Consider the following 72,089-nt stretch of genomic DNA (forward strand, 5'->3'; position numbering starts at 1 on the left):
ATAACTGGCAGAGTCCACCAAGGCTTCAGCAGCTTCTCCTCTACAATCAGTTTTATAATAACCAAATTCCATCTATGCAGCTATTTCATATTCTGTAAGCTGCAATGAATTATGTAATTGACATCCTTTCACAGAAATCCCCTTTTCACACATACATACCATTCCCATGCACTCACTATACTTTGCTACACACCATCCATCTCTCTTGTATAGAATATGCATGTGTTTAAAATCAGCTAAAAACAATTCATGCAACTGACAAAGTGGCCTTAATCTACAAAATAAAAGCTACATTTCTCTTTGAGTGCCTAACACAGGGGTGTCAAACTCTATTTCATTGAGAGCCACATCAGGGTTGTGTTTGACCTTGGATATGTGTGCGTGTGGGGGGCATGGCCAGCTTGATGTCATGCGTGTCGGGGGCGCCTTTGGTGGCCAAAGCACTCTGCCAGCAAAAATGGGCTTCTGAACTCCATTTCCGGCTGTGATGGCCTTCTGCAACCCTCTGCCAGTGAAAACGGAGCTCGGGGGAGCCGCATGTGGCCCTCCCAAGCTCCGTTTTCATTGGCAGAGGCACCGCAGGCTGGTCCTTCGCTGTTTCCACGGTGGCTCTGCGGGCCAATCTAAGCACCACGCGGTCCGGATTTGACCCCTGGGCCTTGAGTTTGACACCCATGGCCTAAAACTAGAATAAAGATTTCAAAGGATTGCGAGGAAGATTTTAGATTTTATCAGTCTATTCAACCTGAATAATTTGGCCCTCTTAAGGAGAGTAACAGTGGATATATTCTCATTCCTTGGTCATCTGTACATGCTGTTTGATTTCTCCAATTTAGCTCCTCTTCCTGCCATGTGACATATGAGTAAGTAATTCTGATTTGTTCCCTCCTAAACAGCCAGCAAAACCTTGGTATGTTTTGGATTTTCAATTCCTAGGATTTCTGGTTTATTGCAATGGGTGAACACAATCACTGTTCGTTGATGTTCTTACAATCAGAGGAGGAACCATTTTTCTGCATTTTAAATTTTTTACTTTGAGAGTGGCCAACAGCAGAATTAAATTATCTTCCATTTGTAGAAGCCATATGAACCTTGCACTCCACATGCACTAAAATATTCCTGTCTGAGGAGCCTGTGACATATGCATCTGATTAAAGTAGCTGCTGTTTTCTGAAGTAGTTCTGCTGGCATCTGAAGTCGGAGATGTTGGATGGAGCGTGACTGATTGACCATGAATCAGCCTCATGGTAGAAACCAAGGGTGATCTGGCCAACACCATCAAGCATTAAATTTGGAAAGCATGCCCTTCAGTATGAATATTAAATCTGTGTTCTACTGACCCATTTTCCTGTTGCAATGTTACTGACTTCAAAGGAATAATACAGAAGGAAAATGAAGCCCTAGTAAATGTTGGAATTTGGACGCATTTCTTTGCCTTCTCATCTCACACTGTTCAATCACATTAACAAATCTGGATAACAAGCCCCTTATTGTACTTTTGGCATGTACACAAAATTACACTTGTTTGCTGCAATGCTAATTAATACAGAACAATTGCCACCCTAGAAGCCTCATTAGCATGAACTGGAATTCCCTCTTGGCTCCTACAAGTGCATTAAAAGGGTAGAAAAATCTTACCAGGCAGCTTGGTTATATTAGATTTCCTGAAAACATTGAACAAACATGCAACTGACACTTCCGAGATTTTGTAGCTAAGGGCCTAACCTTAACCTCATCACTTTGTATTTTGTATTTACACTGAAAATATAAAGTGTGTTTTCCGTTTGAATCAAGGATACCTATTAGTTCTGTGATGCAGCCCAAAGCAGAGATCAAACTTGGGGCAAATGGGGCAATTCAGGATAGAATCTGACTTAGCCAATGCAGGAATGAATAACTCCAAACCACTCATCCCGATTCAAAAACATCCATGAAATTTCAACCCTTATTTATAAATTTAGACAGTGCTGTGGAAATTGTATGAGCCAGTTTGACGTGGTAGAATTCATCAGGCTAGAAACTAGGAGACTGAAAGTTCTAAACTTGCCTTAGGCACCAAAGCCAGCTGGATATCTCTGGGCCTGGTGTTCTCTCTCAGCCCTAGGAAGGAGGCAGTAGCAAACCACTTCCGAAATCTTGTCAACTGCAGGGACTTGCCCAGGCGAACAGGAGTCAGCACTAACTAGAACAGAACACACCCAGCCAAGTTTGCCCAAAAAGTTTTAGGAAGATGTATGCACAAAATATTTTGGTGATTTATACCAAATGGAGGTAACTGGATACTGATTTAGGCATCGACAGGTCTGCTCTTAGATCATATATTATTGGTGACCCCTATAATGGATTTTGAATGGGTAACAGGTTTAGGAATTCAATAGAAACATCCAGGTAACTCTGGGCACTGAGGAAGCAGGTTGAGTATCTGTGAAAGTGCATTCACAAAGGCTTACTGAGGGCTTTTGAGAATGGTACAGAAGTGGTTTAAGTGCTAGTTTAGTCAAAACAAAGCAACATGAGGCACCAGGATGTATGGCATGAATCCTTTAATTACTTTCCCAATTAAAGAAAAAAAACATCTCCAAATATCTTTGAAGGAAGGTTTATCTTTTTTTAATAATACAGGAGGAATGCTTCCAACAACAATGGAGGCCACAGAATCAATTGGGGATTGTATGAGTTTTTGGAGCACTGTATCCATCTTAAAAAGAAGACAGTTTTAAGTCTTTGAACAGTGCAAATTCATAGAATCCATAGAATTCTGAATATGTATTTAATTATTCCTGTTTCAGTGAGACATCAGCCTTCCACTTAACACAGATGGCAAGGGCATGTGTGGCAAGCCAAAACAAAGATGGCAAGACACAATAAATGCAGGCATGAAAATTGCCCAGTTGGATTCAGATTTTGCATTTGATTGTGCAAGATGGCATTTGTCAATTCAAAAAACAAACCCTGTACCTGCGGGAATAATGCTAGGAAGATGATGATGATGTATCAGTGAGACATCATAAAGTGTTGAATATTGGTACAAAGCTTCATTTCAAGTATTAGACTGACTCATCTTCAAGATGACTCAACTTTCTGAATGAATCTCCAAATCAGATACCTGCATGAATTTGATGTATCAGACTGAACTAGGTATCAAATGTATATATCAATGTTTATCCAACAGAACCAATATTGAAGTAACATTAATGGAAAAAAATTGGACTGCAAATCCTAATTGGATCTTGGCTAATTTATCCCTAGCAAATATGCATCGCAAATAATCACTGTTGCCCTGACTTAACACAAAACTAATTCAAGTGCACAAAATCTGAGATTTCAGGACCACAAGCAGTCCATGAAAACTTCAGGTATGCACCCTTAAAACCTCCATAAGTAGTGTTTGAATTTTAGTTTTTTATAGAAGGAAAGTCAGGATTTTCTAAATAGTACTAAAATGATTAAGTATACTTAAAGCAATGAACTCAGATCCAATGCAGCCTTTCTTTAGGCCCCACTTTCTGCTTCTTGGAGTAGAGCAGAAGCAAGCAAATGCAAAAATTATTCAGGCTTCTCATATTTTCATATGCATATACATAAAATTGTACACAACTGTTTCAATGTATTTTGCTTGTTGTATTATGTTTCTTTATTCAGTTTCATTAAATAAAGGCAAACAGTAGAACTGAAATCAAGGATGCCAGAAATTCCTGGGCATAGTAATCAGTGACATCAATCTTCCAAGGTATTCTAGTATGATTAAAGAAACAGTACAATAGTTGAAATTGAGCCATGTAGGCAAAAGCAATATATGTATCTGATTTTCAGTGCTTGCTGTTAACAGAAAAGCCACAACCAGGATCGGTTCCACCGTATTTTCATTCAATCCACAGGAAAAAAGTAGGATTTTGCATCTTACAATACTTCAGATGTTTTCTTCATCCTAAAATCCATTGTGCACAAGTATATGAAGAAAATTAATGCATAATCCAAACTTCACAAAAGCCACAGCAGAGTAAAATATGAAATTAAAAATAAATCAAGAGGGTAATGTGTAACAGGTGTTAAGCAACATGGAAATCTAAAAAGTGAAATCCACTTTAAATTAGAGCCCATTAACAGAAACATACACAGATTTTAAAGCTATGAATAACACCAAAAATACATGAATCAAATTGTGGTGAATTCTCTGGTGTGGGCACTTTATAAGCAGGTTTCCTCCTGCTGCATATGACAATACAAGCATGTATCGCTAAAGTATACAACTAATGAACAAAATTTGTTATCCAGATTATTGGCTCCAACTATGCATTTCTATAAAACACTACAAATTAAGGTAACTGTCCTATTATTGTCAGCCCTACAAATGTTTACCAAAATCTTCTGTTTCAACCTTTGCTCTGCTTTAACATTACTTTGTACAATGACTACATCTCTGACATTTCTAACTAGGAGGGAAAAATCAAGTGTTCATTACAGTAATTATCCCTCAAGTAGAGGAGGAAAACGTGATTATGCAATTTATAAAAATGCAAAGAGTGAAACTGCTCTGATTATGACTGATTAATTTTGCTAACAAGCTCTGGCATTAATCAGAATAGGCTGACTTTAGATAATAAGAACGGAGACAGAAACCTAATCTGCAGATCACCTACAAGGAATCAGTTGGGTTTTATCACAAATATGGGTAATATCTCCCTGTGTTGAAACATTTTACATATGTTTATAAATGTAAAAAAGCTTCCCTGCCTTCTTTGAAGAAATGCATTTATGCTTTATTATAGAAAAATGACTATGAAAACAAAATTTTAGTAGAGTAATATTGAAGAGTATTTTTTCTTCAGAGCAGATGTTATATTTGGACATGAAGCTGAACCGCAATCTAAGAAGGCCTCTTGTCACAGGACAAAGTATGGAACTGAAAAAGAAATTCCTTATTTAGTACTGTCTTGATTCTGCTTGGACTGAGGATGTCATAGAGAACTATTGATTACTGCCTTGAATCTGGTATGCAGTGCAATGGGATATCAATATTAACCCTTATGTAGCTGAAGAAATTACATTACATTAATCCTATCTCTCAGCATCAATTTGGCACAAAATCTTGTTCTCCATGTAACCCTTGTTAGCAAAAGCAGGATGCATCTCACTGCTTATTTTTCTGCTTTCTAAAACAAAGTTCAAGTACAGCACCAGAGTAGGCCCATCACACATTTTCAAACCAATCTCAAATCTATTCAGAATCTATTTTAATATACAACTGAACAGACCATAACTCAACAATTAAAGGTTATAATCCAATGTATACATTACCTTAGAATAATTTCACTGAATTTAATAGGGGCTGACTATATAGCATTAGGCTGGGAGAGGAGGAGGTATTAGAATTTTTAAAATTTACTTAATAAAATGATTTGGGATCCTCAATCAGCTCAAGTGTTTAAAACATACAAAATGATGATAGATATTCAGGCTCTCGAAATAGTTCAGATAACAATCTGTATTTAGTCTCTGAGCATATCTTATAATTGAGAGCATAGAATTGTACCTAGACTGCCATCTAATCTGAGATTCGCAAGAATCTACCCAATCTTTAAAAACCTACAGCAAGGTTCTAATTTTTCCCTCTTTTGATCTAAGGATTTTTAGGAACTGGAAGCTGTAAAGGAACTAGACTAGAGAAATCAAGGGGGAAAAAATCAGCATTTTAAGAAGTGCCCAAATTAAGAAGAACTCAACTAAGTGGTGTCACCAGAGTAGAGTTTTGGACAAAATTTTGGGGCAAGATGGGGTTGTACAGTATTTTATCCCTAAAATCTGGGACAGTATTTACTGTTATATATTACAGACCACACAGGTATACCAATAACATTCAGACCATAGTTATTGATTTTTCCTCTTTTATCTCTAGAGTTATTGTAATAGATTATTCAGTCTCTTAACTCTATCTTAGGTTTGAGGCACTTCCCATTGCATTTTCAGAAAATCTCTCCTGAGGCAATATTATTTATTAATATATTCTGACATTGCTGGTGAAATGTGTCTATCAATTCTTCACACTATATCAAGCTAGAACTTCTTAGCCATCATCCCTGATGGGGCTGTTCCAAAATCATTAATTTAGAAAAAGGTTCAGAGGAATAAAATTGAATCTGAGACTTTCTGAGGTAGCTACTGCCATCTACAGGCTTAAATATTAGGCTTCGTTGGAAAATTTGGGATGCAACTAAAAAACTTCCTTTGACATTTGGAAGCTGGGGCAGTATTCTCAGAGGGTACAGCCCTCCAATTAATAGGTAAGCCTACTGATTTTGGCTTCTGATGACTTTTAGAAACTATCTGCATGTAAAATTGTCTCCAGCTCTATCAATATACAATTGGTCTATTTTGTCTCCAATCTTTTATTGCCTATTAGGAAATCTACATAAGGCAGAGTTCCAAATTACTGCTGAATTAACTATTGCTTTATTTTTTCTGTATTCTAGTGTCCTTAGAAGAGCCCTAGATACAACCTAAAACACCTTATCAGCCCGACAAACTTATTATTAATATATTAATGTCTGCAGCCGGTTTCCCATTCTATCTTAAACCTGTAACTAAATAGATTCCCCCCCCCAAATAAGCCAATCTTTTGCTTCTTTCATTTTTTGCCTTATCACCTGTAATAATGAAGACTTCTACAAAATGCTTTGTTTGCTTGTTTGTTATACAACGATGCAATTAGTAATTAGAATGTATGTGCACATAATTAGTTGATAAATCAAAACACTCTGAATCTATGCTGAGATACAGTAAGGGCTGGAGCAGACCTGCTGAAGTTGTAACTCTCCAAGGTAGAGCTATCAGATCTAGCCTTAAAAAATCTAGACAACCATTACAGGTAGCAAAGAGATAGAAGAAACTAATTCTTGCTTGCCTCCTAGTGATCAACTAGTTTTTTGTAGCCAATATCTGATAGACTTACATCAATCTGAAACCCACTAGCTGCTTATTAAAGCCCAAAACAAATTTACTTGCTAATTTACTTTTTCCTTTTCTAGGATTGTTAAATACAGGGGGAAACAGGCAGCAGGTAAGTCACATCTTTTGGCTTTAAGTTTAAAAAGTAAGTTATATAAATTAACCAATTCTGAATTTCCAGTATAGATCATTTTGGGAGTGAGAACTCTACGGAAAATTCATACACATAACAGGGTTTTATAGAACCAAATTCAGAATTTTTGATACATCTATTACTTTCTTTTCTAGATCAAGAGTATGAGTGTGAGAAGCTGACTCCATATTTTTAGAACTGTTGAATTTGCATAGTGCTTATTCATTCAGAGAGCTTTTTTGGCCAACAGTGTTTTTAAGCAGGGTGGATTTGATTTAAATAGGGCGTTGTCTTACCTGAACGCCCGTTCTGGGGACCGATGTGACAGCGGTCAGGAGAGGGTTAACTACCCTGATCTGGCAGAGATCGAGTCAGGAAGTTAAGCTCCTCCTCCTGCTGCTCCCTCCAGCTTTCGGACGAGGAATGTGAAGTGATGTCCTGACGACGCACTAGCCATCTGAAAGACAAACAAACAAACAACAGGAGTGCTCCTAGCCGAGACGGACCGGCGGAAGAAAGAAAAAGGGGGCGGGGCTGACCGCTGTCACATCGGTCCCCAGAACGGGCGTTCAGGTAAGACAACGCCCTTTCTAGGGAAGCGATTGTGACAGCGGTCAGGAGAGGGACGTGCCAAAGCCCGTGACCTAATGGGAGGAACCCGCCCGGGACGTGGAGGCCTGGTCCGCGCAGACCTGTTGAAGAACCCGGCGACCAAAAGCCGCCTCCGCCGATGCAAAACTATCTATTCGGTAATGGCGGATAAAGGGCGTGGGGGACGCCCACGTTGCGGCCCGGCATATCTCAAGGAGAGGGGCCTGGGTGGCCCACGCTGCCGAGGTAGCCGCACTGCGTGTGGAATGAGCAGTGATGCGGCGAGGAGTAGGAAGAGACAGTGCCTCATAGGAAGAGGCAATAGTGGCGCGAAGCCAACGACCCACTGTGTGAGAGGAAACCTTTAGACCCAAGGTGGAAGGCTGAAAGGAGACAAAAAGGGCCTCCGACCTACGGAAAGAGGACGTTCGGTGAATATAAATGCGTAGGGCCCGTCGAACGTCCAGAGAATGCCAAACCCGTTCCCGTGGGTGGGACGGGCGCGGGCAAAAATCCGGGAGAACGAGTTCCTGGGATCGATGGAACAGGGAATTAACCTTAGGGAGAAACGTGGGGTCTAAACGAAGGACCACCCTGTCGGAGTGAAAGGTGCAAAGGTCAGCTCTCGTGGAGAGGGCTGCTAGTTCCGAAATCCGCCTAGCGGAAGTAATGGCAACCAAGAAGGACACCTTATAGGATAGGAACCGCAGACCTACGGTACGAAGAGGTTCAAAGGGTGGCCGTGTGAGGGCATCTAGCACCTTTGGGAGATCCCAGGTGGGGTAACGACGTACGGGCGGAGGACGGGAGTTGGAAGCACCTCTAAGGAACAGCTTTATTAGAGGGCGATGGGCCAGGGAGTGACGGGAACCCAAACAGAGAATAGAGGATAAAGCGGCTACTTGCCTGCGTAAGGTGTTGGGGGAGAGCCCCGCGTCCAACCCTCGTTGAAGAAAAACGAGTACCTGTTCCGTGGAAGCCAGTTTCGGATCCAGCCCTTTTGAGTCACACCACCCCGCGAAGGATCGCCATGTAGCGCCGTAGATGCGTATTGTGGCCGGGCGTCGAGCCCCCAGGATGGTGTCGACCACGTCGGTGGGAAGATGAAATTCCGTCAGGAGCTGGCGCTCAACCGCCAGGCGGTTAGCTGGAGCCAGGCCGCGTCCGGGTGGAGGAGTGCGCCCTGCCGGAGGATGACGTCGGCGAGAGGTAGACGCCAGGGAGGATAGACCGACAGAGCCTGGAGGTCGGCGAACCACGGCCGACGTGGCCAATAGGGAGCGACGAGGATCAGGTCCGCATGCTCCTCCAGGAGTTTCCGGACGACTCTGGACAGGAGAGGAAGGGGGGGAAAGGCATAGAGGAGGCCCTTGGGCCACCTGCTCAGGAGAGCGTCCGTGGATTCCGCCATCGGGTCCGGAAACCTGGAGAAGAAGCGATCCGTCTGCCGGTTGTCCTTCGTCGCAAACAAGTCTACAACGGGAACCCCGAACCGTTGCGTGATCCTCCGGAACAGGGCCGGGTCGAGCTGCCATTCGCCGTGGTCCACCATCGACCGGCTCAGCCAATCTGCCTGGGTGTTGCTCAGGCCTGAAATGTGGGAGGCCCGGAGGGACCTCAGGTTGGCCTCCGCCCAGGCTCCCAGTCGTTCCGCCTCCTCCATCAGGGGGCGAGACCGTGTTCCCCCCAGGCGGTTGACATGGGCCTTGGCGGCCACGTTGTCCGTCCGGACAATGACATGCTTGTCCCTTACCACCTCCCTGAACACCCGGAGGGCCAGGTGGATGGCTCGGAGCTCTAGCCAGTTTATGTTGTGGCCTTTGTCCTCTGGAGACCAAAGCCCTTGGGCTAGGCGGGACTGGATGTGGGCCCCCCAGCCAGAGAGGCTGGCATCTGTAGTTAGAATGACTGGGTCGGGCTCCCTGAATTCCCTCCCCTTGTATAGGGCCCCGGAAGACCACCAGTGGAGGGACTGAATGACAGAAGAGTTAAGGTGAACAATCATGTTGGAGGCCGAATTCCGGGACTTCTGATACGGGAGAAGAAACCACTGCAGGGCCCTGCAGTGGAGACGGGCCCACGGCACGATGCCAATGCATGAAACCATCTTTCCCAGGAGTTTGGAGAGGATTGCCAGGGAAACCGGGGTTCCCTGAGCAACGGAGCTGACCAGAGACCGCAGGCTGGACAGCCGCTCCTCGGAAAGGTAGACCCTACCCTCGACCGTATCAATGATAGCCCCGAGGTGTTGGATGCGCGTCGTAGGTACCAAGTGGCTCTTGGTCCGATTGATGGAGAAACCGTGAGCCTCCAGGACCTGGAGGGTGGTGTCCAGATCCTGACGTGCCCGCGCCTCCGAACTCGAAAGAATGAGAAGGTCGTCTAGGTAACATTGGATCCGAATTGGTCGAGTTCGAAGGTGCGCCGCAAGTGCGGCCATTAATTTGGTAAAGACCCGGGGGGCCGATGAGAGGCCGAATGGGAGGGCACGGTACTGGTAATGACGGCCCGCATGACAAAACCGGAGAAATTTGACATACGCCGGATGAATGGGAACATGTAGGTAGGCCTCCGTCAGGTCAACTGACGTGAGGAAGTCCCTAACCCTAATGCCTTCCAGGATGGAAGAGAGGGACTGCATCTTGAACCGCCGGTAGGGGACCCAGCGGTTCAAGGACTTGAGGTCCAGAATGGCTCTCCAGCCCCCCGAGGATTTCTGAACGACGAACAGGCGGGAGTAAAAACCCTGTCCGTGCTGCTCCTGTGGCACCAGCTCGATGGCCCGGATATCAAGGAGGTGTTTGACGGCCGAGGCCAGAAGGAGCCGTTTCCGCCGATCCCGGGAAAGGGGGCATCGGAGAAACCTGTCGGGGGGAGTGGAGAGAAATTCTAGGGAGAGGCCCCACCTAACCGTCTCCCGGACCCAAGCGTCCGAAGATGAAACCTCCCATTGGCTGGCAAAGAGAGCCAGGCGGCCCCCAATGGGAGGGTTGGACGTGCAGTTAACGGGACCTGCGGAAGGGCCGCCCGCGGCCCCCGCGGGGCTGGCGTCTGGAGAATCCCCTCTGAGATTGGAATCCCTGACGGTCAGGGGGCCGAGATCGTGGAGGGAATGCCCTGGGGGACCGCCCCCCCCGGGAAGGGACTGTCAAAGGGGCGAAAGGAACGCCGGTACTCGGATCTTCTAGAGACACTGGGAAGGATACGTTTCTTGTCCCTTGTTTCTATCAAGAGAGGTTCCAACGGGGCCCCGAAGAGGGAGGGGCCCTCAAAAGGGGACGAGGCAAGGCGCCATTTTGATCTGGCATCTGCTTGCCAATTGCGGAGCCAGAGAAGGCGCCGGGCAGTAACAGAGGCACCAATTGCTTTCGCCGTAAAGCGAGACGCATTGAGCGTCGCGTCCGCAGAGAACTCCAAAGCGGCCAAGATCTTGTTGAGATCTTGATGGGTCCTGGTATCCGACACTGGGAGTCTATCCTGCAGTTGTCGGATCCATAGAATAGATGCCCTACTAAAGAAGGATGAAGCCATGGCAGATTTAGCTGCCCAGGCCGAGGCCAGATGGGATTTCACCAGAGACTGCTCAAGCCGTTTATCCTCCGGACGGAGGTTGTCCTCAGGAGGACCCGTAACATTAGCCTGGGCCGTAAGGGCCGCTACTGGAGGATCAACTGTGGGAATTTGCAGAAGTGATGACAATTCCGGGGCCAGATTATAAAAGCGCCGGTCAAGCTGATTGGGATTAGGCCCCGATGAAGGAGCCGACCATTGCTTCTTTAATACATCTTTAAATAGTCTGGGCCCTGGTATCTCTTCAGTCTCGATTTCTGGAACCTCAAAGAGGGGCAAAGGAGTCCCTGAGTCGCCCCCTGAAGGGGAAGGGGCAGGAGGGTTCCCCAGGCGGGTGATCAGTTTGGCTTTGTGCAATAATGACCTGAAAAGCTGTGGCTTAAACAGTCCAATGAAGGACGGCTGATCAGGTGCTAAGTCCTCATCCTCGGACAGATCCCTGTCCCTACCATCATCCGCAGTAACGGATGGGTGCACCGAAGGAGCCCCAGACTGGGTATAGGCACCCGCTGAAGGATGGGCCTCCTCTAAGAGGGAACCCTCTAAGTCAGCCCGAGAGCAGTCAGAACCCCCCACCCAGGAGGAGGTTCTGCGCTGAAGTTCGGCCTGTACCCCTTTTTGAATGGCAGCTTGAAAGAAATTAAGGAATTCTGGAGTTAAATTTAAGCCAGCAGGAAAAAAACTTTCCACGGGATTAGGAGCAGCCCTGGGGGTGGAAGAGGCCGCTGCCTGTCCCTGGGTTGGAGGCGATTCCGACTGGGGTCCAAAAAGGGCCTCACAAACGTCCTCTTGAAGAGGAGGGGGAGAGTGGTCCCCATCAGGAGATAGGGGCTGCAAGGCCTGAGGTTGCTCCCCAGATGTCTCGGGTGGAAGAGCAGAGGAAAGATGGGAAGCCAGAGGAGGTTGAGGGGGGGCAGACCCAGGGAGAGCCGGAGCGTCTCTAATTGAGGCCTCCCTCATGGCCTTCTGGATAGATCGCTCAATTGCCTGATGAAGGCGTAGTTCCTCTTTGGCCTTGTCAGCTGCCTTTTTATCCTCCTTGGAGGAATGAGTCTTTTTTTGCCCTCTTGGAAGGTGCGGCCGAAGAAGGCCCGGCTTCAGGGTCCTCAGAGGCCTGGCGTTTGGATGATTTGGAAGTACGAGACGCCATTTTGGAAGGGAAGGCCTCAATTGGCCACGAGGCAGCAGCAAAAATGGCGGCAGGAGGGGCGCTTTAAGGGCGGCTAATACAAGCCTCGCCAACTACTGTCCCAGTTAATAGAAGGGGAAAAAACCTCCCGTTAAGCCCCAATCCAGTGTGAGCCAGGTACTATACCGCCTTCTTCACTCCAGGAACAGTCCGATCAGGAGCTGTCAATCACCCTCGCGCCGAGCGCTGACGGGTCTCCCAGGCGGCTTTAAGTTTGAACGTGGGAGTGAGGCTGCAACTGAAGAGGCGGCTGAAACAGCGGCAGAGGGATTACTCAGCCGCGAGGTGCCTTCGGAAGCGGAGAAAGCCCCGCTCGCCGGAATTCAAACCGCCGATAGGTTTTTCAGCCGCCGAGCAGCCAGGGAACTGCAACTCTAGAAGGAGTTCCCCTCGGCGGGTTTGGGCGTGAGCCGTACGCGCCGGTAAAGGGAGAGGCGCGGTAACAGCCTCAATCCCAGAGGACCGCAAGCGGCCCCAGCAGAAAGAGACAAGAAGCCTCTCCTGCTGACTGCACCTCAAATAATTATTCCTCAAGTAATAAAGACACTCGATCAGGAGAATTGGCTAAGTGCGTCCGATCCGCACAGATCGAGTCAGAAAGCTGGAGGGAGCAGCAGGAGGAGGAGCTTAACTTCCTGACTCGATCTCTGCCAGATCAGGGTAGTTAACCCTCTCCTGACCGCTGTCACAATCGCTTCCCTAGAACAAACTGATTTAAATCACGATTTAAATCACGTCAGTAAGGCTTGATTTAAATCATAGTTTTCTACATAAAGACTAATTCTTGCTGGTATAACTTTAATATGCAAGTAGATGAAGATTTTTAGAACAACAACTTTTCATATTAGTTTTTTTATCCCCCGTTTAATAGGTTAATCATTCATATTTGGACAACTTTTCTGTTGTACTTAAGAAGGAGAAAAATAATCATTACCTTAATAATAACAATTTAAATAGATTTATTCAACTGAAACAATAACATTACAGCATATGTTACTTGCTTAAACAAACATCCATGTTTGTTAACTAATTTGGCTAAACAAAATATATATATTTTAAGAAACTTAGGCTGTCAGCCCAGCCTACACATGAAAACCTTAAATACTGTCCTCTGTAGCTCACTCGTCATCTTCATCTTCTTCTTTGTTCATAATCTGGAAAAGAAAAACAAGCTTTCCTGTTTTATCGGGTCCCAAACGATTTCTCAATTTAGAATGAATGAGTCCAAAGGAAGAGAATATTCTTTCAACGCCTGCAGAAGAAGCTACTGCTGTTAAAAGTGAAATCATTACTTGAACAGTCTCTAAATCCAAGTGCTTAAGTGACTTCCACCAGTTCACTGGTGTGACTTTCTTTAAAATATCTTCAGCAAATATATATTTCTTGAATGGTTCCCCCTTAGCTTTGAAGTTTATTATAGTTGGCATTACTGTTGGATGATTGCTGGATACCCATGTCATAACTAACTCCTCTTCCTCAGCAGTTAAATTTTGACCCTGATACTGGATATTGACAATATTTGCCAAAAAATGATCTGGAGACGTACTTGTCCCATTCGTTTTTTTTTTAATGCTTGTAATTTAATTCTGTCCATGTGTAGTTCTGTTTTTAAGTGTTCACTCAGTTCCTTCCAAATTTCAACAGCATCAGCAATAAAACAGCTATTTTTCTGTATTTTGTTTAAAGCTTCAGAGATGGGTTTTAGGATGCTCAGCATATGTTCAACATTTCTCTTAAGCTCAATGTTGAGGATTTTGGCTTTGACAGTGCCATCTATTTTATCTTGATTTTCTTCACAAACTGTCATCAGAATAGGCCAGTTCTTGATATACTGCTCAAAACAGTCCGCCACAGAGTTCCATCTAACATCTTGTGGGAGCGTTAGCTTGGTTCCACCCATCCTTTTCAGAGCTGCTGCAGCAAAATGATTGTTACGGAAGTATTTAGCAATTTCAACATTAGTCTTTATTTCTGGAACACTTAAGTCTTTGGCTAAAAGGTGCAGCAAATGAGCACTGCAACCATATGTTATTAGCTTTGTATTCCCTTCCTGCTCTTCTAAATTTCTTCTCATCTTGGATACATTTGCAGCATTGTCTGTGACCAAACTGCGTACTAGACATTTGAATTTTTGTTCACATGTTATTATAGCTTTTACTGCCACTTCTTGTAGGTATTCTGTTGTGTGTGCATTTCCTGACGTATCAATTGTTTGTGCAAGGAAGACTTTCCCTTCTGTTGTTATACAAGCACATACAATAGGGTCATTGTGGACATTACTCCACCCATCAATACTTAGGTTAACAATTCTACCCTCCAGAGCTGTTGCACATTGCTCCATTTCTCTGTCATATACTTTATCCAGCAGTTTCCCTGCAACATCTGCTCTGCTGGGTGGACTGTATCCTGGTCTCAGTGACTGAACCATAGTAATGAAATGTGGGTTCTCAGTCAGACGGAAAGAAGAGTTCGTTGCATAAACAAACTGGGCAATTTTTTCATCAATTAACTCTTTTTCTAATCTGCTAGTTTTTATCACAAACTTATCTATGGTGGTTCCAGGAGGGAAGGGTTTTTTCTTTCTTTTAGGTGATAGTGATATGTGGCTGTGGGTGTCTGATGATGATGATGCTAATGAAGCACTATCCTGGATGGATAACTCTGAAACTGTAGAACAGGAGGATGGTGATCTTGAAGGTGGATAGTTTCCAGAATCCATGAATTCCCCTAAACAAAAAAGTCAATGCTGTTATTTTATTGTTTATATAATTTCTGCTTATTGTACACAGCACTGCCCCAAAAGGAATATTTGCTTTTCTTCATAACTGTACCAAATGACAGTAACATGCAGTAATAAGAAGAAATATAATTTTGCTCAAACATGACAGTTCAAGGCAGTCTTTAGAAATATGAATCAATAAAAATGTTTACCAACCTGAAGATCCTGCCTGTTCAAATGTGTTTCTTTGGTCATCTTCATCACAGCACTTCTCATGATGTTGCCTCATTTGGGCCACAAGGCCTTGCATTTCTTTGTTGCAGTGTTTGCAGTTTGCACGCATGCCTGTCTTACCGATAGGTAAAGGAACTTCATTAAAATATTGCCAAACTGGGTCTCTTTTACGGCCTGCTGCCATTATAGGTTTTTTCCTCCAAGGAAAGAATGTGATAAACTTCAGGTCATACACACAAAAAGATCCAAAGACTTGTCTGTCTGTGGCTGTGCAGTATTGTGCTCAGAAAGTTTCACTTTCATTTTGTACTGCTTGTCTGCTTGCCCCTTCCTCCTCACACTTAGTTTCACTTTCTTCTTGTGCAGATCTATTCCACTCCAAACAATCAGAAAAATATTGTTTCTATTCTATTCACTGAACTTCTTGAAACTTAGCACTGAAGGGGTTGATTCTGTATTCATAGATTTGTAGAACAATAGGATTAAGGTCTTTTTCTCAACTTTATTCATGTTATAACATTTTTGCTGTGAAGAAGAGGCATGTGATCTCTGCTGAGTCAAATTCAGTTTTGAGAACTGCAAAAGTAAACCAAGCATCTGTGATAATATCTTGTAGGCAGAGAAACTGCCCAATAATCTTACAAAAACCTCTGGAAGAGCATGACATTGTGAATGGATTAATGGAATTTATTTACCAAAAAAATTAAACATATACAGCCTTATTCTACATAATTAAAAAACTAATCTTTATTTCATGATGGAATAACCTTTGGATGGTAATATATTTTCCTCAAAAAGCATTTTATTTTAAAAAAATCCAATTTAAATAAAAAAAATCTGATTTTTTTGATTTTTTAAAAAAAAATCATTGATTTTTATCCACCCTGTTTTTAAGTGACTAATGACTATGCAGTTAAAGGAGAGTAACCCACCCCACCCCCACATGAATTGTCTGTCTAAAATAGGGTGAGACAATAATACAGGAAGGGGCAATAAGTGCTCAAAAAGTACCGTAAGTATCTGAAATATAAATTGTAGATAAGTCTTTATAAGAATAATGGCAGGGACAAACAGAACTTGATGATAGGCCTCACCATAAAAACTTCTACAATGATAGACATTGGCTTTAAAATACTGTAGTGATATAACCAGGTAATGAAACTCCCCTTTTAAAAACATGCATTGCGTACATTTTAAAAAAGACAAGGCTTTGATTGAATGGTCATGCACAACATCTTGAAATCAGTTATTGCTGTTGTAGATACCCCTGCATGAAATAAGAGATTTGTGCATAAATTTGATTGAGTAGAGATGGGCTGTTGACATAAATTATAGTATCAATAAGGGAAGAGGAACCTATTTTGGTCAAAACTGAACTGGATCTGGTTTTGCACCAGGAGCCAGCATATATTGGTAGCAACTATTCTCTAATGGCCCTTCAAAAAGACTGCCCTCTATAAAATACAACACAAGTTTATGCTAAATGCAACACCCTGTTGTAAATAATATTTTGTATAGTTTTTCTGGTCTCAAAGTTTCTATTTAGTTGTCTCTGAGAAATCAAAAATCAGGATATTAGGGAAACAGCCCATTCATTTCATGTGCTCCAGAAACTTAATCTGATAGTACTTAATACAGTTATCATGATGATAAACTTCTAATAGCCTTGTGCCCATGAATATGCCCTGTACTCCTTTAAATCTCTCCATGTTGATGGTTATCTCAACAGGTTCTGAGAGCAAATTTCCTAAATTAATGACAACAATTATATGAAAAAAGGAAGATGAAATTTTAGTCAGAGTAAGCTACAAACTCTTAGGCACAATGAAATTTATCTCTAGAATGTGAAGACATTGTTCAGTTCCCATCACCAGTAGCCTATGGCCCTGCTAAGATTGCTGGGTGCTATTATACAACAACATCTGGCACCATAGATTCCCCATCTTTGTAATGGAAAAGATTTATCTTACAACCACATGGCATATGATCAATTCAAGCAATCTTGATATTTTCAGATTGCAATATTTAATATAGAAAAATGTTCAGAATACTATTCTGAATATGTAATCTAAAATAGCAAAGTATTGGAATGAATTTATTTTGGAGATTTGAATCAGCAAGAGTCTTTGCTGGAGGATGTGCTTCTAAATATAAGCACAGAGCTGAAAGAATATTGAGCAATTACGCTGCAGAACACTCCATTAGAATTAAAAATAATACAGTTGTCTTGGATACAGACTACAGGCTAAACCCAGCTAACAGTAAATCTAACTTCACTTCTGTCTAAAAGTATGTCTGGAAGAGAAGGAAGTACAAAAGAGAGAGACAGGATGTTTCCTTTGTTTCTTAAACATACAGAACAAAATTACAAATAATGTGCCTGGAGAAAAATAGACACAAGGACAGTCTGTGAAGACCCTTCTCCTTAAGTGTGTCTTGCCCTTTGTTCTTGTGATCAGAAAGGCTCATGAGTTCCAAGAGATAACACAATCTCCAATAGTTTACCAGATGACCTGCAGTTGCATAGACTAGGTTGTTGCTACATGGGTACCTTAAATGTAGTTGATGCAATGTCATATGATATACTTGACACTGTGATCTAAAAGAGGGAATTATTTTTTATTTAAGTAATAAAAAAAAATCAAAAAGCTAATCCTAGCTAGCACATGGTTTTTGGCCTTCCTCCTTACAGCAGAATGTGCAAGTTTGTCCTGGATGCTACATTTTCTTCTCTGGATCAAGGAAAATCAACAGATGGTTTGTAATAACTTTTATTTAACTTTGCGATACATTTACAGATAGAATGCCTATTTATCTTTTAGTATGGAATTAATTGAATCCTGAGTACTATCCTTCCAGTTTAAATGAGGCAGGGGATAGATTTCATAGAAATCATGGGAACAGTGGAAAGAAAATTATATATTATCATTATATATTATCATTATGCCCTACCTTTATTTTATACATTTCAAGGTGGCATACCTGATTTTTTTTTCCTCACAACAGTAACAATAAAAATAAAATAAGATTCTGTGTCTATGGGAGAAGTAAAAGCTAATCCATTACACTAAAGTAGCTCATCACAAATTCCTGACAATGGATTTATAATATGAAAGCAGATATATTCATGTAGTCTGGGCTCAGCAAAACTATTTTTAACTGACAGTACTCCCATTTTGGAATCTTCACTAAGATGGAAATATTTTTTCAAACTATGAAATTGCAAAAGTAAGTTTTTATTTTTTTTCGTTACAGCTATCGGTGGTACAAAATAAAGTACATCAGTATTGCTATAATCCAATTCAAAACCATAATTAAAATATAGAGCATCGGTAACCTAAAAAGACCAAACAATAATTATAACCTGTAATTCAATTTCATTCATTTTTGTATTTTGTATTGTATTGCCCAACTCCAGAATGACTTTGGGAGTCTCATAATATGGAAAAAAGAATAAAATAAAATAAAAATTCAAAAAGACAAAAATCAACAAAAACAATGGTAAAAGAACAAAATAAAGAACAAGATGGCACATCTGACCAACCAAACATAAATCACAGAAACCTCAATGGGCTCCAACCACCTCACCCAAGGCCTGAGAGAACAGCCAGGTCTTGAAGCCCCTGGGAATCTTAACAGGATGGGAACCACCTGGATCTCAGAGGGAATTACATTCCAGATGGCAGGCACTATAACAATATATGCTGCATAAAATTAATTTTTAATCTAGTTTTACAAAAGCTACCGTAATTAAAAATGCTTTAAACCTATGTTTTCAATTGTGTAAACCACACTCCAGGCATAGGGTATAATTTTGGTGGAGGCTGATTCCAAAGGACTGGCACTAGATGGGAAAAGCTTTAAGCTATCATGTGGCTACTTTACTATGCTGAGATCCCAGCTGGCTCTGCCTAGATGATCTGGTCAAGTGCAAGGCAGGTAAGATGCAAGCCAATATTCTAAGTCACTAAGTACTCTGACATGTAACCACTAGCAACTTAAACTGCTACTCCAATATGCAGGGAGGTTCAGAATTGTACTGGATCAGGGACCAGAGAGAATTATTAGGTTAGTACTGTTCCAACAGTCAACAGACTGTCCCAAACATCCAAATATAAGATAATCAAGACATAAACAGCTGCTCTGTTGTCTCTATGGCTAAGAACCAATGTACCGGTAATCTATGAATGTACATTACACAAAAAGCTTCAGATTTTAGTGGTTTTGTTAATGAAGGGCTTTAAAGGAAATTGATCCCCAGATTCCTAAAGCCAAGGAAGCCCACAGTTGGTAGCAATGAAGATATAAAGGGTTGGGTTAATCAGAATGGAAGACAATCTCCATTCACACTGAGCTTCAGAGGATAGGAATTCAATCAATCAAAAAGCCCACCAAAGTTATTTGGAACAGGATGCTGACAAAACAGGGGCAGAGAGGTATATTTGGGACTTGTCAGTATATGTGCAATAATTAAACTGATGCAAAGAAATCAAATGATCCAAAGGAAGCATGTGTAAAATAAATTAAAAGGAACTCAACACCAAATCTTTGGGGAAATCCACCTATGATAAAGAGGTGGGAAAGAGAAAAGACATACTGACATGAAATCACTGAAATACAATCAGGTGACAAAGATAAGCATTAATACATAAAATAACAGTAACAACTTTATTCTATATTGCACAAAGGCAATTGAACAGTAGAACGTATTAAGTTCCCGTTACTTTCTTACAAAGGATACAAAGCAGATTTTCCAGGCATCTTCTTAAAATTCATCCTTTGCTTTCCCAGTCTTTACAATCCTCATCTCTCTAGGCCTGTCTATTGTTACACCTCTCTTATCCGACTCTCTCAATCCTATCAAGAAAGCCACAGTTCTATAAATTCTATCACAACAGTTTGTGTCCCACCCTTTCCCATAACCAAGTTCTACTTGTATCCCATCTTAGAATTTATATTACTAAAATATATCCTGCTTGTAATAATCACTGAAGTCCCTTGAGAAGTCAAATTTTTCATCTCCATCAGAGAACACATTATACATTAACATGATATAAGGTAAAGTCTTCCTTGAGTCCAGCTTGATTTCCTGTGACTTCATGGCCATGGAGTTGCCTTGATAACAATTTATAAGTGACTTGCTTATTGACTTTTAAGATTTTTTTCCCCTTCCCAATGGTCTACAAGTCTAATGACTTCCTAGTGAGTGGCAAGCTTGTTTAGCTTTGAAATAGTTAGCAAGAGTGGTATATAGTTCACTAGCTGAGGAAGAATATATATATATTATATACTATAAGTACATCCATTAGAAAATTGTGATCTATAAGTATGCTCAGAAACAACGGTTACCAAAAGGCAAAGTTTACCTTTATACTTTAGAAGTAAATACTTTTATACACTTTAAGCCACTGCACTATTTACATTGCAAAACCAAAAAGGGTTTAAAACTTCAGGGCCTTAAACAAAACCCTGTTAATGAGTAAACGGATTTCTCCTAAAATTGGGTTGGGCACCAGAGCCCTGTCAGATACATCAAGCCACTGCAATCCCAAAGGCATTTAAGGTTTGCTTAACACAGACGAGCTCAGAGCAACTGCAGAAGACGGTACGTAATTTGGAAACTGCCCAAGGGGACAGGTCTATAAATTGAGCTGTCCCCCATAATTACACTCCCACGTGAACGGCTTAAAAACACCAGAGCGAGAAATCTGCAGAGTAATCGTACGCGCTTGAAGTACGGAGCCACAGGACCGACCCCCATACGGGTACAAGGGCTGCAATCCGAGCGTCTCCCTCACAGAGCGGTTTCCCCTCGCCATTGAGAGGGGAGCAAAGCATTTGGACTATAAAAGGGAGATTTTTTTTCCCCTCCCCCTTCAGGAAACATAACTCGGTGGTCACAATGCGAGGACGGTACTCAGTCCGCAAAAGCGAGGAAAAATATTCTCCATCCTATCGCGGGCTTCAGCATTCCTTCCGACCGCTTTCCTCGCCTCACCGCCGGCCGCCTTCCCCGCTTCTCTTTCGCCAAGCCGCCTCAGCGCGGGGAGCGACCTCCCTCAGTCGTCGTTTCCCCCCCCCCACCCCACCCCGCGCTGTCGAAACTCCTTTCCGCGCGTGCGCAGCTCTTCCCCTGCACTGGAGGTGGGGAAGGCGGGTAGAGGCCGTATTTGCTCGCTCGCTCTTGCGCACTCCGCGCTCTTTCCAAGCCTTTCACCTGGGGCTTGGGCGGGAGGTCACGAGGCGATTGCGTCATCGCCGTCACGTCGTCGGCGGGAGCAGCCGTTGCCTTTGGGCCGCGAGCGGAGCGCGAGAAGTGGGTTAACGCCCCCTCGGTGCGCGAGAATACGGTATTTGCTCCGGTTTGGCTCCTCCCCCGGACCCTCCCCCTTTCTCTCACCGTAGCCTAAGCCAAGCTAGGCCGGAGAGCACTGAGAGGATCCGGGGGGGTGGGGGGAAAAACTGTCGCTGCGGCCACCCAGTCTTGAGGCAGCTGCAGGGGGGGCGGGTTAGGTTCCGCTGGGACCTAGAGACCAGCCGCCGCCATGCAAATCACTCTGAAGACCCTGCAGCAGCAAACCTTCAAGATAGACATCGACTGCGACGAGACGGTACGTACGGCCTGAGGGGGAAAAGGGGGCGAGAGGTCGGGTTGGAGCTCGGAGCTGGTTGTGTGCTGTGTGGGGGAAGGGAGGGCGCGCTGGCGGGTGGAAGGCCCACATTCGGAAGGACGGGATCCCCGGGCCCATTTTCCGCAGCGATGTGGGAAGTTCTGCCTCGAAAAGTTGGGGCCTGTCAGCGAAGGGACGGGGAGAGAGACCCCGGAATCGTGGAGGGCCTCGAGGGAGGGAGATCGAGAGAGAGAGAGAACTGTGGGACTTTGCGGAGAGAAAAGGAACAAGCGGGCACGTCCGCCACAGGCCTCCCGGGCGACCCGAGGCTGCGGCTTCCTCTTTGGCGCCAGGCCTTGGCGCAGCTTTGGCGAAAAGGGACGGGTCTCCTCGCCTGCTCACCTTCCCCTACCCTCCCCCCGGTGGGAAGTGACGTTTAAACTCAACGTTCGCCACCATTCCACCCCCCCCTTGTGTCCCCCCCACCCCCACGTGCGAACGTTGGGGTGGTTCTGAACGAGGCGACTTGGAGTGAGGAGGCTCGCCGAGTGGCTCCTTTTGCAGCGTCCTGGAATAGGACTCTATGCCATGACTCTGCGTTATTTCGAGGAGGGCGGGGGTGCAAAACGCGCGTGGGACCCGCGCTCGCGCTCTCTCTCTCTCTCCCCCCTCCCTCCCCCCTTCCCCGAGGCGAGGTATGTTGGCAAATAGGCCGCGTGTGCGTGAAAAGGTGGGCCAAGGAGGTAGGCCAGCTTTTCGCTCCTAAAAGGTTAAAGGGTGTCTTTGGTCGGACAGGCAAAGGACACCGCGCATCGACATAACGTAGGTAAGAGTGCCGATTTATGCTGCCTAAACACATTCTGCTGAGATCTGGGAGAAGTAAAGTGCCTTTAATACAGGTAGTCCTCCACTTGCAACGGTTCGTTTAGTGAGCTGTCATTCAGCCAGCCATGTCTCCATGATGTTCCTTCTTCTCATCCCCAGCTCCTGAGCAAGATAATAGTGTTAAATCATCCTTTGGTTTATTAGTATTGTGTTTAGCCCTCTTATTCTGACATTGTTCAAGGGGAGCCTGGGAATATGCAGGTGGTCCTCGATTTACAACAGTTATGTTTAGTGACTGTTCAAAGTTATAGCGACACTGAAAAAAGGGACTTACGACCGTTTTTCACACTTACGACCTTTGCAGCCGTGTGATCAAAATTCAGAGGCTTGGCAACTGGTTCCTGTTTTATGACCATTGCTGTGTCCCAAGGTCATGTCATCCAGCTTTTGCAACCTTCTGACAAGCAAAGTCAATGGGGAAGCCAGATTCATTTAACAACCGGGTTGCTAATTGATCAACTGCAGTGATTCACTTTACATCTGTGGTAAGAAAAGTCAAAGTAAAATTGGGCAAAACTCACTTAACAAAGCTCACACTTAACAAATTTTGGGGGCTCCATTGAGGTCGTAAGTTGAAAACTACCTGTATTAGATGCACTAAATGGGGCATTTGGAGCTAAAGCTTATTGGCAAATCTGGATATCAGAGGGTAATTTCTTAGCCATGGTATAGGGTCTGGTTACTTAAGGGACCGCCTGTTTCCCATAACATCTGCTTGGCTGATTTGATGTTGCAAGGTTGGTGCACTCCAGTTTTCTTCGATTAAACAATCTCATCTCAGGACCCCAGGAGCGTTCTTTATCTGTTGTGGTGCCTGCCCTTTGGAGCAAAGTTCCCCTTGAGAACCAGATGGCCCTTACTTTGCTGTTGTTTAAAAGAGCTGTGAAGACCTGGCTCTTCACCCATGTCTTCAGGGAGAGAGAATGAGACCAGTTGCTTCATTGCACTTATTCTCTTTTACTGTTATTTTTTTGCTGGTTCTCTTCTATCCTTATTTTTATCTTTTATGATTTGATTGTAATTTATTGTGAGTCAAAAATCAGATAGCCTAGAAGTTTAATAAATTATTATTCTTAATAGCTTTGGTGCATGCTTTTTTTTTTTCCCCAAAGTGAGTTCCTTCAGAAAGATGATTGAGAAGTGTTAATGTTTCCCAATTTTCACTAGTAGAGCTGTTCTGTTGTCTGGTGGGCAATTCTGTATTTGTGAAAAAATGAGAAAAGCAATGGTTGATGTTTAAGCTCTGCTGCACTTTGGGATTTCAACTACTAGTAAGTCTGACTTCTGGTGCTAACAAGTTATTCAAAGTTCTTTGTGCTTATTAAACACAAAAGCATATGGTTTAATATGTTCTTTATTTTACATTGTGTATTTATCATCAATAGCTGGAGTTTGGCAAATAAAGATTCTTTAATTTACTACTGCATTCAGTTTATCTATGTTTAACCATAGACTTGTTCACAGACTTGTATTGCGGTCTGGGCAAGGACAAGTTTGTTTAAAATTTTGGAGTTGTGTATAAACAGCTTCATTAAAAACTTTAGAAAAATGTTTACACACAAACACACACACCCACAAACCTCCCCTCTTCCGGGATTCTGTTCCAAGATGATATTTGAAATTCTAGCAAATGTCAGCAAGAAAGTACATTTTTCAAAATGTTGCAAAAATTGCAAAATCACATTGCAGTTAGTGGGATTTCAATTAGATCCAGGAAATTTAATTTCAGCAAATTTGTTGAAATGTTGATGCATTTATTCATCTCATATCTATGCACAATATTCAGAGAGAATATCTGGAGTTTTGTTTGTTTAAAATGCTTTGGACTATAGACCATGTATGCAATTTTAGCTTTGGTAGCAAAACTTTAAAAAACCTTTCTGGTTTACCTCCATAATCAGAAATATAGATTAGTGGATCAGTTTTCTTTAAAATTACATATATAATTTTTCTGCCACAATGAATGTATGAAATCTTAATCTGAGAATTAGTAATTTCCCAGAGCCACTCATTAAATCTCATGAAACTGAATCTCCTCAATCCTGATTTCGCATTCAATGTTAATGTTAGCATATATCCTAAATAGTGAGCCAAGTACTAAAGTTGTATTTTTAATGCTTCATGCCAGGTTTAATAGAGTATTGTGATCTATTAGTTAGAAGCTTCTGTTATGAAGCATGACCTTGTACAATTTTTTCTAGTATTGTTTAACAAATTTTCAATGAATGTATACTCACATATATTTTTTGTACACGTCAAACGTTTTCTAGAGTTTAATAACTACATTTGTGACTTCATTATTTGGGAAGGTGGTTTAAATTGTATTGGAACAAATATTGTAGTCCATGAAAGTTTTTCTTGTTGAGTGTCTTTTGTTTTCCTCATAAATTAAGATTTGGAACACATTTTTATCAATAGTGCATTCTGGAATTTGAGGCACAACTGTGTTTTTAGTCTACAGAACTCATTGTGTGGTTCAAGGTAAATTACTGCCTTTAAAAAAAGGCAATAGTTCTATTGATCCATTTTCAAATATGCATAAAATGTAAAATAAAAAATAAACAATTTACCAAGTTCCTGTCTTAATTTCAAGTACCTCATTTGTAATAAAAATGCTAATTAAAAAGATAATGTTTCTTTTTAGTTAAATTGAATTCCTGTTAACTTCATGCCAATTTCTTTGTAAGGGTACATGAATGTTGATTTTGTATGATTTAATTTTTTTAAAAAAACTAACTTACTGTTCTGGTATTTCCAGGATGCCTTCAAGAAGTAGTACCAGTAGTAGTAATAGTAGTAGTAGTAGTAGTAGTAGTAGTAGTAGGTCATCCACATTTGATATAATAGTCTAAGAAGGAAGGAAATAAAAAACCTGATCCAGTTCTCTACTGGCAACATGGGAGCACTGTTAAAACTTGTTCTCTTTTGTTCTGATTTTGTGTGTCAGCCTGCTGCAGGCTGATTGCAAATTTTGAGGTCTGTAATACATAGATTGAAATATAATTATTAAAATTAATCAGAATACAGGTAGCCTTTTACTTATGACCAGTCACTTAGCAACTGTTCAAAGTTATAATGAACCTCTCCAAAGCTACTTAACAACCCAATTTTGAAGTTTCAATGGCAGCCCTCCTATGGTTTCATGATGCCAGCCTACATTTATGGCCATTTGCAACAGCCTGTAGTCATCTGACTACAATCTATGTGTGTTTGTCAGAAATTGGTGTTTGCTCCTAGGTTTGCAGCACAAAAATGGTGGTTGGGTACAGTTGGTTTGCTTAATTTAATTTTAAACTTAGGATCCTTATTTGTTTTAATGTTTTAGTGCATTTTAATTGAATGTAAGTGATCTAGAGGTACCGCCAGGTAGATAAGTGGCATACAAGTTTATTAAATAAAATAAACAATGACTGCTGCATTCTGTAATGACGACCACTTTTGATTAATGACTGCTATATTCAGCTGCAAAAAAGGACATAAAATGGGATGCAGTCACATTGTGACCTTAATGACCAGCATGATTTACAACCATAGTTCCAGGTTCAATTATGGTTGTGAGTCAAGGACTATTGCTTATTTCTTACCTTCCCTATCTCCAATTAAATGGTCTTGGTATCACAAAGTTTGAGAATTCCTGGGGTTCCATAGAATATTAGTAAAGAGTTAACTGATAAAGTTATTTATAAAATATTTCTATTTGGATTTTATTCTAGTAATACAAAATTCAACAGTTTGGTGTCCCAACAGAACAAAACTCAACTTTTTTTGTAGTACTGTCATTAAAAATAATGGCAAACTGAATCAGTACCTTTGTTTGGGTCTGGAAAAATGAAGGAATCGTAACTGGAATATTTGGAGACAAACACATGCAGCTTTCTGAAAATTCCTTTACATCAGGAATTATAAAGGTTTCCAGGTTGAAAGTATTACCTGGTGATATCACTGTTGCCCAGGGAGACACCTATGGGGCTCCTTTCATGTCCTTGTCAAGGAGCTGGAGCGAATGACGGGAGCTCACCCCACCATGTAGCATCACTTGGGTCTTGAATGTAGGCTTGCTCACTTCCAATCCAGCGTCCTAACCACGTGAGCCACCGCACTCCTCTTTCTGGGATCATATAATTCTTTTCTCAGTTGAGGTTATAAGATTCCTTGAGACATCACTAGGGTTCCCTAGTATATCATGATTTATTTTAAAACAGCAGAGATCATACAAAATTCATCCAACACTGGGATGGCCCACTGAAGAGTGTGTGAGGTGAGCAAGGAGTAAGCCGAGGGAGGAGTGGCAGGTGCATGTGAAAGACCCAGGGACCGTGGGCTGGGGTCTCCTTGTCAGTGCACACTTGCCTTTCTGAGGTGCAGTAGTGTGGAAGGCTTCACCAAGATTACCAATCTTTAAGGATTAACCGATGTGTGTATTACAGTATTCTCAAAGGCAACATTTTTTTTGCTTACTGTATATGGATTTGAAGTTGGAAAACTTTAATTCTGATGCTTAATTTTATCTTGCATACTATAGTCTTTCCATAGGTTACAATTGGTTTATTTTTAACTTAACACAGAAAATATCTAGTGTTTGCTGGCATTTTGAACATATTTTATGTTTATTATCCTAATGATTTATGTGAAAGCTACCAAACAACTTTTAACTAAAAATATTTATTGTAGGTGAAAGCATTGAAAGAGAAGATTGAATTAGAAAAGGGAAAAGATGCTTTTCCAGTAGCTGGCCAAAAATTAATATATGCAGGTAATGTAATTATGATATTTTTATGGGGATGTGTGTGGATGGTTGGAGAAGCAATATGTACTGGTAATTAATGACGTAAAATTTAATCCTAATTCTTTTCTTTTGATTACATAGAGTGGATCGATTAACATTAAATAATTTAGATTTTATTTTAGCCATAATAATTATCTCTCATTTTTCAATCTTTGTGAGCCAGGGTGGTGCAGTGGTTAGAGTGCAGTACTGCAGACTACTTCTGCTGACTGACTGCAATTTGGCAGTTCAAATCTCACCAGGCTCAAGGATGACTCAGCCGTCCATCCTTCTGAGGTCGGTAAAATGAGGACCCAGATTGTTGGGGGCAATATGCTGACACTGTAAACCGCTTAGAGAGGGCTGTAAAGCACTAAAGCGGTATATAAGTCTAAGTGCTATTGCTATTTGTGGCAAAAATACTTCTTCCACACCCTTTTCCCATTGTACATAAGACAGAGCTGAGCAGCTGGCATGTATTCTCCCAAAGAGCACAATGAAAATATACTTTTCACAAATAATTACCAATCCTTAGTAAAACACATATCCTATATCAAGTCCTATAATTCCTGTAAATAAACCCCTGTATGTTTCTCCCCCCCCCCAAAAAAAACTAATCCTGCTCTCATCCCTCTTGCATTGAGCCTGAAATGCCCCTTTGAGAATCAGAATCTGAATCAAGCACATGTATTTTGAATATTTCATTAGGAAAATAATCTAGGAATAAGATGTTTTAAATAGTATTGGATGGTAAGAGTTTTTTAAACCTATTCCAGCAGCCGCAGTTGTTTTACCTCTTGAAGTTGGGATGTCCTTTGAATTTGGTTTGGACCAATTTGTTTATTTTTGATAAAACTTGTGGAAAAATGCATGTGTCTTTCTTAATGTGTGCCAAGATGAAATTAGATAAATTGCTGGTCACATTTAGGGAGATGCTCTTTGCCTATAATAGGGTAGGCAGGCTACATCTGTATGTTTGCCTTAAAGAACACTAAATTTGTATCCAAAATTATCCTAGCTGATAAGTCATGTGTACAAAGAGGCACAGCATGAAGTCGGAGTAATTGGCCAATAACAGTAATTTCTGTAGTACTGTACAAATAGTATCATCCTGGAAAGTCTTACTAATTAATATGTGATAATAGCAATTGAAGCTTGAAGTTTCTTTGACTGCACTGTACAGGGGATGGTTATGAGGAATATAGGAGGGACCATTAATGGATGCTGGCTTGAGTTGTGCAAAATAAAAAGGACGTGAATCTAACAATAGTTAAATAGTTAATCAGATTTAAATAATTGGTGTTATTTGATTCCACCTGTAGATTTCTACATAGAATGATTAAATCATTACATTTACGTGAAGATATTTAATGCTAAAGCTGACATTATATGAATTATCTTTTTAATTTTCCAGGTAAAATACTTAATGATGATACTGCTCTTAATGAATACAAAATTGATGAAAAGAATTTTGTGGTGGTTATGGTAACAAAAGTAAGTTATTGTTTATACTTTTATTTGTAGATACTGTTTTGTTGTTAACCTTATTGTTTTCTGGACATACACTTGATTAATAAAGAACCTTGATACAGTCTGTTTTGTGGTCCTACTAAATTGTCTTGCAGTGGTGAAAGTTTGTGAACTTTGTGTACTTTTTATATATTAAAACCTACAATATAGGTAGTCCTCAATTTACAACAGTTCATTTAGTGACCGTTGAAAGTTACAACAGCACTGAAAAAGTGACTTATGACCGTTTTTCATAGTCATGACCTTTACAGCATCCCCATAATCATGTGATCAAAATTCATATGCTTGGCATTTGGTTCATATTTATGACTGTTGCTGTGCCCCAAGGTCATGTGATTAACTTTTGTGACCTGATAAAGTTACTAACTTACCAACTGCAGTGATTCACTTAACAACTGTGGCAAGAAAGGATGTAAAATGGGGCAAAATTCACATAAATGTCTCACTTTAACAACAGAAATTTTGGGCTCAATTGTGATCATAAGTTGAGGACTATCTATATCCATGATGACGAACCTGTGGCACGTGTGCCACCTGTGGCACGCGGAGCCATATCAGTGGGCACGCGAGCATTGCCCTAGCTGAGCTCCAGTGCACATGTGCACGCTGGCCAGCTGGTTTTTTGACCTTCTGGGCCCACCGGAAGTCAGGAAACAGGCGATTTCCGGCCTCCAGGGGGTTGGGGAAGGCCATTTTTGCCCTCCCCAGGCTCCTAGAAAGCCCCTGGAGCCTGGGGAGGGTGAGAAATGGGCCCACTGTGCCATCACATGCCAAAAGCAGAGGGAGCGCGGGGAGGGTCGCATGTGCAGGGTGCATTGAATTATGGGTGTGGGTACGCAAGCACGCCACCCCCGGTGCGACCCCCGCTTTTGGCACGCGATGGCAAAAAGGTTAGCCATCACTGACCTATATCATCAGAGCTTCATAGAAATTTTAGTTAAACAACCAACACAAAAAACTATTTTTGTCTCATGTCTTTATTGAATACATTGAGCTAACATCTACTCTTGATATGGACAGATCATGTCTTAATTGGGGTACACTGATACTCCACAAAGTGGTTGGATCTATTTGAATAATCCACTCTGGACTTCTGATGGATCCAATTGGCTTTCAAAACTTGTATTTGGATTTTCCCAGCAATCTGAAAGGTGGTGCTATTGGGAAACTGGTCACCTTCTGCAAGAATGCAGTGAGAGCTCTTGTTAAGATTGCCCTCAGTGGCCTCTCCCTGTATGTCAGTTCTAGGGAGCTCCTTGGTTTACTGAGGAACTGCAGGAGCTGAAGCAACAGAAGAAGAGACAGCTGGAAATATGTGGGCTGAACACACAAAGTAAATTTAATTGGACACAAATATGTACCTAAACTTGGGGTTATATTATGAAGGTAAGGATGTCAAAATGGAGAAATGTCTCAATTTTTATTGTGTGCCACCCAGCAGTATCTTTTAAATTGACCAAAGTGGGTTAAAAGGTCCATTAGATGATCACTGTGATGTGTTAGCAAACATTTAGTATGTAAAATTACTCAGAAGCCAAGAAGACTCTGGTGCATGTATCCCTTAAGTCAGTGTTTCTCAACCGTGGAAGCTTGAAGATGGGTGGACTTCAACTCCCAGAAACAGCAAGCAGCGCTGGCTGGGGGATTCTGGGAATTGAAGCCCACCCATCTTCAAGCTACCAAGGTTGAGAAACACCGACTTAAGTTATCTTGAATTATATATATCAGACAACTATACCAAAAAACTATCTCTGAGTTCAGGCTGTGGTGCGGCATGGAAACTTATAGACAATCTGTCTCAGAACATAAGTAGGGAATGAATTTGTTTTATAGGATCTCTAAGCTTTTGTTACTTGGGTATTTTTCTGAATTGGATATTGAAGGCACTGTTCACAGTGGTTCTAAACCTTTCTGAAGAATTACATTCAGTGTGCCATACATTTGAAAAGTTGAACCCTGGGGCACTCCATATAAGGTGCCCCAAGCCTAGATAGCAAAATTCTGTTTAACACTTGAGGTTGCTAGGACTGCTAGGAGATTATTCAACACTTTGGAGTACTGTACCCAAAGTCTTATGATTATACAGATAATATCCAGTTGTTTATCTGCACTCCAGATCTATGGATATAAATATTAGAAGTTGTGTAATGTTTGATTTGAAATTAGATATTTATTTTTTGTGATTATATTTGGTTTATTGCTTTTATAGTCACTGAGATTTGTTTGTGACACTTGTAACTAAACATTCACTGTCTTTGTTGGAAAAAATATATATGAAGCTTTAGGTTTGGTGACCAATGTTACCTCTTTAGCAGTAGTGATTCAACCGCATGTTTCTTGAATTTTTTCATCAATAGACAATACTGGTTTAGAGGGATTTGGGCCCATTTGCAGAACTCCCTGAACTTATTGATACTTTTGAGCTGTCTTACATGAACTGCTCACTTGAGGTCATCTGAGAACATTTCAGTTTGGTTAATGTCAGGGACTTGAATTGGTTATACCAAAACATGAAATTTCTTTGGCTTCAGCTATGTTCTAAATTTACTGATGCATTTAAGATCATTGTGCTGTATGATCGATATTTATTTCCTGTTAGACTGAAGACCATACATATAACATTCTCCTGTAGAATATTCTGGTATAATTTAGAATTCATTATTGCTTGATTATTGAAAATAGTTCAAATTCTGAAGTTGCAGAGCAGTTCCAAACTCTGATATTTCTGCTTCTGTGCTTTATTGTAAATGTGAATGTTCATGAGATGAAATTATTTTATTGCAGTGTTCTGCTTTTTAATATATAACCTTTCTCATTGGTGCCAGAAGCTCCACTTTCATTTAATCTGTTGACAGGCTATAGTTGGATCATCTGGGGGGGGGGGTGTCTTTGGACACCTTGGCATTGTGCTTCCTGAAGAAAAGTGGTTTTTGTTTTGATATTCTTACATCTTGTTCTGTGCTTTTCCAGGGTGGATTTGATTTAAATCGAGTTGATTTAAATCACAATTTAAATCATGATTTAAATCACTAGTAAAAAGGCTTGATTTAAATCATAATTTTAAAAGAGCAACTGTCATCTCTGCTACTCCTTTGACCCACTGTTGACTCACCGATAGTCCCAGTGTTGCAGAATATACGGCCTCATGCTACATAACTAAGCTCCATTTCATGCTGAATAAACTAAATTATTTATGTATCTTAAATAGAAAACTATCTTAAGATAGATTTTTACCCCAAAAGTTTTTTATTAAAATAAATTCGATAAAAATAAAAAAAAATCCGATTTGAATAAAAAAAATCTGATTTTTTTGATTTTTTTTTAAAAAATCATTGATTTTTATCCACCCTGGTGCTTTCCCTATCAGAAACTCATGAACGTTGATATTAGACAATGAGAAGTGTCCTGTCATTACCTTGGAGTTCTTTGTTCCATTCTGGAATACTGAACACTAATAACTACTTCTATGAGGAGTAAAAACTGGATAGGGTGGTATCTCCACGAAGGCCATGTTTTTTAGTCCTTCCCAGCCTCCCAAATATCAACAAGCTTTTGTCCAAAATCTGCTGATAACTTGTTGTTGTTGGATTATGTTTCTGTTCCATAAATCTATGTTATTAAGTGTAGATTTCAATGGTGGCAGCCAAAGTATGTGTTTTGTAATAGGTGAAAAAACCTTCAACTCACATCTAATGGTCTTCATCTGGTTCAATTTACCCCCATTAGAAAGATGATAATTCCTGAGGATTTCAAACAGAACAAGTGTGTACCATGCTTTCATTAAAGACATTACACAATACATATGTATGTATGTGCGTGTGTGGTTTGTTTACCATTAATCTGTTTAATGATAAATGAGGTTCAGATCACGCTGTAGGTTGTGATACTGCAATATTAGAAATATTTATAAATGTTCTCTTCCCACGCTAAGTAATATCACTAGTATTTGTATTGTGACATGCATTATTAATCACTTTGATGTGCTTGCTGAATTTTCTTATTGGGTTTATGGAAATCATAAGCTGAATATAGATTTATTTTTTCAAGTGGTAAAGCAACCGATTAAAAGCTTATTGTGGCTGCTTTGAGGCTTCAGGGCATTTTCAGAGGGATGGTTGACTCATTGAATTATGAGTACAGACCTATTTCTACTGGAGAAAACTATTGTAAATGCCTGTGAGAAGTTGTGCATCATTCACATGAAACAATTTAAACTCTAGTAAAGAGGGAACTTTTAGATGAACTTAGAGAAAGACATAATTTAGGAATTTGCCTTCTTCACCTTTGTAGCCCAAAGCAGCAGCCGCTCCATCTCCATCTCCATCTCCAACTACAACACAGCAGTCAAATGATACTACCACTACTGTTACTTCTACAACACCTGCTGCTGTGCCGAAACTAGTCCCTACTACTCCTGCTCCTCCTCCTGCACAAGTTTCAGTACCTGTACCCACTGCTTCAACACCAGCTGCAGCAGCGTGTGAGTCTGCACCTGAAAGTGCTACTGTAGAAGAAAAATCAGCAGATAAACCAGTAGAAACGCCAGCAGCCACCAGCCCAACATCTACAGAAAGGTATTGCAGAACATTGGAAATCAGAATTTTGCTTCTCATTCAATTCAGACTAAATGCAGTGGATATTAAAAACTGTCTGCAACCAAAAGCGAACTTTATTTTTAGGCTTTTTAACACAGTAAATATCTGAGTTCATATTGAAAGGCAATGTAGCATACAGATGTATTTTTACATTCTGTGTGCTACAGAAAATGTAAAAATGTATTTTTACATTCTGTATCGTTTTAAAGTTTTTGTAGTGTAAAGTTTTAGCTGTTGTACATTGTACACTTGGTGGCTCTTGCTTGCCTTTTAACTTAGGTAGAGATTTATTAAGAAACTGCAACTTTGAACCTTGGCTCAGGTGGGAATAGCATTATAATTGTTTATATATTAGACTTGTAAATGGTCATAATCGTACACTTCACAGTCATACAGTTCTCAGTTTTCTAGGAAAAAATTCAATAATATAGCATTAAATTATCTAAAAACAATATAATTGTGATGTCCTTTTTAATATTTTTGCTATCTGTAAATAAAATCTAAAAACTAGCACATAATTCTAGGCTGCTGTCCAACTGACTGCCCTTCTCCTGGCTTTGTGTATGCTGGTAAACATGCTAAGCCCATGTCACTTTGTGTTGACAGCTAGTCAGGCAATTGATGGAACTGTATTAATGTGAGGTCTCCTTTGGTGTCCCATATACTCCCCCCCCCCAATAGCAAGGTGGTTGGTATTCTTTTTGTCTCAGCTATCCAATTTAGCAAACAGAATCATATCTGATCACCTCAGGCACAAAAGTGCTGGTCCAGATGTCTAGCATTGGTGCATCTTTACCCACTAGTAAAACAAAGGAATAGTTTTGTTATCTGGTTCTGCAATATCTGTATTTCAGTGGTTTGCAAATTAATGTGCTATGAAACTTTTTTTTCTGAAATGGTAGCAGATGGATGCTTGTCGGTATTAATTTGGAAAGTATTATTAGTTTCTGCTAAGTGCTTTTCAGTAGACAATACAAGTGTGTTTATTTTAAATAAAGAACCATGCTCAAGTTCACACAATGTGACATGATTAAAACTCAGTAAAAATAACTCCTAAATGTCTGCCTTGTGCTATTCTGTATTTTTCTTTTGTGTCACTTGTTGATTCTAAACTTAAGCTCTGATAAAAATCAAATGTATGCCAATGAAACTTGGTTTTTATTATACAATTCTTAAGTTACTTTAGATTCTTTATTAGCAAAATTTTAATAAGAATAATACATTAACTCATGGGACAGGTATTAAATATGTTTGTTTTGTTCCACCACAGTACAATAGGAGACACTTCTCGATCAAATCTTTTTGAGGATGCTACAAGTGCACTTGGTAAATATTTCTTGATGATTGAGTGGCTCATTTATTTAAGAAAATTAACCAACATCATTTTCCTCTCCCTTCTCTCGATTACTATAATTTTAAGATGCCAGTTGCTTCTTAATAATATTTCTGTTTTCCATACCACAAATTGCCTATACGTCTTGGATTCCTGTGTGAAATATGGCTGGGGAATAATGTAGAAGGGAATTGGGTTGAATACTTCTGGTGGCCATCTGAGACAAAAAAGCCACATAGATTTTCAACCTATGTGCTAAACTTTCTGAATTTCTAAATTATTTGCAAATTTTTCTAATTTGAATAATTTCTCTAAGCCTGTGATAGCGAACCTATGGCATGTGTGCCAGATGTGGCACGCAGAGCCCTCGCTGTGGGCACGCGCGCAGTTGCCCCAGCCCAGCTCCAATCGTGTTTCTCCATTGCGTTTCACTCAATCAATTCCAATTTCTCGCAAAAGAAAAAGATCTCGCGAAGTTGGAATTGATTGAGTGAACTTTTTCACTCGCGCGCTTCACAATGGGGAAGAAGGGATCCCCTCCTTCTGAAGCTCATTACGACGCAGAGCCACAATGCGACCCTACATCATCTTGGATCGGCAAAAAAAAGCAGTTGCTTTTCCTGCACAACTGGCCTGTGTTGGGATGCCCCACTTCTCCACTAGCCAGCTGAGGGTGGCCGCGCTGTTCCGGGGCTCGTGTGCTTTCAGATGTCATTCCCACCACCCAGCACCAGTTCAGGGGTTCCTCCCCCCCCCCACAGTGGGGAGAAAGAAACAGGGAGGCAGAGAGAATAGAGAGGGAGTGAAAGAGAAACAGGGGGGAGAGGGAAAGAGAGAAAGGGAGGGAAAGAGAAATGATATTACAAAAGTTTTTCTTTTTTATTGTTACTAAATGTAATGTTTCAAAACCAGAAAAAGTTGCCCCAAAGCAGTCTCTGAGGGCTGAACACAGAGAAGCACGGATTTCCTCTGCCTTCTGTGTTCCTACCCCGCGCTGCCTTCTGCATTCCCATCCCACGCTGAAGCAAACCAAACGGACCAGGGTCTCCCTGCTAAGCGGCCCCACCAAGCCCGCTTGCAAACTCCACCAAGCGCGGCTCCAAGCTCACACATCCCTCCCAGCCAGCGTCGGGGAAGGTGCACGCCTTGCCTGCTCCGCTCTCACTGGCTCCATGCCGCCGCCTCCCAGCCAGAGCCCCACGTTTGTTTGCTTGCTGGTCGCCTCCGAAGAGGGAGCCGCACTCAGGTTGCCCAGGCCCCAGCCCCAGGGGGAGAGAGGGAAAGGGGTGTGTGTGTCTCCCTGACAGGATCCAGGTTAGTGTTGCCTTATTTTGTGTGGATCTCTAACTTGGCTTTGCCCGCCAGCCTCCACTCCCCCTCCACAGCCTCCACAGCCCAAGTGGTTGGATTCACACAACACATGAAGCTGGACAGGAGAGCATGGATAGATGAGAGAGAGAGAGAGAGAGAGAGAGAGAGAGAGAGAGATGGATGGATGGATGGATGGATAGATTGATGATAGATGACGGAGGGAGGGATAGATGAGACAGAGAGAAAGGGAGGGAAAGAGAGAAACAGGCAGGGGGAGGGAAAGGGGAGGGGGAAAGGGGGAGGAAAAGATGTTATTACGAAAGTTTTTCTTTTATTGTTGCTAAATGTAATATTTCAAAAGCAGAAAAAAATAAAGGGGCATAAAAATGCATTTATCACATTTTTCTTATAACAATTTGCTGAACTCTGCGTTGTTTATCATTATTTTAGGTAGTAAAATTTCATTATTCAGGTTCAATTGTGATAAATAAGTGGGTTTTGGGTTGCAGTTTGGGCACTTGGTCTCTAAAAGGTTCACCATCACTGCTCTAAGCTGTTATTGTTTGGTATCTTGTAATAAAACACATTTTTAGTAGATATTACTTATGAGAAAGCCATCTATGCAGAAAAGCAGCTCTGACTTTTAGTCCAGTCAGGTGTTATTGCCTTCCACCCCAGCTGCCAGTGTTGTTCCAACAAGATCACTCTTTGTAAGCACATATTTCTATACATTTTATATACAATCTATTTCCAAGCAGCTACTAGTTGAGTAATGCAATAAAGGGGATGGATATTTTTTAATGTTTGGTTGAACTATTTTAATCAGGCTGTTTGAATACTGGTTCCTGGTTGTTTGTTTTTATATTAGAATATGCTAGTCCAATTACAAAATTTACTTGAGGGTACTTCCTTTTTAAATTTGCAGCTACAATTCAGTGTTTCTCTAGGATAAGATCTGCAGCAATTTTAACATGAAACATAGGGGGAACCATCTGTCAGTGTCAGCTGTTTTCTCAGCCTCTCTCCATTCCATTCCACTTCTTTTTCTGCTAAACTGGTTCCAGTTAGTTCAACTTATTTGATACCCCTGAATCAAAAAAGCATCTGAAAAATGTCTTTTGCTGCTAAGTTTGCTTGTAAGAGTTAAGAAATAAAAGCATAATGGACAGCAGGGAAACATAATCTTGATGACTGTCACAGCACTGCAATGCTTACTACTAACATTTGGTCTCTGGAAAGTTATCTGTGAGAGAATATAGCCCTCAGGCTAAGTAAGATTCCCCACCCTTCTATATAACATTCCTGATTAGACCTGAATAGAGTTGGTAAAATAAATGGGAGCCCTGATGATTACTGTGAAATGATGGAGTGTGACAGCTGAAGCATATTGTGGCCTTTTATCCTTTTTTAAAAAAACCTGTTTTTATATATGGTTGAGAATTCTTAAAGGTCAGCGTCACCTGTGTTTCCTTCAACTAGTTTTAACACTACAGATCTGTCATCAGCGATTATTGATCAACTGCATGCTCTGATACTGTTTTTAATTATTTTTAAAACCCTACAGAATACTGACTGTATAATACAAACTCAACTGAATGATTAATCAGGAAAGATTTATTATAAAAACAGAACGGAAAAAAAAGATAATTTGGTTTTTATCTAGGGAATCAGTTTCTATTTTTCATTATAACCATTTCAAGTCAGACATGGATTATTACAGCTAATACATATGTTACTTTGATAAAGAAGAAATTGGAAGGATAGATGAATTATTTTTATTAATAATATAGTGAATTTGAATAGCAGAAAATTACATATCACCCAGATTGCTTTAATGAATAACTAACGCAAATCCTGTTGTATTGTTATTTTCTTGACAGAATATACCAATAGGTTATTTTCTCCCTTCTTCCTTCAAAATTTGCATATATCTTAATCTCTTTATTTTCTTTTAACTTGTAAGTGACAGGCCAGTCGTATGAAAACATGGTGACTGAGATTATGTCAATGGGGTATGAAAGAGAGCAGGTAATTGCTGCATTGAGAGCCAGCTTCAATAATCCTGACAGAGCAGTGGAGTATCTTTTAATGGTGAGCATGTTTCTTATTTCATGATCTGCTCTTCCTTCTACATTTAAGTCTGATCATGACAGGATTTTTTATGGGAAGGTGAGATGTAAAGACATAAGGCAAAAAGTAATGACTTAGTAATGAATTTTCTATTTAAATGAAAACTTGAACATAAATTGGTTTAATTTCTTAGTCAGTACAGCTATTTCTTAGTGTGACCATTTGAACTGCAAACACATTAATAACATTAAAAGAGGTACATATACATCAATATAAAAAGCTTTATTTGCGTTCACTTAGCAAAACTGTTCAACGTGGGTTTGAATTTCTCACATTCAGATCTTTCTGAATGGAAGACTCCTAGAATACATTTACTCAATCTGATTTTAATATTTTAGACTAGTGTTTCTCAAGCTCAACAACTTTAAAATATGTGGACGTCAAATTCCAGAATTCTCCAGAGACACAGGCAGTTGCTGTCCATACATTTTAAAGTTGCTGAGCTTGAGAGACAGTTTTAGTCAATTAGTTTCATAATCTGTAATGATAAGACTCTGTGGCAGGGGTTAAGTCAATTTATATATTTAAATGTTTTTATTTCAACAGAAGTAACAACAGATGGCAGATTTTTTTTAAAAAAATGTTAACAGTAAATAATTATTCCTTTATTCAAGCTCAGTCCTTAGACTTCATGGATATATCAAAATCACGAAGATTATGTTCATTTTAGGGTATCCCTGGAGATAGGGAGAGTCAAGGTATGGCTGACCCTCCTCAAGCAGCCAGCACTGGGGCTTCTCCATCTTCAGCAGTAGCTGCTGCTGCTGCAGCAACTACCACTACCACTACTACTACCACTAGCTCTACAGGAGGTAAGAGAGCCATTTCTACAAATCTGACTCACTAGAGAAATGGCGTGCAAAACAGCCCTTCAGACATTTTCTTTAGTTATAGTATAATTCTGCAAACATCTCTATTCTTGATAGTTATTCTTATAGGGTGGTGGGCTTTTTTGTTTATTTGTAGAATATTGCATCGAGGTTTATAAAAGTTTTTGGTTTTCTAGTTCAGGTTTCTGAACCATTTTGTCATAAATTTTCCTATGAAGCTGTTCTAGACTGACAGATTAACAAATCTGCCCTTTCCTGTTATTAGTAACTTGTAAAAATTAATACTAGGCTCTAGCAGGAATCCTGTAAAAGCTTTTGAGAAAGGCTCGCCTTTTGCTTACAGTCTTGTTCAAAATGTTCCTCCTCTTTCAGGACATCCTCTTGAATTTTTACGAAACCAGCCTCAGTTCCAGCAGATGAGACAAATTATTCAGCAGAATCCATCGCTTTTGCCTGCATTATTACAACAAATAGGACGGGAAAATCCTCAGTTATTGCAGGTGACTTTTAAATCCTCTCGAGTTGTCTTCTGTAGTTTCATATTCTTTTTAAAACTAACATTAAATGAGGAAAGAATAAAATGAATGAAATGAAGTGAATTGTAAAGGTCTCTCAGTATAATAATTTACCATATAGGTATATCTAATATTTGGTCTCTGTTGGCTTACATATTACCATTTATACTGGTATTTTAAATGGAAATAATTTTTAAGGTAAATAGGAATGCATATTTATCATATTTATGTGTCTGCCCATCTCATAAACAAGTAATTCTGGACAGTGTACAGCAGTGTTACAAATAATATGTACAAATATTAATATTATTAAAAAATTTACAATTATAAAAGGAACACAATTAAAAAATATTAGGTGAAGAGCAGATGTTAATTACACTGGAGTCATCTCAATTGTTTACCAGTCACTTGGGGTCCCCAGGACTGATGACACAGCAAGGTCTTGAGGGATTTCCAGCAAGTTAAAAGACATGAAGCCAGCCTCACTTTGGGGGAAGAAGGTTAGATAAAGAAGGGGGCACACCAGGAGCTGCCAGGTGAAGCTTCCTAGCGGATGGGACCTGCAGCATGTCCTCTCTGCTGGATCTGGTGGGACAGGCAGATGTAATCAGGAGAGGCAGTCTTTATTTCAGTATATTATTTGCTTTTGTCCTCCCATGCACCATAGCAAATAAGCCAACATCAAGAGCATTTTATTCAGATGTTAAACGAACCTGTTCAAGAGTCAGGACAAGGAGGTGGTGGAGGTAGTGGAAGTGGAGGCGGAGTAGCTGAAGCTGGAAGCCGTCACATGAACTATATTCAAGTAACACCTCAGGAAAAAGAAGCTATAGAAAGGGTGAGTTGAACATATCTATTATTTTCTCAAACCCAATTTTCTCTCTATTTCTTAAATTCAAAGTTTAAGTAATCCTTACATAGCCAAAATCTACAGTAGTGGCCAAAATTGTGGAAACCTTTTGGGAAAAGTGTATTTTTGAGGTTTGATGGCTAATAGCACCACTTTTTTTTGCAGTAGTACCATAAAATTATATATCAATTTAAGGATAATTTAATCAAGAATGTAATGCTTTTCAACCTTTGTTTGAGAGATAAAAGTGGCTTTTTTTCATGGAATTCTAGATTTCAGGTCAAATTCCTGCAGTCTGCGCCAAACAGTCCTTGCACTCAACTTCACATTGCATTGTGCCATTTCATCTTGTATACACCCAGATGATTTTCTTCTGTCACATAGCCACTCTCTTAATTCTTCTATCATCACTTGCTGTTGTGCACCTTCTCCTGCAATTACCAGTGTGGTTTTGGAGTGACTGAGTCTCCTTATACCTCTTCAAAAACTTAGAAGTGCCGCCTTTGGTTAAGTTTCCACCAGTTTTTCTTCTGATTTCTTTATAACTATAGCCTTGTTCACTTAATAATACTATTTTACATCGCTTTCTGGGCAACCAGTAAACTCTTTGCACAATTACTATAATTTTATTACATTTTACAAGCTCACTAAATGAAAGAACACAAAAAACCCAACCAACTTGATAGCAATCACATAACACACTAACAAATGTCCTCCTCTCAGCTTCAATACATGACATCAATAACTCAGTCCTACTGTGATATGATTGGCTCATTGCCAAAACAAGATGACACCTGATTGGCTCTCTAAACATTCATGCTCATTGGCTACAATCAGATGAAGGAAAGCTACCTGATATCAACCTAAGCAAGTTGTGCTTCTTTTTTCTGGTTATTTGGCTATAACTTTTCATAGAATACAGATAATTGAACAAACTTTGTTGCATTACATTCTTGATTAAATTATCTTTCCATTGATATATAATTTTACAGTACTACTGCAAAAAAAGTGGTGCTATTAGCCATCAAACCTCAAAAATACACTTTTCCCGAAAGGTTTCCACAATTTTGGCCACTACTGTACATAAAGCACATGTGAGTAGGCCATAGGCTTTCAGAAAACAAAAAAACTCTGTGCGGTGGGGGTATTAACACAAAATTGTGAAAAAACGATCAGAATACCCCACAGATAAGAGAAGATACCCCACTGGCTGATAAGAGAGGATGAAGCAGGACATGGCTGGTAGGCTGGAACTTTGAATAGAACTCTTCAGTCAGCAACAGTTAAACAGGAGAACCATCTACTTCAAACTGAAACTATCTGTCCAGTATATCTCCTAGGTTGAAGGCTTTCCCCATTGGACAGCCAAGGTAGATGACTGCTTTTCAATTTGTGACACTAGCCCTCTGAAACATCTCTTCATAGAGATCATGATGAGATTCTCTCCTGTGATAAATTAAGCCTTCAGAATGGTCTTTGGAGGGTTAAGATCTTGCTGCTTCAGGGTGTCTAGCAGTTGTGAGTTTTACATTTTTAATAATAGCAATTACTTAGGTTTTGCTGTAAGTGATTGTTGCTGAAAATATAAAATTGTATGTGTCCTTTGGATATAGGGCCACATAAAATACTAAATAAAATCAGTTTATGATTATTAACACAGACCGTATATTTATGTTCTCCACATTTCTTTTTCAATTTCTTCTGCTGTCCTCATAAAATGAATAATACTTAGTAGATTTCTTTTCCCCAGTATTTGAAGTTCATTAGATAAAGTGGTTAAGGCACCAGGCTAGAAACTGGGAAACTGAGTTCTAGTCCCTTAGACATAAAATCCAGCCAAATCACCTTGAACCAGTCACACATTCTCAGCCCAACCCAACTCACAGGATGTTTGTGGGGAAAATAAGAGGAGGATGGATACTTTGTACGTTCACTGCTTTGAGTACTTATAAAAATAATAAAGCTAGGAAATAAATATTAATATTAGGAGGATATGTACCATTTACCTATTACTAAGTTGTAATATGCAATTACAAATACCTTATTTCCCTGAAAATAAGACCCACCCCAAAAACCAGCCCGGGGAGGATGGCCACGCCCATCACAAGAGCCGCCCCCTTGGCGCAGTGCAAATACCAATAAGTCCAAGTGTGGAGGCGGTGGGGGGGGCACGAAAAAGACAGGCAATCAGGACGTGCTGCGCAGCCTCACTCTTGGGAGGCTCAGAGGAGGCTTGCACGGTGGCAGAGGTGCCGGGGGGCATGAGGGAGGCAGGTGACCCTGATGCCCCGCATGGGTGCCTGCTTGGCATGGCCGTAGGCAAGCCGAGAGACGGTAGGACAGAGTGGGCAGCGTGTTGGAATTGCCTCTGCCTCCGCCTGGCTCTGCTGCGCACTTTTCATCCAGAGGGAGACCAAGCTTTGTCTGCTTGCAAAGGGGACGCTTTGAAACTGAGCTAATTGCAAGCACATGAAGCTTGTGAGTCTCTGTCATTTCTCTGTCCAGGCGAAAAGTGTTTGGTTGCCTATGGGTGCTTGGGAATGGAGCAAAATAAACCCGAGTGCTTATTTTAAAGCCCAAAAGATAATAAGACTGGGTCTTATTTTGGGTATATGTGCCATACATCAAAGTTTATTATTTTGTTTCATTTTAACACTTAGGTTTAGTTAAAAGATGAACTTATTCTTGGTTTTCAAATTTTCAAATTTATACATTTAATCAATATATTTGAATAATTTTTTGCATAGTCAACCAAAGCTTCAGGCTCAGCATTCAATGTAGTTTAGCCGTATCAAGATTTTAGTATAACAAATTTGTATCTGCAACAATTGTGTCATGCATCAGGACTGATATTGCCAACTGAACATTTAAAATACTAATCTTTAATACTTGGTCTAGTACTACTAATACTTCAATACTTGACAAAGAAGCTTACGCTATAAATGTGAATTCTAATAGCCTTTTCTTTCCTATAGTTAAAGGCCCTAGGATTTCCTGAAGGACTTGTGATACAAGCATATTTTGCATGTGAGAAGAATGAAAATTTGGCAGCCAACTTCCTTCTACAGCAGAACTTTGATGAAGATTGAAAAGGAGAGACTTTTAAAATCTCACACATCACACCAGTGCATTACACTAGCTATTCACTGGATTGTCTGGGATACTTGGGCTCATATCCATGATACTTGGTGTAAGGGGGAAGGGGAGTGGGAAATGGAAGAAGAGAGGAAAATATAGAAAGGATACAGGAAAAGACAAGCACATCTGTTTTAAATCAGCAGATGCAGCAGATCAAAATGTAAAATACTATACACCAAAAATTAAGCTTTTTTTTTTTTTGCAGATATTTAGTTCCTTTCTTCTATAAAAACTATACGTTCATGCCCCCCCCACCCCAATTTTCACTCCTTTAGTATACTAGGTCCCAAAATTAGCGTGGTGCCCTGCTTTTGTTTCTTTTTAAATAACATTGGTCTTGGAGATAGCAAAGACTACCTAGAATCAACAGTCTGTATTTCATGGTAACACTGGATGACGGCTTCATAAATTTAAGATAAAATATATTTGAGTAACTTTTAAAAACATATGCCAAAAATAGTAGGTGGTGGGGTTTTGCTGCTTCAGATGTATCTAATTTTTGCAGGATGCCCATTATTTCTTGCTGAAGTGCTAGATCTAAACCACTTATTGTTTTAGATTCTTGATCATTGATTTGAGAGAACTTTTCCTATTCCCTATCCTTTTGCTCCTTTCATAATAAGTAATAAATAGAGTGACTATATACACATAGGAAACAGTTGGAGCAAATGCCAGATAACCTAATTACTGCTTACTTTAAGATTGGGTTATAGTAAAGCTTTTTTGAAAAAGAAAAGCAAACAGCTGTCTTTGCATGTTTTTGGGTTTGATGTATCCCTTTTTGTGAATTGAGCACTTTTTATTGCCAATGAAGAAAATGTAAACTCTCCAATCTAGTGAAAGTATTTATGAAGAAATCAGATTGCATCCTACCTATATTTTGTTGAAAGTCAAAACTGATCTGATGAATACAGCTGCAAGTATTTCAAAACTAGGTGTCTTTAAATGCTTGTAATCTTATAGTTTCAATCTCTGGGCCTCTAAAGGCTATTGTCATTTGTATGCTTTAATAAGGACTGTCCAGTAACTTGCCTTCTCTTCTGTTTAAAAGCATTGTGAAACATTTTACTCTTGAAGACATGTTCAGAAAGTGGAAAAAAATAGATGAACAATCAAGTTATTGGATCTCTAAAGATTATGCACATCCCCTTTTACTTCCTATTAAAAGTAACATTTAATTGTAAGGTTTGTGAGTATTATTTCTTATTAATGGGACGGATGGGACTGGACTGAGTTTTGCAGTGACTCCGAATAACTCATGTAGTGCTATATTATTGCTGGAAGATAACACTCTCATCAGAAAAGAACAGTTTAAGGATTAAATATGGCTTTGTCAACAACGCCTATTTGTACAATTGCCAAACCATAAATTTGGACAGTGATGGATAATTAATTAGACTAGCTACTAGTGCACATATTTTGACCTTGAATGGGAAGCCAACTGCATAGAATGTTCTCCAGTCTTGGTGCCTTGCTTAAATTTGTCTGAGATTAGGCAAAATGATAGGAATAAAATGCTAGAGCTCAAATCCATGATATTTCAGTTTGGAATTTTATTAAAGTTTTTCACATGCTTTTAGTGTCAAAAACACCTTGAACTTTTACATATATAAACTGCTTCATTCAAGAGCCTCTAAATTCTATAACACAGATTCAATTAATTAAATAAATATGCAAGGGATATGCAGTATTAATTAAATATCCAAAATACCACACTAAAACTTCACCAGCATCCCAACCTATAATACACCTACAAGAAACGTGTTCTGAATAGTACTTTTGGTTCATTGAGGGGCTCTTGGGAAGAATTGGATATGTACGGAGGTTAACACCAGTTAAAGAACTGGCAGCTGTGATTTCACTCTGTATATAAGAATAATAAGAGTAATAAATTAATTGCTCATTTCCAAAGAATATCTGTTCATGAAATACCACCTAGAAACCTTGCTAAAGATTAAGCAAGCAGTAGACATAATAAAGCAGAAAACAACTACAGCCAAGAAGATTAGATATGAAACTCAAGTTACACAGTAGGACCAATCACCCAATTTCAGTCAAATGTTTACCAATCCAGCAATGGAGATAATGTAATGAACTAACCAACACCTGATAAACTGCAGTTATGGATGGTTCTTGTAAAAGAAATAATTTTGCCATAATGGGGATTATATATTACAATTGCTATTGTGTATACATTTGAATAGAACATGGAATACAGATTCAGTTCCATATTTGAACATACACACATTCAGATTTCCATTTGGAAATTGAAATACCATCAGTTGTCACCTGATGGAGAATGGATTAAATTTGGGGCAGAGAAAAAAGCTGTTTAGGCAGAGCAGGCAGATCTTTTAAAAAATAGCTAGGGAGAGGAGGACAAAGTAATTTTACTATAATAAAGATGGGAAATGTTGGCTCTGTCTGACTAGAGTTACCAGATTCCTGACAAAAAAAGCACGACAGAAAATTGGAAAGGAGAACAAATGGGAAAGGAAGAGGCACTACAATCACTTTTAACTTTCTTGCAACAAAAATTACAGCAAAGAAATGTATTTTGACCTGCATTTGTATCAAATTACTTTTTCTAGCCTCAGAAGAACAGGTGTTTCAATTGCAACACTTTGCAATAAATATTTTCAAGAACATACCCTAGCAATAATGTAGAATTGCCAACTATGTTTTATTTCAAATTTTGCCATAGAAATGTCTGATGGGTTGTGATCTCCAGGCTACATTGATTGTAGATTTGAAGAGGCTGGATTGGAATTGAAGGCTGCAGTCAAGAAATCTAGGATGTTAAGTCTGTTCACCAACAGGGAAAAAAGCAATTTACAAAGTCACAATACAGAAAAGTTTGAATGGCTGTGATTGTAAAAATAATTATTTTTTTTAAAAAAAACAAAACATTTGAATTTAAATCTATGCCTGTTGGATGGAGACATGTCCTCCTTTTAGCTGAACATCTGATAACCCTAAACCCGAATGAATATATGACCTTGTTTCAATTCTGCCAAAATTTTATCAAGGTTCAAAGTAAGTAAAGCTAGTATTGGAAGACCACAATATATCAAATCTTAATTTGCTTTTGTAGGCTGGATAGAAATCTTATTCAGGGTATGGCCCAATCTTTTGAAACATTCTCTAAGGCATCCAACAAACATGAAACTGAAATCTAGTTGAATTATTCAATTACAAAGTCTCGTCTTAAGATCATAAGAAAAATACTTTGCCGTTTCATTTATTCCCCTTTATTTTTCCTTTTTCGTCTGCATGCTATAATAATAAAGATAGCAGTAAACCACCATATTTTTCTGGCTTGAATTGCATGATATCAGTCTAGCTCAGGGGTGTCAAACTCATGATGACATCATGTGACATATCACAATTTCCCCCCCCCCTTTGCTAAACCACGGGTGGGGCTGGCCAGCACGTGATGTATCTGGCCCGTGGGTCGTGAGTTTGAAACCCCTGGTCTAGCTGGTGTGGTTTGTAAATCATGGCTCATGGTTGTATGAACTGATTCCATAGTGGGTTATTCAATAAAATACTGTTAACAAACCGTAGCTTAATATGGAGTGAAGCTTTGAAACATCTTGTATCCGCATAAGGCTAGAGATTTGATAAGAGAATAGCAGACTATTCCTATGGACCCTAGACTCATGTGGCAAGATATCTGGGTTATTACTGACTATAAGGCAGCTTCCCTGACATGTAAGAGTGACATAGATTTTCTAAATAAGCTAAACATGTTTTTTTTGGATGGCTTGAGGCCTCAAATAACATTCCAGCAAGAAAGGCTGTTCCCCTTCCTGATGAACAGGTGCTCAGGTTTGATGCAACTGCTGTTTGGAAGATCTAATTCTATAATTACTCAGCCTTCCATCCTTCTGAGGTAGGTAAAATGAGGGTCCGGATTGTTGGGTGCCATAATGCTGACTCTGTAAACCCCTTAGAGACGGCTGTAAAGCACTATGAAGTGGTATAAAAGTCAACGTGCTATTGCTATTTATGAGTGAGTCCCATATTACTCACAAAAATGGCTCCAGTACTAAAAGGCAATCATTCTTCCATAGTAGTAATTTTGGGAAAGAATGACCATTTCCCCTTTATTATTGTCCATATGCAATCCATATCTGTAAATTCAGAAGTTGCATATAACATCGGTCTTCAATCCATTGAGGAACATGGGGCATAAATTGCACACACATCTGATGGTCCAACATTACTCTGATTATTTTGGTGAAAACGTTGGATCGTCAGAGTAATTTGTGACTTCTGGATTCCTAATTCTACACCCCTAACTCAGTGCTTCTCCGTGCATCCTTCAGAAGCATTGACTTTAATTATTCCTATCCAATGTGTCCAGCACCAGAGATGATGAGTTATTGTATTCCAACACAGAGCATGCCAGATTGGGATGGTGTATGAATGTTGAAAGAGGGGAGAAGTTCAAACTGTTGCCGAGCCTTAAACCCCTCTATTATTCCTGTATTATTTACTCTGTGGAGCAAACATAATCAGACAAAAGGACAGAGACAGGTGAGCTGATTTGGTCCATTTATTGCATCTCCAGCAGCTCAGGTTAGAGACAGCACCATCTTGTTTCTATACTGTAAAATCTCAAATTTTACAGACCAATTAAGGGAAAGTAGGGCCTATTGAATCAAAATATACCTAACTAATGTAATTTAGGCCATGTGCGGAATTATGTAATAGTTCTAATTACATTGAGTAAGTGCATAATTGTGCAATCCAAGTACATTCCATCAAGCGTATCACTTGCCTGGACTGCTTTGGAAACAACAACATTTGCTACTTGGAGGTGAAGCCTGAACTGCAACCATCTCCAAAGTCCATTGAAAGTCCATCAAAAAAGAAAGTTCTGCTGTAGTAACGCTTCATTGAGCCTCCCGGTACTTCCTTGCTGACATGTAGAGGTAGATTTTCTTGCTATTGCTGGTCACAGAAGAGAGAAGATGGTTGTGTTTTCTTTGGATCAATGCCTTTCAGAGGGCTTGTTTATCAAGCCGAAGTAGAAACTTGGAAAATGCATGCAGAGTGTTTTCCTATTAGATACTGATAGCGTCATCCAGTCACTGCCGGGACAGTATGCCAAGGCAGGTGTTATGTTGCTACAGCAATGTCTGGGTGATCTTATTCAACTCCTGGGATAGAATTGCTGCTAGAGTTTTGCCTTACAGAAAGATCTCTGCACATTTGGGGTTCATGGACAGGAGCAACTCATACCTCAACAGGGCTGATCTCTCTGGAAAACACAGCACGGCTGTGATCAGACCCCAAAGCAGTTTCTGTATGATTTCAAGTGTCATTTAATACTAAGCAATTGTTTCAACATCAGCAGAACATATGGCAAAACAATGCATCATTAAATGTACATTCACTGGCTTTCGTCAGTTCCCATTGCAGCTTTAGCTGTACAACGAGGTGTTAAGCGTATGAGCAAAGGTATTAGGCATATGACCAAAAAATACACACTGAAGATCTGTTTTATGGGATCTGAAGATTTAAAAAGTCTTAAGAAATGTCAGCAGACAGACAGAAACCAACAACAGGTGCTGATGATGAAGTTTTAATGAGGGCAATGTACCTGTCCTTTACTCTCTGCAGCCTAGAGAAAGCGTGTTAAATTTCAATGTTTAAATAGCACATTCTTCATGTTTCAAGCAAGGAAATGTTGAATGGGAGAAGAATCAAGTCTGTTTCACAAGAGTGGCTGTAATTTCTGTTGGAAAGTATCCACCAGACCTTGGTTGATTATGAAGACATCTGAGCAAGGTTAGACTCAGGTAGAACTTGGATGAAAATCTAACTAGAAATCACAAGGCTGTAAGCTAGAGTGAAAAAAACAGAGCAGAACAAAAATAACAGAGTCGGAAGGGACCTTGAAGATCTTTTAGTCCAATCCCTTGCTCAAGCAGGAGATCCTATACCATTTCAGACAAATGGTTGTCCAGTCTCTTCTTAAAAACTTCCAGAGTTGGAGCACCCACAACTTCTGGAGGCAAGTTGTCTCACTGATTAATTGTTCTAATTGTCAAGAAATTTCTCCTTAATTATAGATTGCTTCTCTCCTTGATTGGTTTCCAGCCATTGCATCTTGTCTTGCCTTCGAGTGCTTTGGAGAATAATTTGGCCCCCTCTTCTTTGTGGCAGCCCCTTAGATATTGGAACACTGCTATCATGTCATCCCTAGTCCTTCTTTTCATTAAACTAGACATACCCAATTCCTGCAACTGTTCTTCATATGTTTTAGCCTCTAGACTATGGAGGTCAAACTTGCAACGTCACGTTGTCGTCACATGGCATATTGTGACTTTTCCCCCTTCACTAAACTAGGGGTGGGCCGCAAGTTTGACACTCCTGCTCTAGAACCCTAATCATCCTTGTTGCTCTTCTCTGCACTCTTTCTAGAGTCTCAACATCTTTTTTGTGTCATGGCAACCAACACTCCAAGCATGGTCTTACCAATAGCAATAGCACTTAGACTTATATATCGCTTCACAATGCTTTACAGTCCTCTCTAAGCGGTTTACAGAGTCAGTATATTGCCCCCAACAATCTGGGTCCTCATTTAACCGACCTCAGAAGGATGGAAGGATGGAGTCAATCTTGAGTCTGGTGAGATTCAATCTGTCAAACTGCTGGCAGCTGATGATCAGCAGAAGTAGCCTGCAGTACTGCACTCTAACCACTGCGCCACCACGGCCCAAGGTATTATAAAGTGGTACTAACACTTCACATGATCTTGATTCTATCTCTCTGTTAAGTTGAAGGAACATTCCAGGAGAAGCCAACAACAAGCATGCTGTGCTGGCTAGGAGATAAAATTTGATTCAAGAGAAAATACTTTTACTCTTTCAGAAAAAGGTAATATATGGCCTTCAGGTACTCTTGGGCAGTTTCTCCCACTGTGATAATTCATAACTGACCATGGTGACTAGGACTGATAGAAACAGGACTTTAACTCTATTTGATCCTTCTGCTCTATCAGAAATTTTACTTTCAAAATACCTTACTACAGGACAAGAGAACCAGCAGTCAGCATCAGGGTAACAAACCTGTGCTCAGGTTAGCACAGTCTTCTTTGCAGTTTTAGAAGTCTTTCTTTGTATTTACATGATGGCAATGCTCTCTAAATTGGAAGCTGTATGTATACATTAGCATGAGCAAAAATGACGTTATCCATACAGCCACATGTTCTCTATTTTGACAATGTGGAAATTGCCACTTGGAAAAAGAAGATAAAATACTTTTCTCCATGAAAAGTAATATTGGATTCATCTAGTCCAGGGGTGGGCAAATGTGGCTCTTTTACAACCTGTGGACTTCAGCTCCCAGAATTCCTGAGAAAGCTTGGCTGTCCCACCCCTGATCTAGTCCAACTAGCTGTGGCCAGCAAACTCAATCAGATTCCAGTAGGTACTCACAAACCCCATCTTCCTGTTATTTGACCTGAAATGCTCACTGCTCTGAAGATTTCTTCAGGAGGAAAGCTATAGATGCAAAGAACTATAAAGCAGTATCCAAAGTGACTGCTTTGCAAAGCTTTTCTTGTCTGGATGTTTGTGAGCACTGAGAGACAAAGAAAACTTCTTATTTGTCTCTTTAAAATTTAATTTTTTGGCATAAGGCACATTTAAAATCCACTTCAGACATCACAATGCCAGTCAAAATTTGTAGAAGTTATTCTGCTGGAGATAAAAAAGAAAGGAAAGGAGGGAAAGGGAAAGGGAAAGGGAGGAGAAGAAAGAAAGGGAGAGGGAGAGAGAGGGAGAGGGAGAGGGAAGGAAAGGAAAGGAAAGGAAAGGAAAGGAAAGGAAAGGAAAGGAAAGGAAAGGAAAGGAAAGGAAAGGAAAGAAGGAAAGGAGGAAGGTATTGCAATCAACTCCTCCTTTTTTATTTGATCTCCAAGAACTGTGACTCTGGATCTTTCTGATCCATGTCTGACCACATGGCCTCATTTCCCAACCTTATCTTGTCCCAATATATTGCATCATTAGTTAGAATGGAACCTACTGTGTGGCTCCATCTGGAGGAAATAAAGTTGCTACCAATGTCACCTTCTGGTTTTATGTTCCAGTTTGAGTCCTGTTTTCTTAATTCTGAGAGGTTCTGACAGGTTCTGGAGAACCGGTAGCAGAAATGTTGAGTAGTTCAGAGAACCGGCAAATACCACCTCTGACTGGCCCCAGAGTGGAGTGGGAATGGAGATTTTGCAATATCCTTCCCCCAGGAGTGGGGAGGGAATGGGGATTTTGCAGTATCCTTCCACTGGAGTAGGGTAGAAATGGAGATTTTGCAGTATATTTCCCCTGCCACGCCCGCCAAGCCATGCCATGCCCACCCCCAAGCCACCCCCACAGAACTTGAAATTGTGATGAATTTGAATTTCACCACTGATCCCCTCCCTCTTTGGAGCTCTTTTTATACAAAATATAAAAGATATGAGTTTTTCATAAGTGTAGGTGTGTATATACACAAACATAAAGAATATTAGAGAAGCAGACTTTCTCAGTTTTATCATTGGCTCCTCTTTTTTTGCCTTTTTGAAAATAAACTCTTTTGGAATCAAGTAGTTTGCGCTGAGCTGACAGATGTAGCCATAAAACTATTCCTTTGGGGGGCACTGTAGCACAGCTTTTAAACTCTTGGAGGCCTCATATGTACTTGAAAAGCAACAGGAACCTGGAATTTTTTCCCCCTTCTAAACCATATAATTATGTTTGGAGGAGGTTTTTTTTAAAAAAAAATTCTCAGAGAAATTTGGCAACCGTATGTGGGTATGCATCCTTCCCACTCCTTTCAGCTGTTATACACAGAAAGGTCAAGAGAGGTAAACGCTTAGGCTGACAAGAGAATGCAACGATAGCCCAGATACAGACATTAGAAGGCTGTCCTATAGTGACAATTATGATAACAAGCTCAGTTCATCAGTATAGGCTTCTGTTCACATTGCTAATAGCTGTCATCATAGGGTAATACCCTCCTCAACCCTGGCAGCCAGACCATTAAATATTATCCTCAGAGGAGAGGTTTGATCCAAGGGCTTCAGTTGCTAATGTGTGCTTTTTTCTTTTTTTAATTTTCAAAAAGCGTTTATTAAAATTTAAAATATTAAAATACAAATACATCTGTAACAAAACTACATCCATGACAGTTGTACAATTCAACGTCGTTCTAACAGTACACAAATCTTAACTCTATTCATATATTCTCAGATATACAGTATGATATAGTTCGTATGATGTCAGATATATTTTCTTATTTCTCAAAAGAAAGAAGAAGAAAGAAAGAAGTAATGTGTGCTTAATCTAGTCATGCTTGAGTTTTCTATAGATGTCTGATCACATTATTGCTACTTTTATGCTCAACACCTCTTATCTGCTATCTCTCTGTTTGCTGTTACCACATGCCAAGAACATTTTTTTCCCCACTGTTTTTGCAATGTCTGCTGAAAGGCTTACAACAGAGAGCGACCACAACTGAATGCCACTTCTTACCCAGTAGCAAAGCAAATATTCCACTAAAGAACAGAGTGATTAAGCCATCTCATAGGCTTAGCCCCACATCCAAAAACTGTGGCATAGTACCATGCCCAGAAGCAGCTGAAAAGAGCCACATATTAAACTAGTCTTCGCTCTTAATGCGAAGCATGCAAACAATAAGACAGAGATGAAACTGATGAACCCAATCATATTTCAATACGAAGACTAAAAAAACACATCATTGTTAGAGACATTTTAATTATGTCCTATGCAATCTGTCTTCTAAGATGTGTTTAATTAGAGATGGATAAACAGGTTCGGAAAACTCACGAAACCACCACGCCCAAATATGTTACTCTCTAGAAATAAACTATGTTTATATATACACATGCACATTAAAAAAAATTACCTTGAAATACATGTCTCTTTTCATATGAATAAACTGGATGACGTACACCTTGTTCTGGGCTTATTTTTTCCAAGCAATTCAGGAATGTATCCATGGAATGTTCCAAGTTACATTTTTCTCTCTCAAGCCAAGAAGTAAGAAGATCTAAAGGTGGATGTAAGGTCCCACATTTAATGAAATATGTGAATAAATATATCTAAATGAGCAGCCAGATGTTTCCAAGAGGTGAAAGATTACTACAGTTTTCAAATATATACTGTATATATTTCTATACGTTTGCAACCATCATTTGCCTAAAAACTCTAATTTTGCTTTTCTGAAAGTTAAAATTGGAGTTCTTCTTCCAAATACCTAATTTGGTAACGCTTGTTACCAAAAAAAAAAAAAAAAAAAAAAGAAGGTACACCTTTCAAAATATTTGAGAGGTTTGTATAGAGCTGAACCCTAATTTTAAAAATTTGCAGACATTTTTTCCTTAAATCTTACCTTCCAATGTCTTTCCCAGATACAGTCTTTCTTGAATTTGGATAGAAATGGAAAAAATAAATGAAAAAAAGATAGTATGTCATTGGTAATCAGGCCAAATTTATCGTAACAAAATTTCTTCAGATATTGAAAAGAGAATGGAAGATACTTTGAGAAGGAAGACAGGGATTAGGTCTGAAGTTTGATAATTTCAAAGCAAGACAGTGGAAAAGGGTAGGGATGGGAAGAACACTTGATTGATCAGGCAGAATGTAGACACAGATACAGACAGAGATTTAAGATTTAAGAGAAGAATATGGGAGGCAAGTTAAAAAAAGAATAAGAATTTAAGTATTGATGCGGACAAGAGATGATGGATAGAAGGCGGATAGTAAAAAGAAGAAAGGAAGGAAAAGAAAGAAAAAATCCTCTTTTTTTCCTTTTTCTTTCCTTTTTTATAGTGGTGGCATAAGGAAAAATTAGAACAGGCAAGCTTAAACAATATTGTGATTAGTAAATGTTGAGCAATTAAATAATGAAAAGAACATATTTTAATATAAACAGGTATATTAATACTAGAATCATAAAAGTTGGATGAAAGCAAGAATATGAACAGAGTTATTTTGTATGATTAAATAATATTGTGTTTGGCATTAGAATAATATATTGAAATACTGAAGACTAATAAAATGATGGAAGAACATATTTTAATACTGGTATAAACAGGTGTATTAATAGTAGAATCATAGATTGGATGAATGTAAAGAACATGAATAGAATTAATTTGTATATTAAATACATTTATATTTAATTTGTATTAAATAATATTGTGATTGATATTAGAATTACATATTTAAATATTGAACAATGAAATAATGAAGGATAGTATTGTCATACAAAAGGAACGTCTTTTAATATAATGGTCACATGAATAAAAGTTAGAATAAAGGCAGAAATAAGAGAAAGAGGAAATAGTAGTATACACATTTTCATAAGATATGATAAGTGTAATGATAAGAGAGGTTTAGAAATTGAACAGCGGTAGTATGTATGTTTAAATAATATGAAATAATGAAAGATTATAATTTGATATAAATGTGTATTATTATTAGAAATATATAAGCTGGATGGATGTGATAACTATGATTAATAATATTTTATTTGTACTGAAATGTATGACACCCAGGTTTCACACTGTTCATGCATTAATATGTATATGTAATATAAAATTAAAAACTTGATAATTTTTTCTTCTTCAGATATTAGCTGGGATTCAGGGTTCCAAAGATGCTAAAATAAGAATTTGTCTTAAGTACAATAGTTTCCGGAAGAATCCAGAACATGAGACTCTTTGAGCTCAGAGACCCTAAGGTGATTTGCAGGCTTCAGTGTTAGGTGGATTTTTCAAAAGACAATTTGCAGATGAAACACTCAGAAAAAGTGACTTCTTGTGTTTGCTTAAGAGGAGAAATTGTTTGGTATGAAGATGGAGTTCCAATTATCTCTCGACCTCTCCAGCTTCTAGGTAGGCGAGTGAGAGATTAGAGGAGTAAGGTTGGATATTAACTTGTTCTGGAGGTCTCATTCTAGGCGTATGAAGAGGGTACTTGTCCCCTTGCCCATTTCAATAAAGGGTTTCAGTGGGAAGCTTCCAAATGTGATATGTCTTTTTCTACTTGATCTACTATCTCATACAAATATATCCTTGGAGAAAAGAAACTCTTAGACAATGCTAATGTCAGGTTTCATCTCATCAGCAAATTAGCAATCTGGTAGCCAATTATTTATTGACAGAAAGAGTATACTACAGCATGACTGTTTTGGCTAGCTTTCCTTCTGACCAGTATTCCAATCACCTTTGTAATTGCATGACAGCATTTGTTTCCATTCCTTCCGCTTCCCATTTGTTAATTTTATTTATTTATTTTTTTCAATGAACCTGCAGTGGAATGTTTATGAATGGAAAAATCACGGACAGGCTGAGCTTCTTTCCCTGCCTTGCATCCCCATTTCACACACAAAGTATCTCATGACCGTGGAACAGGAGAGGACGAGGAAGGATAGAAGTGCTACCTCTGCCCTATTTTGCAAGCTTTCCAGCCTCCTGTCATTTGCTTCAGAGACCACAAAAGTGAAACATAGATTAACACACACACACACACAGAGGCACCTGATCTGGGTTCAGATTACATGTCGAACTGTGGTTTCTGTGAATGGTGTGCGTGTGTGCCTTTGAGTCAGTTTTTAACTGCTGGACTAGTCTCTACAGTTTTCTTGGCAAGGATTTTTGGAAGTGGGTTCCCACTGGCTGAGAGACTGACTAGCCCAAGGTCACCCAGCTGGCTTTGTGCCTAAGGCAGAACGTGAAGTCATGGTCTCCCAGTTTCTAACCTGTTGCTCTAACTCAGAGGTCTTCAAACTTGGCAGCTTTAAGACTTGTGGACTTCAACTCCCAGAATTCTCCAGCCAGCATAGCTCTGCAACTGTTACACCAAACCAGCTCACTTCTGTGAATTAGCATCCAGCAAACCTTGGCTTCAAATTAAGGACATCACATTTTTAAAACCATGGATTTAAACTTACAAATTGGTAGGTGAGGTAATGAACAAGTTATTAAGAAAGTCACAATAGAACAAAAAAAACAACCAATTTTGTAATTCCTCCACTGCTCCCTCCATCTTCTTTTCTTAATTATGATCGTGGTACCCTTTATGGTAAACATACATATGTTTTTAATAAGACCCTTCAAACACTTTAAAAATCACACCTTTGTTTAAAACTTTACAGAAAATTAAGCACTGCTGCTTCTTTCCCTGTCAGTACTTGATAGTGGTGGGAACCTTCCTTCCCTCAGAGGGGTAGGTGACTTTCAGTTTTTATAGTTTCACGGGATAAGCCTGTTCTGTGTCAAACCTTATACTAGTATTCCGTTCTTGACCTTGTGTTGAGTTATAAAGAAATAAATAAATCTCATAAGTCATTTTGTTGAGCTTGCTACAAATGCAAGAACTGGCAATTCTACAAATCTGTCAAAAAATGGAATGAAGTGTCTTTAGTGTAAACTGAGACTCAAGTCTGAACAATGACTATGAAAAACTGGAAGGACATTTCTAAGGTTTGTTTTTTTTAAAAGTAGCTGATGGAGAGATGAATGTTAGTGCTTCTAACAGCTGAAAAATATTCATTTATTGTGCCACTAAACCAAATCCAGGGAGAATTAAAGGCTGTTCGTATTTTTAGGAAACATATAGGAATGAGCAAAGCATTTAAAATACCTGAGTACCTTATGTCACTCATTGAAATGTTTTCAACCATCTTTATAAATGTCAGGCTGTAATCCTTGTAGATATCACCCCCCCTCCTGTCTTTTTCATCTAGCAGTATGTTTCCTTGTTTGTACCTGTTGAATATTGCAGAAACATACAACTGTTGTTTTAAGCAAATATAGTGTCTCCTTGCCAACAGGAAAATCCTGTTTCAGATAGCTTTCTTTTACCAAGATGCCATGATGCATGAAAATATTTGTGTGTTGCCACATCAGAATAGGGAACTGCTTTTCCAATTTTTCTCTTTCTCACTCCAACACACCCCACAATTCTGTCAGTAAGATTGTAAATCAATTGGACAATGAGAGATGACAACAGCAATCTATAGTTACTTCTGTGGATTCCATGTTTATTTCTAACATGTTTGTGGGTCACCTGGGAAGAGACTCAAATTAAACCATATTTTATCATCCTTCCTTTCCCTTCCTTTTCCCCTTTCCCTTTTCCTTCCTTTCCCTATTGTATTACATCTGGCTCTTAGCAAAATATATTGACCCAGCCAACAGCACTCCAGTGAGGTCATCCTTTTGCTCAAAAGTAGACCAGCCAGCCTTATCAATCTGGTATCTGATTGGTCTGCTTGCTTTAGGGTGTAGTTCAGGCATGCTATTCACCAAACAATAGAATGTCATTCTTTGCTAGCTTGGAATATGAATATTCTGGGCTTAAAAAGCTTTGAATATGGATTAACCTATGACTGTTTTTGGAGAGAAGAAATGATGAGGAAGCAGGAAAAGAAGTCAGTTTCTAACTAGTATCTCTGATTCTCTACATCAAGATGAAAAATCTGTAGCCAACCAGATATTGTGTGATTGCACTTCCAACAGCCCAGTCAGCATGCGGTACTTATTGGCGAGAGATGCTGAAAGAGATTAGTTCACCAATATTTGAAATGACTCTCTACAAATATTCCTTTACTTAAGTATCATTTGGTTCGGTGGAACCTCTGAGTGGGCGTGTTGGAAGTGTAATCCTAAGGGTAATCCTGCCTAAGTACCATATTTTTTGGAGTATAAGACACTCCAGAGTATAAGACGCACCTTATTTTGGGGGGGGGGGGGAAATAAGAAAAACAAAATTCTGCTTGAGAGGCTCTCCATTTGCAAAGGAGCTTCTCTTTGCAAAGGCAGCCTCTCAAACGGACCTTTTGGAGGCTGTTTGAGAGGCTCTCTGTTTGGGAGGCTGCATTTGTAGCCTCCAAAAGCTCCAAAAGGGTGGGGGCTGGTGGGTGGGCGGAGCTACATTCGGTGTATAAGACGCACCCAAATTTTCACCCTCTTTTAGGGGAGGGAAAAGTGTGTCTTATACTCCGAAAAATATGGTACTTAATTGCACTAATTTCAATGGATTTTTAATTCAGCTCCTGTTTTTTTCTGAAGATATGCTGATTTCCAGCTTTGGATTCAAAGTCTTTGGGGAACATGGCTGTAAGTAAATTAACCCGCAAGTTAGGCAACTATGCTGATGTCAATTTCAGGTGTCTTGTATGGAATCCTTGCAAGATACTGTATGCACTTGGGTAACTGTGGATAGAGGACTAAAATAGCAGAGCATTTTAGTCTCCCAACTGTGGACTCCAAAGCCCCAATCTGCTATAATCTTGCAAGAAAATAAAAGTTTGCTCTAAACATAACTGAAAAAGGTCTTCTGCAGTCATGACATAAGCCTAAGATTGAAAATCAGGCTTCTCAGATGCTACATCTTTTCTATCCTACTCTACGGAGTGGAGAGTTGGTCTCTGACACAAAGCCACTTGAAGAGACTAGAAGCATTTGAAATGAGGATTTACAGGCGCCTGTTACATATAAGTTGGGTTGACAAAATCAGAAATGAGGAGGTGATAAACCACCTGGGAAAGCCAAGGGAAATCATCAAAACCATAAAAAAGCAAAAGTTAGAATATTTTGGTCATGTGATGTGACACCCATAAAAAATATGGCATGTTTCACTTAATCCTTCAAGGAAAGATTGAAGGCAAATGAGGTCTAGGCAGGAGAAGAACATCATGGCTTGAAAATCTAAGGAACTAGTTTGGACTATACTCAACAGCTCTTTTTCATGCGGCTGTTGATAAAAATAGGATTGCCAACATGATCGCCAACATCCAATGACGGATATGGCACAAGAAGAAGAAACATAACTGAAGACAAATTCCAAATCATATTACTTTGAAAGCACAATTTGGCTCAGGTGCGGCACAAACAGGATTGGAGAGTTCTAGAACCACTTGTTTTCACTTGTTTTCAGAGCTTAGGTTGTCACTGCGAGCATTATTCTTCCAGTGACATTTTGGTCTTTTCAGTCACCAGAAGTGGCATTCTGATAGTAAATCAAGATGTCATTGACACGCAGGGACTTGTCAAATATGCAGTCCTCTATTTCTAAATCAGATGCAGAGGCTCACAACATTTTTGATTACAGCTCCGAAGATCCTTTATTGAAGGTGTGTGGAATCTAACTAGGATTGCTCAGGGCTGACTGAAATTACCTTTGCTTAGTTATATCTCAGTCTTATACTTTGCTATCACAAGCAATGAAATACAGCTATCCCTATGTATCTTAGTGTTAGTTAACAAGTGAGAGCATTTTCAATGTTGTTATCTTTTAGTATTAGAAAAAAAAATTCTAATTGCGAGACTTCCTAAAACTTTGGCTAGTTTACAGTTTTAGGGTTCGTCTTTACACAGTCAGTTTAGTGTTTTAATATTGCAGCAACATTTAAGATTCCTATAATTTCATTTACATTTAATCACTTTTTTTCCTTCACTTATTTTACTTATGCCAGGGGTTCCCAATCCCCGATCTAAAGGCCAGGACTGAATCACGGCATGCCAGTATCCTGGGCGCACAAAGAAGCGAAGCCCCATCTGCGCGATGCAGGCAGCACATGAAACCATGCCCCCTCCAGTCCATGGAAAAACATCTCTCCACGGAACTGGTCCCTGGTGCCCAAAAGGTTGGGGCCTCTGGCTTATGTCACAGTCTGTGGAGACAAAATAAGAAAATGACAGAGTTGGAAGGGACCTTGGAAGTCTTCTAGTCCATCCCTCTGCTCAAGCAGGAGACCCTATACCAGTAATGGCTAACCTTTTCCAGACTGAGTGCCCAAAGCACTCATGCGAACCCCCAAAATGCAATGCACGCATGGCTCCTGTGCATGCACCCTGCCCCCATGCATGCACTCAGTGCATGCACACACACCCTGCGTATGTGCCCAGCATGTGCCCTGCATGCATGTGCAGCCCCACATGCGTCCCGTCCCCCCATGCATGTGTGCACGGCCCCTGCATGCTCCCCACCCTCATGCATGTGCGGCCCCAAGACCAGCTGGCCCACGGGAGGTGCGCACGCATGTGTGGCAGAGCTGAGCTGGGGCAATGGCTCGCGTGCCCAAAGAGAGGGCATTGCATGCCATCTCTGGCACGCGTGCCATAGGTTTGCCATCACGGCCCTATACCACTTGAGACAAATGGTTGTCCAATCTCTTTTTAAAAACCTGCAGTGTTGGAGCACCCCCAGCTTCTGGAGGCAAGTCATTCCACTGATTAATTGTTCTCACTGTCAGGAAATTTCTCCTTAGTGCTAGTTTGCTTCTCTGCTTGATTACTTCTTGTAATCCATTGCTTCTTGTCCTGCCTTCAGGTGCTTCAGGAAAATAGGTTGACAGCTCCTGAGATATTAGAACACTGCTATCATGTCACTCACCTCTAGTCCTTCTTTTCATTAAACTAGACATACAACTATTAACATTATAACTACAACTGAACTTGGAAAAAGGGTACACATCTGTCTAATGAATACATTAGTTAAGCTGAACTCCATCAACACTTCTGTAGTGAGCAGGCAGACTTTAGCTTAACCTACTGGTTTTATCTTTCACCTAAACACTCTGTGCCCTGTTGAGTCATTGTGTTAGAGATATTTCCTTATCTGAACCAAGAAACCGAATGACCAAAGCCAAAAAAAGCAGTGGGAATGGAAGTAACTTCCTACTTCCTTCCGGCTTGACTGCAGGTGATCACCCTCCAACAGTCAATGGTGGGATGGTCTCTGAAGGTTTACAGCAGAATTGGTCTAACTCATCTCTAGCAGCTGAAGGAGGGCCAGTCTACTGAAACTGGGTGTTGGCACGGCAACATAGCAGCACTGAAGTGACTGCAAATTTGTCAAATTTCAAATCCCATGGGAGTCATGGCTCCCCAGATTTCAGATGTATCATGTAAGTTAGCCCATTTGTACCTTGGTTCAAAAATTGTTGCCTTATGATGCCCTGCTAAAGATTGCAGACATGAGAGTTCAGTAATATATAGATCACGTTCATATTACAGCATCTCTTTCCAGGCTCTAAAACAATTACAAAAATAAATGTACACTATTTCATTCTTAGGAGAGCAAAAACAGGGCTGAATAAAATAATATTGGAAAAGAATTTGACCAGTCAAATAAAGAGGGAATACTCTTAGCAACTCTTAGCACCTTGGAGCCAGTTTAGTCTAGTGGTTAGGGCACTAGGCTAGAAAGCAGGAGATTTGTGAGTTCATGTCCCACCTTAGCCATGAAAGTCAACTGTGTAACGTTAGGCCAGTCATTCTCTCTCAACCCAACCCACCTCACAGGGTTGTTGTTGGGGGGGGGGAAATAAGAGGAAGAAGGTGTTGTTTGGATATGTTTGCCACCTTGAGTTATTTGTAAAAAAAAATAAGGTGGATTACAAATACAAATAAATAATAATAAATAGGAATACAGTGTCTGCATTTTTCTAGAAGCAACTCCCAGATCTGTAGCAGCTAATTAGGTTTATGACGGAAAGGTATGTGGGAAGAAATGATTCAAAATTTGACTTTAAAAAGGGTGGAATTCAAATCTAAATGCCACTGTTGCAAGTACATAAGAAAGCACACGGCTTTACATGGACAAACAGAATATATTTCTGCTGCAATTAATGCATGGTCTTACGGGTTCTTTAAATTCTGTACAATGCATTGTTACATTAGCTGTGTTGTGTTGTGTTACGTTATGTTAATAACTTTACCTTTTCCTGACAGCAAGCTTCATGAACACCATAGAATCTTTTTTTGGGAATAAACATATGCAGAAACTTGCAGAAAATCTATTTCCAACATTACACATTTTTGTTTGCAATTCTCCAGAGGGCAGCACGGAGTTATTTTAACAGTTGGCTATATCAAATACCCCAGTTCCTTCTTAGCTGGTGATGCTTAGTCTTCAGACCAAAAATTGAGATGACCATTTTCTTTCTTGTTTTCCTCTGCTGGGTGCAAAGAGCCTGATGCTGTTGCTTAATTGCAAAGTCACTGGAGGCTCTTAAGTTGCATTGCAACCCTAAATGATAATAATATGATTGCAATCTCTTCAAGGGTTTAACTTAAATTATTTTTTCCCCCTTTAAATCATGAACACATGTCTGGAAGCCAATGTCAGTTGGCTACGAAGAACTCTGAAAGCAAACAATTCTGATATAGTTTACAAGTTTAATTCTGTGTTGCATAGAAAAACTGCTTTCCTTGGATTCTAATTAAAACCTTTTATATTATACGATGTCCTCTACTCTGAGGACTTTACTGGGGACACAGAAGAGTTTCAGCTGCATGCAAAACCAAGTACTGTATATGTCAATGAATCCATAAGCAAATAGAAGTGGAGAAATCTTTTGGATGGTGCAAAGTTTAATATGAGACATTTCTGCAGATTGGAATCCATGCCTCTGTTTACGTGCAGTGATTTACAGATTCAGAATAAGAAAACACTGCATATGGCAAGTCGAAAAGTCTGGACAATATTTTAGTGGATATTTTATAACAGCTATTTTGGCAGAAGGAACAGGGTCTACACATTTCCTGTCCTTGGCTAAAACTTCTTCCATTCTCACTTTGGGAATCTTTTCACATTTGCCCTTGCAAAAAACGAGGTGGCTGGATGGAGTCACTGAAGCAGTAGGCATGAGCTTAAATGGACTCCAGAGGATGGTAGAGGACAGGAAGGCCTGGAGGAACGTTGTCCATGGGGTCACGATGGGTCGGACACGACTTCACAACTAACAACAACAACAACAACAACAACTTGCAAAATTCTATTAGCTCAGAAATATTCTTTGGTCTCCTTATGTAGCAATAGCACTTAGACTTTTACTAACCATGGAAGGAGGGAAGGCTGAGTCAATCTTGAACCAGTCAGGGTTCAGGAACTCTGCAGTGAGCAGAGTTAGCCTGCAATACTGTATTCTAACCACTGTACCACCACAGCTCTTATAGGCTATCCATATTAATCTCTCCTTGCACAGATTTTCATTATTGTTATTGCTGTTGTTATTATTGTTATTTCATTATTGACATTCAGGATCTGTGAAGGCCGTTCCAAAACATTTTTATATGTATCCAGTGATGGTGGATTTGGAAGTCTGTTTTTATGCTGTTTTTCTATTCTCTCATCAATATTCTGTAGTAGTATCCACATATCACATTAAACCCCCCCCCTTTTGACCATTAAAGAAACACAAACTTGGATTAAGCTTTATGATTGAGCAAAGGAATAATGGTTTACTTGGCCAGTTTCTGATTTGTTCTATCTCCTTTTAATTTTTGTTTGTTTGCTGTTGTTCCTATGATACTCTGGATTGCTAGAGGTTAAAATAGAATGGATGAAAAAGAGCAAGCTATGCGTCTATATTTGTATATCATAAGCCAACAGCAAATTAATATCAAGTGATTATTTACTGTTCTCAAATATCCCACAGTTGTTTTGGGATTGACATTCACATAAGAAATTTAGCCAACATCAAACCATTGGTAGTGGCTTAGTGTGACTTCATAACTGTATACAGTGTTTTCTGGCAAATCATGAAAAAGTACGAATTGGTTGGTTGCAGAATGCCTGCTAGGCTAAACTAAGATAAGATATCTCCAAACTGAAGATCCCATTTTCAAGCAAATACATTGTATGTAAATATGGTGAAGATCTGGTTGTATTTGGAATAAGATTAAATAACTACTTGGCTCGTAATAGTTTTAACAATTTTAAAAAGCAAAGAACAATTTAAATGACCAATAGCATCAATTGGAACCACCTAGAACAATGTTGGCGAACCTTTTCTGCACCAAGTGCCAAAATGGGAGCGCACCCATGCACGCAGGGGAGCACCAGAAACCAGAAGAGCAGCTCCCTGGCGCACATGCGCGGGAGCACCAAAAACCAGAAGAGCAGTTCCCTGGCGCGCCAGGAAGCTGAGCTTCTGGTTTGCGGCATGCACATGTGTGCCGACCAGCTGGTTTTTGCGCATGCATGTGCACTAGAAACTGGAAGACCAGGTGACAGGCGTGCATGCACACACCAGAAAAGGTTCGCCAACATTGTTCTAGGTGGTTCCAATTGATGCTATTGGTCATTTAAATTGTTCTTTGCTTTTTAAAATTGTTAAAACTATTACGTTATTGTCAGAATTCGAGGATCTTGCCCAATAATTACTCAGAGTCTGTTATGATATTAATTATCCTTTATTTTCATCTATTCTCTTACAGGAGATATAGCAGAAGAACCAAGAGTCAAGGAAGAGTCGGTATATATATATATATACAGAGGAGGAGTGGTTAGAGGTAAGTAGGAGTGGTTATGGGGATGATGTAAGTAGAGTGGGAGGTAACCATAAATATATACACAAGCAAATATATATTAGGCATTTACATATGTAACAGTTATGCTGTTCTTTTTAAAAGCTGATTTGAAGATTGAATACCGGAATGTTAGCAGATGCACGGCACATCTAATAAATATAATATTTTTGAGTATTGCTTTATATTTAGGTGCAACTCCCTCTTCAGAGCAGCGCTAATTAAAAGGGGAAGAGAAATGAAAGTGAAAATTAAATGAAAACTGAAATAAAGACACTCAAATCCTGGTCACACATTCATACAGGTCTACCTATTTACCAATTCATCAAATTCCAAGTAGCAAGTCTGAATATATGACAAAGTCCATGTGAAAATGCAAGCTTGAATTTAAAAGGAATAATTGTACTCTGACATAAATGACAATAGCTCTTAAATAATTTAACAGAATAACAGCATTGGAAGGGACCTTGGAGGTCTTATAGTCCAACCCACTGAACACGCTGGAGACCTAAACTATTTCAGACAAATGGCTGTCTAGCCTCTCCTTAAAAACCTCCAGTGATGGAGCACCCACAGCTTCTGAAGGCAAGCCACTGATTAATTTTTCTTGCTGTTAGGAAAATTCTCCTTAGTTCTAGGTTGCTTCTCTCCTTAATACGTTTCCATCCATTGCTTCTCGTCCTGCCTTCAGGTGTTTTAGAGAATAGGTTGACTCCCTTTTCTTTGTTGCAGCCCTTCAAATATTGGAAGACTGCTATCATGTCACCCCTGGTCCTTCTTTTTGCTAGACTAGACAAACCCAATTTCTGCAACCATTCTTCATACGTTTTAGCCTCCATCTCCCTGATCATCTTTGTTGCTCTTCTCTGCCCTCTTTCTAGAGTCTATAGTATACATCCTTTATATCATATGGTGACCAAAACTGAATGTAGTATTCCAAGTGTGGCCTTACTAAAGTTTTAGAAAGTATTATAAGCACTAATACTGTATACGTTTCACAACTTTCATATTTCTTAAATACTGTATGAAAATTTGTTCACCCATCCTGCTTTGTGATTTAAAGGAACATTTTATTTATTTATTATTTATTTATTATTTTATTTTATTTTATTTTATTTTATTTTATTTTATATATTTTATTTTATTTTATTTTATTTTATTATTTTATTTTATTTTATTTTATTTTATTTTATTTTATTTTATTTTATTTTATTTTATTTTATTTTATTTTATTTTAATTTATTTTAATTAGATTTATATGCCACCCTTCTCCGGAGGCTCAGGGCGGCTTACAATGTGTTAAGCAATAGCCTTCATACTTTTGTATATTTTATATAAAGTCAGCTTATTGCCCCCACAAACTGGGTCCTCAATTTACCTACCTTAGAAAGGATGGAAGGCTGAGTCAACCTTGAGCCTGGGGAGATTCGAACTTGCAATAATTGCAGGCAGCTGAATGTTAATAACAGGCTTTTAGTCTGTTGAGCTATCCAGGCTCCTATTTTGTCAAAAATAGGATGCAGGTCAAATTAATATAGGCAGAATTTACACTGCATGACCTTTTATTTCTGTATCGATACTTTTCCAGTTGTGATTACGGTTTGGTGGGGCACATGTTAAAAATAGCAATGCTTTACCAAATTGATAAGATACTTGCATGCTATTAATACTGTGCGGCACACACTAGCATAGCATTCTAAATGAGTCAGATAGTCATATTTTATCATTTGAATTGATAGCATAAGAACGTACCGCCTACAATACAACCTATGACACAGAAATTAAGGAGAAACAAGATTTTGTGCCAGATCTGGAAGAACGCAGGTGACTTTGTAGGTAATGCAGCTCCTACTTAAATTCTGTAAATTCATTTTTCCTAATTGGTCATTATTTTACGTTCTTCTCTAATTCTGTTACTATTCTAGGTATTTGTGCGAGTGTGTCAATTCTGGTAACTACAAGTACAATTCTGCAGCAGGTGTTAAGGATAAAGTTAGTGTAGTTATTCATAGTCACAATGAAAAATAGTTTTGAAGATAATGAAGTCATTGATTTTATTTATTTTTTGTCTAAAAAGCCTGTTTTCCTTGCCTTGGATGGGAGAAAAATTGTAAAACAGGTTCTACTCATTTCCAAACACTCCCACTTTGATGAACACATTTAACTTGGGGAATTGCATTCATAAAATTGGGATAAATTTAGTTAGGGGAAAAAATGGAAATAGAAAAATAGCATTGGAAGAACAGATTGGGAATGTCTCGTGTGTTATCATGTGAATGAGGCAGACATTGTAGTACTGGAATAAATCTCTCATACAGAATAGTTCCAGAAGCCAAATATAGATCAACTAATGCATATAAAGCAATAATATGATCAGAAACTTGTGCAGCTATTTAAAAAATAATCCTCCTCTTTTTGTGGAAGCAAAACTAAAAAGTGTGCAGAATAATCAAGATACTCTATATGGAGCCTTTATTATATTATTTGGTTTTATTATTTACACAGTTTAATTTTTTAAAGGGAAATAGGGTTTGTTTTCCACTCCATGTCTTTTGAGGATATTATATATTAGCTCAGCGGCCCACAAACTTTTAGGCACCAAGGATCTGTTCTGTGGAGAGAGATTTTTCTGTGGACTGGAGGGGGGGGACCCCTGGTTTCACGTGCTGCCTGCATCCTGCGGATGGGGCTTCACTTGTTTGCGCGGACCGGTTTCTGGCATGCCGATACACGGACTGGGAGTCGGGGATTCCTGTCTTAAAGACAACAACTTAAAGTCATACATTTTCTGGTTAATTTACGATCATTCATTCTGCGACCATTCAGCATTGAAAAAAATGACTTACAACCAGTCCTCACACTTAAAATCGTTGCAGCATCTCCACAATTGCATGATCAAAATTTTCATGCTTGGCAAGTGTCATGTATTTATGACAGCCTCCCAAGTTCATGTGGACGCCACTTGCGACCTTCCCAACCACCTTCCGACAAGCAAAATCAATGAGGGAATCTGGGTTTGTTTTACGGCCACATGATTTGCTTAACAACCATAATGATTTATTTAACAAGTGTGGCAAAAACGTCATAAAATTGGGCATGACTCACTTAACAACGGTCTAGCTTAGCCATGAAAATTCTGGTCATAGGTTGAGGATTACCTTTGTGCATTTCAGTTTAGAGAGGGGGGGGGTGGAGGCCAGGTGAGAATTTTCAATCAAACAACTTTGTTGTTTCCTAATTCTAGATCAAGAAGAGCCATAAAGAAGCAGTTAGAAAATGTTTCCCCATAACTTTTAATGAAGATAAGGTTTAATCTTAGATTTATTTATTTTTTCTTCATGAAAAAAAAAATCTTTGATTTAATTACATATATTTAGGATGGCTTGGATTTGCCCCATCACATTCATTTTCCCAGGTTTCTAAACATATTTCAGGTGTCAGATTTATCTGAGTAATATAATTTAGCTTAGAAATGAATAATTAAAATAGCCTAGAGTCAACAGAGTTTAAAAAATCTTGGTTTCTTAATTTAATTGGTCATCTAGATATGAACCAACAGCCATGATTAAAAATATATGCTAGATCTAATCAAAGATCTACCACATTCAGAAGCTTTTTCTCAACAGTGATAATATCTTTTGAAGCTTATGTGGTTTTTACCTACTGTTTGCCTCTACACTTAGTGTTCAAAGTTATATTACTCCTCAACATATGGGTTCAAAGTTGTAAGAGGACTAGCTATCACAACTTTTCTGTCTTGATAGAAAAGCCTTCACAGGTGTGTTTAAAGACTTCTAAAACATGGTGGCTCTTATCTGATGGTGTGAATTCACCTTCAAAACTTACTTTACATTTTTCTTACAGAAGTATAATCAATATTTTCCCATCAGCAGAAACACTGAAAGCTGCTGATAGGAATCAGAATTCTTCTGTGGCTGGATTTGATTTACTCTCTTCTAATTCACTTGATTAATTCTAATACTCTCTTCTCACTCACTTTCCCATTGACAATTGGAATTATATGGCAAGTAAAAGAGAAACAGTCTTCCTAAATGAAATAGTGAATCTAGGAAATGACCTCACTTTAGAATTTCATCAGGCTCTAGGGCGGGATTTTAGCCATATTAGACCACTCTTGGCAGGAAGGCCTTTTCATTCAGTTAAACCGTATACTTGGATACTTACCTCATCAATTGTATTCACTTTATTGACATACAGTAGATATAAAAACTCTCTGCACCCCTGTTAAAATGCCAGGTTTTTGAGATGCAAAAAAAATCAGATCAAGATAAATCACAAATCACTGTTTTCCAATTGAATTGTACAGCTTGTATGTTATATTAAAGGTGGAAAACATTCTGAAGTGGAATGAATTTTTTTAGATTTTTTCCCCACCTTTAATTTAACATATAAATAACACACAATATACAGTAATTGAAAAATAAACTGAAGGGATTTATTACATTTGATTTTATTACATCTCAAAAAGCTGGCATTTTAGCAGGGATGTGTAGACTTTATGTCTACTGTACTTGAATTTAAGGGGACTTAACTTCTAATTGAGTTTATGGAGGATTGTAACGTTAAAACCTTTTTATTTGTATGGGTCCATGTTTTAATCTGTTACTTTGAAAAGTTTTATAGTTTTGGTATTGTATTAGATTTTTACAGTTCTGTCTTTTTGAAGAGTGATTGATTGATTGATATTTCTCCATTCTCCCATGATTTGTGGGAGTTTAAGGCATAAAACACATAAAACACAAAATAAAATTATATCTTAATAACCATCATTATAACATCATAAGCACTTCCCATATAATGAGATCTTGTTTTAACTGCCTTCCTAAATACCTAAATGCAAATAAAGAGTTGCATGGGTCTTTGAAGACAGGTAATTCCAGAGAGAGAGGTAGTTATAATTTCAATTTTACACCTCATTTTGTATTTAAATAATAATGATGATCATAATGGACCTGATTGAAATTTATCTCTCCCCAATGAATGTGCCTCATTGCTAAGATTATGGTAGGTGACTGCCATAGACCGACCTTGTGTTTGTTTAGGAGATATGTTTCACTATATGAAAGCTAGCCCCCTTTAAATTTTGCTAGTTTTTTTCTTGGTTTCTGGCCATTTTTACTACAACTGTTAAAATTATTTGTGTTTATCAAGGTTCTCTTTGAGTATGTTCAAAATTCAGATCAAAGCAAGGGTGAATCCAGCAGGTTCTGACAGGTTCTGGAGAACCGGTAGTGGAAATTTTGAGCAATTTGGAGAACTGGTAGCGGAAATGTTGAGTAGTTTGGAGAACTGGCAAATACTACCTCTGGCTGGCCCCAGAGTGGGGAGGGAATGGAGATTTTGCAATATCCTTCCCCCAGGAATGGGGAAGGAATGGAGATTTTGCAGTATCCTTCTCCTGCCATGCCCACCAAGCCACCTCATGCCCACCAAGCCACGCCCACAGAACCGATAGTAAAAAAAATTAGATTTCACCACTGGATTAAAGGTTTAATCTGACACGCGCAAAGCAACCAGAGCACCTCTGAGAATAGGTTAAATAAGTTTCTTTATTGATGATCACATTTACCAAAATATTGCCAGACCCTCTGCCTTCTATTGGCAAATGACAGGTATAGTTTGACCTGAAACATTTCTCCCCTGTACGGATTCTTCCTGCTTCAGAAGCAGGATCTGTTTTAAAAATATTTTTATAAGGTGCATGTTATACCTCCCATGCTTTCATCTTGATTGTCTGTCTCCTGCCTCCCAATCATCCAGGAGTAGTTGAAAAGTGACAAAGCTGCTTTGATGACAACAGAGATGTAGTAGACGAGATCATGAATGTTATCCAATAACAGCCCATAATATATTTCCTCCATTGCTGGTAGTGTCCAAAAATCCGTGTGTGTTTTCTCTGCAATAACTCGACCCAAAGAACTTATTTATTTATTTAATAAGATCTTATTTATTTAAATAAGTGACTTATTTATCTCATACTTCCATACAATTTTACCTTAAATAATTCTTGGTGTTTAGAAAGCAAGTCTGTTGGGAAGCACCTAGCCTAGCTGGGAGGGGGGATCAAGTGTAAAGTTAGCCTGGAATCACTGCGCAGCCACAAAAGGGCTAGGACTGACCCACCCTCCAAGAGGCTTATTATAATTCTTCTCAAGAGTAGGTTGCCAGACTTGAAAAATGTCTATATTTTAGGCAGAAAATAATAAAGTAATTAGTGCACATGACAAAGTACGGTATATGTTATAAGGAATAAATAATCTTTCTTCTAATTTTTCTCAAAGATCTGAATGAAGCTCTAAACAATTTACTTGGAAGTCAAGAACGTAGATCAGGGCACTCGAAAAATCAGGAAAGGGTGAGCTAAAAGAGCAAATAATAAAACTTAAGTCACAGATCCATCCTTCCTTCCTTCCTTCCTTTCTTCCTTCCTTCCTTCCTTCCTTCCTTCTTTCCTTCCTTCCTTCCTTCCTTCCTTCCTTCCTTCCTTCCTTCCTTCCTTCCTTCCTTCCTTCCTTCCTTCCTTCCTTCCTTCCCTCCCTCCCTCCCTCCCTCCCTCCCTTCCCTCCACCACTGAACACGATGTGCATTTTATTATTTTCAAAATATTATTCCTGTTCTCTGCCTCTACATAAGAACTCAAAGAATTAATAATATTAACAACAATACAGCCTGCACAATGACCACCAATAGTACTTTTCAGGTACACAAAGCATCTCCTGTAGGTTTTATATTAGGAACATGGGAACTCTGTCAAAGCAAATGTTAGTTCAAAAAGCTGTTTACCCAAGGGAAGGAAGTTAAACATCTCATACAGAAGTTAGTATTGTATTATGCATCAATAAAACGTAGAGAAAAATGGA

The 72,089-nt window shown here is 39.5% G+C and overlaps 1 protein-coding gene across 1 annotated transcript; it reads left to right on the top strand.

The window, feature by feature from the left end:
• The first annotated feature begins 21,817 nt into the window (after positions 1 to 21,817).
• Positions 21,818 to 45,058, top strand: RAD23B (RAD23 homolog B, nucleotide excision repair protein). The gene is made up of 10 exons (XM_070938547.1): positions 21,818 to 21,992; positions 27,549 to 27,630; positions 29,057 to 29,136; positions 33,463 to 33,746; positions 35,038 to 35,093; positions 38,375 to 38,502; positions 39,212 to 39,353; positions 39,744 to 39,871; positions 40,554 to 40,724; positions 43,712 to 45,058. Exons 1-10 carry the CDS (start codon positions 21,927 to 21,929, stop codon positions 43,823 to 43,825), a joined length of 1,251 nt encoding a protein of 416 aa, XP_070794648.1. The 5' UTR covers positions 21,818 to 21,926; the 3' UTR covers positions 43,826 to 45,058.
• Positions 45,059 to 72,089: the final 27,031 nt, after the last annotated feature.

Source organism: Pituophis catenifer, unplaced genomic scaffold, assembly GCF_029215685.1.
Source record: "Pituophis catenifer annectens isolate HBS135680 unplaced genomic scaffold, rPitCat1.0.hap2 SCAF_2, whole genome shotgun sequence".
In the NCBI taxonomy this organism is placed as follows: Eukaryota; Metazoa; Chordata; class Lepidosauria; order Squamata; family Colubridae; genus Pituophis; species Pituophis catenifer.

Excerpts from the sequence above, each read along its gene's own strand:
- RAD23B (XM_070938547.1), top strand. The coding sequence starts at position 21,927 with ATGCAAATCACTCTGAAGACCCTGCAGCAGCAAACCTTCAAGATAGAC. Across the intron at positions 35,094-38,374 it reads GGATGCTACAAGTGCACTTG|TGACAGGCCAGTCGTATGAA; the intron begins GTAAATATTTCT and ends TTAACTTGTAAG. Across the intron at positions 39,872-40,553 it reads AAAATCCTCAGTTATTGCAG|CAAATAAGCCAACATCAAGA; the intron begins GTGACTTTTAAA and ends CATGCACCATAG.